This window comes from Ranitomeya imitator, chromosome 5 (assembly GCF_032444005.1).
Source record: "Ranitomeya imitator isolate aRanImi1 chromosome 5, aRanImi1.pri, whole genome shotgun sequence".
NCBI classification, from domain to species: Eukaryota; Metazoa; Chordata; class Amphibia; order Anura; family Dendrobatidae; genus Ranitomeya; species Ranitomeya imitator.
Window position 1 is genome coordinate 444,612,778 of NC_091286.1, and position 72,089 is coordinate 444,684,866.

Below are 72,089 nucleotides of genomic sequence, written 5' to 3' on the forward strand. Positions count from 1 at the left end.
ACACAAAAAAAAATAAAAAAGTGGGCTTTCAATGCCTGAATGGCGTGGCAACGTTTCGGATATGGTATCCTTTTTCAAGCCATATCCGAAACGTTGCCACGCTTTCCTTTTTTACTCCCATGATTGAAACCATTGGACCACTGCTTGAACCAAAGCTTTACACCACGATTGTGGTATTATTGATGCTGTTCCTTTTTTGTTATATATCTATATATATATATAATTGTCTAAGGGTTTTTCCGTCTGTCTGTCTGTCTGTCTGTCTGTCTGTCTGTCCTGGAAATCCCAGCTCTCTGATTGGTCGAGGCCGCCAGGCCTCGACCAATCAGAGACCGGCACAGCATCGACGTAGAAATCCCGCGTCTCTGATTGGTCGAGGCCGCCAGGCCTCGACCAATCAGCAACGGGCACAGCGACGATGATGTCATAAAGGACATAGAAATCCCGCGTCTGATTGGTCGAGGCCGCCAGGCCTCGACCAATCAGCAACGGGCACAGCGACGATGATGTCATAAAGGACGTAGACATCTCACGTTTCTGATTCAGCAACGGGCACAGTATCGATAGATGTCATAATGGTTGCCATGGCGACGATGATGTCATAAAGGTTGCCTCGACCAATCAGCGACGGGCACAGTGTGCCGCGAATTCTGGAATCATCATTGTCCATATACTACGGGGACATGCATATTCTAGAATACCCGATGCGTTAGAATCGGCCTCGACCAATCCGCAACGGGCACAGCGACGATGATGTCATAATGGTTGCCATGGCGACGATGATGTCATAAAGGTTGCCTCGACCAATCAGCAACGGGCACAGCGACGACTATGTCATAAAGGACGTAGACATCTCACGTTTCTGATTCAGCGATGGGCACAGCGACGATGTCAAAATGGTTGCCATGGCGACGATGATGTCATAAAGGTTGCCTCGAACCAATCAGCGACGGGCACAGTGTGCAGCGAATTCTGGAATCCTCATTGTCCATATACTACGGGGACATGCATATTCTAGAATACCCGATGCATTAGAATCGGGCCACAATCTAGTATATATATATATATATATATATATATATATATATATATATATATATATATATATATATAGATATAGATATATATATATATATATATATATATATATATATATATATATATATATATATATATATAATATAACGCTGGGAGCGTCACTCTGTCCGAAGCCTCTATAGACTGCGCAAGCGCAAGCGCTGGCGCAGTCTGGGCCTCACAGAGCGACGCTCCCGGGAGATCGCGGTATGCGTAAGCACTGAACGCATACCGCGATCTCCACCGGAGAGTCAGGGACCGCCAGGAGGGAGGGTAAGTATACTCACCTTTCCCGGTTCCAGCGCTGCTTGCGGCTCCGTCTCCCGGCTCTTCTGCTCCCGGCTCCGGAGGGCGCGGACTGCGCAGGCGCCGATTCCTGCTGCCGGAATCGGCGCCTGCGCAGTCCGCGCTTTCCGGCGCCATTTTCTTGAAGACACACTCCGGCTCCACTGCAGGTGTGTCTTCAAGAAAATGGCGCCGGAAAGCGCGGACTGCGCAGGCGCCGATTCCTGCTGCCGGAATCGGCGCCTGCGCAGTCCCCGCTTTCCGGCGCCATTTTCTTGAAGACATACCTGCAGTGGAGCCGGACGATAGGTGAGTATGGTATTTTTTTTTTTTTTATATGGCAGCAGCATTCGGGGGCATACACACTGGAGCGGGGGGCATATAATACAATGGTGGCGCAGGATGGGAGCAGCACATGACAGAACGGGCGCAGGATGGCAGCAGCACATGACAGAACGGGCGCAGGATGGCCGCAGCACATGACAGAACGGGCGCAGGATGGCAGCAGCACATGACAGAACGGGCGCAGGATGGCAGCAGCACATGACAGAACGGGCGCAGGATGGCAGCAGCACATGACAGAACGGGCGCAGGATGGCAGCAGCACATGACAGAACGGGCGCAGGATGGCAGCAGCACATGACAGAACGGGCTCAGGATGGGAGCAGCACATGACAGAACGGGCGCAGGATGGCCGCAGCACATGACAGAACGGGCGCAGGATGGCAGCAGCACATGACAGAACGGGCGCAGGATGGCAGCAGCACATGACAGAACGGGCGCAGGATGGCCGCAGCACATGACAGAACGGGCGCAGGATGGCCGCAGCACATGACAGAACGGGCGAAGGATGGCAGCAGCACATGTCAGAACGGGCGCAGGATGGCCGCAGCACATGACAGAACGGGCGCAGGATGGGAGCAGCACATGACAGGATGGGGGCGCAGGATGGAGCAGCACATACCAGGATGGAGACCATATACCAATATAAATGCTCGCAACCCGGGCGTAGAACGGGTTCAATAGCTAGTGTGTATATATATATATATATATATATATATATATATATATATATATATATATATATATATATATATATATATATATTAGTCTAAGGGTTTTTCCATCTGTCTGTCTGTCTTTCTGTCTGTCTGTCCTGGAAATCCAACGTCCCTGATTGGTCGATGCCGCCAGGCCTCGACCAATCAGCAACGGGCACAGCGACGATGATGTCATAATGGTTGCCATGGCGACGATGATGTCATAAAGGTCGCCTCGACCAATCAGCGACGGGCACAGTCTGCCGCGAATTCTGGAATCATCATTGTCCATATACTACGGGGACATGCATATTCTAGAATACCCGATGCGTTAGAATCGGGCCACAATCTAGTATATATTATCACGGCTCCGCTCCGTTAGGGCATTAGGACCCACTACGAGGTTTGCCGTGACGGGGCAGTGGGCTTCATACAGTCTGATCAGAATGTTAAACTGAAAACCTCATATTCAGTTATATTAATTTTTGCCTAGCGGCTTTAGATCAACGTATGATTTTGGGATGTGCGGTTCATGGTCTTTTTTTTCTTTTTTGCAAAGCATGTTCTAGTCTTCTTCTTGGACCAGCACTCCTCCCATTTAGCTCAGGTGATTTTAATTAGCAGGAGACTGCACAGTAAGGGGTCTAGCCCATTTTGGCTCTCTGAAGAGCTGGAGGAAGGTGAGTTTAAGTGCTCCTTTCATTTTGGTGTTGGTGCTGTGTGGCGGCCATTGTTGCTGTGGCTTTGTGCTGGTGGGGCGGCGCGGTCTGGAGTCGTGGGGACTCAGTCTTGCAGCATGGGTGCTGTGGGGCAACAGGCCGTCTGCCCTGCTGGTGCATGGCCGCTGTGGCGGTGGGCGCCGCACGGCTCCGCTCCGTTAGGGCGTTAGGACCCACTACGAGGTTTGCCGTGACGGGGCAGTGGGCTTCATACAGTCTGATCAGAATGTTAAACTGAAAACCTCATATTCAGTTATATTAATTTGTGCCTAGCGGCTTTAGATCAACGTATGATTTTGGGATGTGCGGTTCATGCTCTTTTTTTTCTTTTTTGCAAAATATATATATATATATATATATAGTGAAAAAATTGGAACAGCATCAAATTACTACCTTACAAGGCATGCAGAGCTCTTCCGACCAGCAATCCAATGGTCAAAAAGTAATAAACTCAAAAAAGGAAAAGCAGCACAAAATAATTAAAAAAAAGTGGACTTTAATGCCTGAACGGCGTGGCAACGTTTCGGATGTGTTATCCTTTGTCAAGCAATGAATACAAGAGTGAGACCACATTTTATATCCAACACATACATATCTCATTAGAAAATCATTAAATATAATAGTCAATAATATTAAACAGTGTTATTGTGCATCATCAGTGTAACAGTGCAATTGTGCAAGTTACTCAGCCCATCAAACCACAGCTATTGACGGGTATTATGAATAACATACTGCGTGAAAATAATTAAAAATAGCTTAATGGCCAATTGTTATTAAAAACAAATCAGGTGTCCTTACTAACGATATTATAATCCAAGTACACTTACATACACAGCTCAGTAATGGCAGCCATGATCACGGCGTTCCCAAGTGCCTACTGCACATGTCCGTGACATCACAGTCAAGGACCCACAATGCTCTGCCCTGCAGCTGCTCAGAGCCTTCCGAGGACCATGGCGCCATGTTAGCTAGGGGCGGCTTTGCCCACACGGAGGACGGAACCACATAACTATTGCAATAGCAATATAAAAAATACAGTAGCGATCCTAGTAATCCCGAACTCTGCATTACTCAGGAATTACTGTACAGAATAAGAAAAACATAAAAAATATAAAAAAATAAAAAAAATTATGTACAAGATTAAACTGCTCCATACACGGACACGGTCATATACTCGATGTGCCGCCGTATTTAAAGGGACCCAGACATAAGTCTGTAATACTTCACCAAGGTCCAGAAAGCCCCCCTTATTAAAGTGGGGCATCCTGACCCTGAGTAAGGAAACGGAGACCTTTGGGGCGGATACCTCCCGCGTTTCTCCAAACCCCTACAGTATGACACACATGACCCAATCTTTGGCTACATCTTCAATATCCCTAGAGAAACATAAAAAACCAAATGACCAAAGCAGGGGAGTTTCCTATGTTTATAAATTCAAGCTTTTATTCTCTGTAATTATATATCCAAAATAATCAAAATATCAAGAGATGCAGAGATCAAGGAAAAAGGAAAGCGAAATAATTCACATTATAGAGTAATCAGTACGGATCCATCGTTCATTGTTCAAAGACGTAGCCACCATATAGTATCTCGGTATGTAAGATAGGACACCTGAAAAAGGACAAAAAACTCCATAAGTTTCTTTTAAAACATTAAAAATATATATATATAAAATATACACTTAGGAGAGAATATAACCACTATCACATTTACATAATTGAATTAAGTTTGAAATCCACCTTAAGACCATAAGGTTTTAAAGTATTGAGTTTTTTAATCCATTCCAACTCTTTCTTTTTAAGTAACCGTATATGGTCACCTCCCCTTCTCTGAACCGGTACCATATCAATAATACGGAAGCGCAGTTGTTTTTCAGTATGACATTTCTCCGTGAAATGTTTAGACACTGGTAGATCCAAACGTTTCTTCCTTATGGTATGTCGGTGTTGATTGATTCTAGTCTTGAAATCACACGTAGTTTCACCGACATACCATAAGGAGCAAGGACACTGAAGTAAATATACAACAAACTCTGAGTCGCATGTCAAATAATGCTGTATCCTATATTCCTCATTCGTGATGGGATGAAAGAAATTAGACCCCTTGAGCATCAAATTACAGTTAATACAGGACAAGCATGGAAAACAACCTTTCCTACTGTTGCCAGTAAGTGTGGCCTGACCCTGTTTTTTGAATGACTCTATATCGGACTTCACCAGAGTAAACGCAATAGTTCGACTACGTTTATATGAGAAAATTGGTGGTTTAGAGAACTCCTTCACTTTGGGAGAACATTTATTTAGCATTCCCCAATGTTTGCATATAATGTCAGCAATTTTGCCACTCTCCTCACAATACGACGTTACAAAAGGAATACGATCAAATTCTTTCAATTTAGGTTTTTTCTGTAGTAATTCTTTTCTCGGTAATATGTCAACCTTATTCTTCTGTATTTGCAACAATTTTTTTGGATAACCTCTTTCAGAGAATTTCCTACATGTCCCTTCCATAGATTTTTTTTTTAAAGAATCTTCATTACTTTCAATTCTTTTGACCCGCAAAAGCTGACTGTACGGAATTGACTCTTTAGTTTTTCTGGGGTGTTGACTATTGAAAAGCAATAAATCATTTTTATCTGTGGCTTTAGTAAACAATTGAGTAGTAAATTTACCATTCTCAATTTGAACATTAACATCCAAAAATTGTATGTTAGTACATGAGTGTACAAGGGTGAATTTAATTTTTTCATCAATTGTATTCAGGTAGTCATGAAATTTAAGTAAGGACTCTATTGTACCCGTCCATACGAGGAAGACCTCGTCTATGTATCTCCACCACGCGGCCACTTGGCCGAAGTGGTGGGACACATAGACGAAGTCCTCCTTGATGACACTCATAACTATATTTGCATACGCGGGTGCCATGTTCGCGCCCATGGCGGTCCTGCGTAATTGCAAATAAAAAGTGTCTCCAAATAAAAAATAGTTTCTAGTCAACACTAGTTCCAACAGCTGTATTACAAAACCCCTGGCCTCGCTAGAATAGTGGGTAGTTAGTAACTTTTTATTCACTGTGGCGAGCCCCCGAGCGTGGTCAATCGAGGTATATTGCGAAGTGACATCGAACGATGCCAAAACCACTTCGCCAAACACCTCAATCCCACTTATTTTTTCTAAAAAATCAGTGGTGTCTCTAACAAATGATTCCGCGCAACCAGCAATTGGGTTAAGGATTTTATCCAGAAAAATCCCAATATTTGAAAAAATAGAGCCGCATCCTGACACTATTGGTCTACCCGGGGGGTGCACGAGAGATTTGTGGATCTTTGGTAGCGTGTATATTACCGGTGTCACTGGAAATTTAATGGTCAGAAAATCATATAAATCCTAGTCAATAATTTGTTTATGTACAGCATTCTCTAAGATTGTCTTGATTTCTCTTGCTATATCAAACTTAGGATCATGAGACAATATCTCGTACACCCCCGGGTCCTCCAATTGTCCCTTATCCGCCTTTTTTATAATTATTTCTTCATTTTGTGCTAGCTCACGTAAGGCTTTCATTTCCCCCACTGTCATATTAGGATGCTCAAATCTTTTTGGACACCCATTTTTCAACTTCTCAATATCATCTCTCACAGCAGATATAAATGCTTCTATAACTGGAGAATTAACTAAAGGAATAAAGTTACTCTTTTTCCTAAGGGATACCTGTTTTAAATTAAATTCACTAACAGACACCTTTTCTATACCTGGATTATGACAAAACCAATCCCTTAGCTTAATCAACCTAAAGAAGTTCTGCAAGTCAAGGAACCAGTTCACATGGGTACTAAGTCCAAATGATAAATCCTTATTCAGGGCCGATACCTGGCATTCAGTAAGAGTTTTTTTTAGAAATATTCACAATTAAACCTGATCCTTGCTCCTCGTTGCCACTTGTTTTTCCGCTGGTGATTTGTATTTCCCTTTTTTCTCTTTTTTGCTGTCTCCGGTGTTTTTTTCCTCCCCTTTTCCGGTGTTCTTCAGCTTTTCTTTTGGGGAATCCAAACCTGAAAGAGTCATGGTTAAATTGCAAAAAATTACTGTCATATGTGTAAACAAAGTCTTTTTTTTGGGAAAAAACCTTTTTTCCTCCAGTTTCCTGAAGTCTCTCTCTGCCAATTGTAAACATTCCCTTCCCTATAGTCTTCCATGTTGCGATTCCATTTCCTCCGTTTCACCTCTTCCAACTCAAGGCGCCACTTATCAATTTTAGTTTTCAGCAACTCTCTGAAACTAGTCCATTCATATTCTCTCAGAAGGCTCTTAATCTCAGATTCCAGCACTGGTATATCCAAATCAACTTTTTTTAATTCTTGTTGTAGGTATTCGATATTTAACCCCTTAGCGACCGCCGATACGCCTTTTAACGGCGGCCGCTAAGGGTACTTAAACCACAGCGCCGTTAATTAACGGCGCTGTGGAAAAAGTAAATAGCGCCCCCCAGAGTCTGATTTTCTCCGGGGTCTCGGCTGCCGGGGGTAGCAGAGACCCCAGAGAACATGATTCGGGGGGTTTTTTACCCACCCCGCATTTGCGATCGCCGGTAATTAACAGTTTACCGGCGATTGCAAAAAAAAAAAAACGCGATCTCTTTTTAATTTCTCTGTCCTCCGATGTGATCGCACATCGGAGGACAGAGAAAAGGGGTCCCAGGTAGCCCCCCAATACTCACCTATCTCCCCCGGTGCTCCTCGTGGCTCCCTGTGGGCGACGCCATCTTCAAAATGGCGGGTGCATGCGCAGTGCGCCCGCCGGCCGGCCGGCCCCGCGATAATCTTTGGGGTCTCGGCTGCCGGGGGTAGCTGAGACCCCAAAAAAGCATGATCGGGGTCGGTTTTACCGACCCCTGTTTTGCGATCGCCGATAATTAACTGTTTACCGGCGACCACAAAAAAAAAAAAAAAAAAGATAAGTGTAATTCTCTGTCCTCTGATGTGATCGCACATCAAAGGACAGAGAAATAGGGGGATTCGGGGACCCTATCATACTCACCTGTGTCCCTGGATCCTCCTGCTGCTCCTCCTGGCCGCCGGAAAAAGAAAATGGCGGGCGCATGCGCAGTGCGCCCGCCATCTGTCTCCATCTGCTGGCCGGCAGGAGAACAGCAGTTGGGGCTAAAATTAGGGTTAGGGCTAGGGTTAGGGTTAGGGTTAGGGCTAGGGTTAGGGTTAGGGCTAGGGTTGGGGCTAAATTTAGGGTTGGGGCTAAATTTAGGGTTGGGCTTCTTTCACACTTACGTCAGTACGGGGCCGTTGCAATGCACCGGCCCGACATACCGATGCACGTTGTGAAAATTGTGCACAACGTGGGCAACGGCTGTAGTTTTTCAACGCATCCGCTGCCCAATCTATGTCCTGGGGAGGAGGGGGCGGAGTTACGGACACGCATGCGCGGTCAGAAATGGCGGATGCGACGTACAAAAAAAGTTTCATTGAACCTTTTTTTTGTGCCGACGGTCCGCCAAAACACAACTGATCCAGTGCACGACGAACGCGACGTGTGGCCATCCGTCACGATCCGTCGGCAATACAAGTCTATGGGCAAAACGCATCCTGCGGGCACATTTGCAGGATCCGTTTCTTGTCCAAAACGACGGATTGCGACGGAATGCCAAACAACGCAAGTGTGAAAGTAGCCTTAGGGCTAGGGTTAGGGTTGGGGCTAAGTTGGATTAGCGTTGGTATTAGTGTTAGGGTTGGCATTAGGGTTACGCTTGGGATTAGGGTTAGGTTTGGGATTAGGGTTAAGGTTAGGGTTGTGATTAGGGGTGTATTGGGATTAGGGTTAGGTTTGAGGTTAGGGTTGAGATTAGGATTAGGGGTGTGTTGGATTTAGGGTTTTGATTAGGGTTATGGTTAAGGTTGACATTAGGGTTGTTTTGGGCTAAGGGTTGTGATTATGGTTAGGGTTAGTGATTAGGATTATGGATCAGGTTGGGATTAGGGTTAGGGGTGTGTTGGGGTTAGGGTTGGAGCTAGAATTGGGGGGTTTCCACTGTTTAGGTACATCAGGGGGTCTCCAAACACGATAGCCAATTTTGCGCTCAAAAAGTCAAATGGTGCTCCCTCCCTTCTGAGCTCTGCCGTGCGCCCAAACAGTGGGTTACCCCCACATATGGGGCATCAGCGTACTCTGGATAAATTGGACAACAACTTTTGGGGTCCAATTTCTCTTGTTACCCTTGTGAAAATAAAAACTTGGGGGCTACAATATCTTTTTTGTGAAAAGAAATATATTTTTTATTTTCACGACTCTGCATTCTAAACTTCTGTGAAGCACTTGGGCATTCAAAGTTCTCACCACACATCTAGATAAGTACCTTGGGGGGTCTAGTTTCCAAAATGGGGTCACTTGTGGGGAATTTCTACTGTTTAGGCCCATCAGGGGCTCTCCAAACGCGACATGGCGTCCGATCTCAATTCCAGCCAATTCTACATTGAAAAAGTAAAACGGCACTCTTTCTCTTCCAAGCTCTGCGGTGCGCCCAAACAGTGGTTTACCCCCACATATTGGGTATCGACGTACTCAGGAGAAATTGCACAACAACATTAGTCATCTAATTTCTCCTGTTACCCTTGTGGAAATAAAAATCTGTGGGCAAAAATATCATTTTTGTAGAAAAAATGCGATTTTTTTTTTTTTTTTTTTTTTTTTTTTTTTTTTTTCACGGCTCTACGTTATAAACTTCTGTGACGCACATGGGGGCTCAAAGTGCTCACCACACATCTAGATAAGTTCCTTAAGGGGTCTAGTTTCCAAAATGGGGTCACTTGTGGGGGGTTTCCACTGTTTAGGCACATCAGGGGCTCTCCAAACGCGACATGGCGTCCAATCTCAATTCCAGCCAATTCTACATTGAAAAAGTAAAACGGCGCTCCTTCAATTCCAAGCTCTGCGGTGCGCCCAAACAGTGGTTTACCCCCACATATGGGGTATTGGCGTATTCAGGAGAAATTGCATAACAAAATTGATGGTTACATTTCTGTTTTTACACTTGTGAAAATAAAAAAAATGGTTCTGAATTAAGATGTTTGCAAAAAAAAGTTAAATGTTCATTTTTTTCCTTCCACATTGTTTCAGTTCCTGTGAAGCACGTAAAGGGTTAATAAACTTCTTGAATGTGGTTTTGAGAACCTTGAGGGGAGTAGTTTTTAGAATGGTGTCACACTTCATTATTTTCTATCATATAGACCCCTCAAAATGACTTCAAATGTGATGTGGTCCCTAAAAAAAAATGGTGTTGTAAAAATGAGAAATTGCTGGTCAACTTTTAACCCTTATAACTCCCTAACAAAAAAATTTTGTTTCCAAAATTGTGCTGATGTAAATTAGACATGTGGGAAATGTTATTTATTAACTATTTTTTGTGACATATGTCTCTGATTTAAGGGCATAAAAATACAAAGTTTGAAAATTGCAAAATTTTAAAAATTTTCGCCATATTTCCATTTTTTTCATAAATAATCGCAAATAATATCGAAGAAATGTTACGACTAACATGAAGTACAATATGTCACGAAAAAACAATCTCAGAATCAGCGGGATCCGTTGAAGCGTTCCAGAGTTATAACCTCATAAAGTGACAGCGGTCAGAATTGCAAAAATTGGCTCGGTCATTAAGTACCAAATTGGCTCTGTCACTAAGGGGTTAAAAGTGTAATGTCCAAACCATACTTATTTGAAATCATACTAAATCTTGCTCAGAAGAGTCATTAAGTTGGGGCGGATATTAGACCGAAGGCCTCTTGGGATTTTTTTTAGCTTTATAGTATTCACTCAAAGTAATGAGATGTAATTGCAATGTTGTGGATTTCTTTAAAGTATTTTCATATTTCAATTTAAGATCATGTAATGAAGGTGTACTAAGAAAGGTGGCATTTGTTTCCACCTCTCTAATAATTCTCTCCCCATCCTCACTAGTATATGCAAAAACGCCAGTTTCAGGCACATTTTGTTCCTTAGTCCACGTAATGGAATGCAAAAAAGCAAAAACAGCAAAAAAAAGAAAAAAAGACAAAAAAAACAAAATCAGGCTGGTTTCACACTTGCGTTTCAAAACGCATGCGTTTTTTTAAAAAAACACATGGTGAAAAAACGCATGTAAACGTGTGCAAACGCTGCGTTTTTTTGACGCATGTGTTTTTGCATGTGGTGAAAAAAATGCGGCGTTTTGGCACATTTACATGCGTTTTTTCATGCGTTTGCATTTTTTAATCGCATGCAGATAAATGTGTGACAGCTGCCAATCATCAAAATAAAGTAAAAAACCCACTATAAACAGAAAGAGCTAGGGGTAGGGTTAGGGGTAGGGATCCTAACCCTAACCCTAAAGGGATCCTAACCCTAACCCTACCCCTAACCCTACCCCTAACCCTAACCCTACCCTTAAAGGGATTAGGGGTAGGGGTAGGGTTAGGGGTAGGATCCCTTTATCAATTTTATGGTGTGGGGTGGTTTATCAGTGTGGTTTTTTTTTTTTTTTTTTTTTTTTTTAACGCATGCGTAAATATAGGGGAAAAAACGCATGCGTTTTTTTGCGTTTTTCACCGCAAAAATGCAAAAAAAAAAAAGCAAATGTGAAACCACCCTTAAACACAGTAACAGAATCCAGCAATGGAAGATGCAAATTTCCACAGAAAAAATATGAAGTGAAAAAATTGGAACAGCATCAAATTACTACCTTACAAGGCATGCAGAGCTCTTCCGACCAGCAATCCAATGGTCAAAAAGTAATAAACTCAAAAAAAGGAAAAGCAGCACAAAATAATTAAAAAAAAGTGGACTTTAATGCCTGAACGGCGTGGCAACGTTTCGGATGTGTTATCCTTTGTCAAGCAATGAATACAAGAGTGAGACCACATTTTATATCCAACACATACATATCTCATTAGAAAATCATTAAATATAATAGTCAATAATATTAAACAGTGTTATTGTGCATCATCAGTGTAACAGTGCAATTGTGCAAGTTACTCAGCCCATCAAACCACAGCTATTGACGGGTATTATGAATAACATACTGCGTGAAAATAATTAAAAATAGCTTAATGGCCAATTGTTGTTAAAAACAAATCAGGTGTCCTTACTAACGATATTATAATCCAAGTACACTTACATACACAGCTCAGTAATGGCAGCCATGATCACGGCGTTCCCAAGTGCCTACTGCACATGTCCGTGACATCACAGTCAGGGACCCACAATGCTCTGCCCTGCAGCTGCTCAGAGCCTTCCGAGGACCATGGCGCCATGTTAGCTAGGGGCGGCTTTGCCCACACGGAGGACGGAACCACATAACTATTGCAATAGCAATATAAAAAATACAGTAGCGATCCTAGTAATCCCGAACTCTGCATTACTCAGGAATTACTGTACAGAATATGAAAAACATAAAAAATATAAAAAAAATATATATAAAAAAAATATGTACAAGATTAAACTGCTCCATACACGGTCATATGTATAAGAATAGTCTTCTCTACTCGGGAACATACTCGATGTCCCGCCGTATTTAAAGGGACCCAGACATAAGTCTGTAATACGTCGCCAAGGTCCAGGAAGCCCCCCTTATTAAAGTGGGGCATCCTGACCCTGAGTAAGGAAACAGAGACCTTTGGGGGCGGATACCCCCCTCGTTTCTCCAAACCCCTACAGTATGACACACATGACCCAATCTTTGGCTACATCTTCAACATCCCTAGAGAAACATAAAAAACCAAATGACCAAAGCAGGGGAGTTTCCTATGTTTATAAATTCAAGCTTTTATTCTCTGTAATTATATATCCAAAATAATCAAAATATCAAGAGATGCAGAGATCAAGGAAAAAGGAAAGCAAAATAATTCACATTATAGAGTAATCAGTACGGATCCATCGTCCATTGTTCAAAGTCGTAGTTCAACAACTCGTTTTTACAACACCATTTTTTTTTTAGGGACCACATCTCATTTGAAGTCATTTTGAGGGGTCTATATGATAGAAAATACCCAAGTGTGACACCATTCTAAAAACTGCACCCCTCAAGGTGCTCAAAACCATATTCAAGAAGTTTATTAACCCTTCTGATGCTTCATAGGAATTTTTGGAATGTTTAAATAAAAATGAACATTTAACTTTTTTTCACAAAAAATTTACTTCAGCTCCAATTTGTTTTATTTTACCAAGGGTAACAGGAGAAAATGGACCCCAAAAGTTGTTGTACAATTTGTCCTGAGTACGTTGATACCCCATATGTGGGGGTACACAACTGTTTGGGCGCATGACAGAGCTCGGAAGGGAAGGAGCGCCGTTTGACTTTTCAATGCAAAATTGACAGGAATTGAGATGGGACGCAATGTTGCATTTGGAGAGCCACTGATGTGCCTAAACATTGAAACCCCCCACAAGTGACACCATTTTGGAAAGTAGACCCCCTAAGGAACTTATCTAGAGGTGTGGTGAGCACTTTGACCCACCAAGTGCTTCACAGAAGTTTATAATGCAGAACCGTAAAAAAAAAAATCATATTTTTTCACAAAAATTATCTTTTTGCCCCCAATTTTTTATTTTCCCAAGGGTAAGAGTAGAAATTGGACCCGAAAGGTTGTTGTACAATTTGTCCTGAGTACGCTGATACCCCATATGTAGGGGTAAACCACTGTTTGGGCGCATGGGAGAGCTCGAAAGGAAAGGAGCGCTGTTTGACTTTTCAATGCAAAATTGACTGGAATTGAGATGGGACGCCATGTTGCGTTTGGAGAGCCACTGATGTGCCTAAACATTGAAACCCCCCACAATTGACACCATTTTAGAAAGTAGACCCCCTAAGGAACCTATCTAGATGTGGTTTGAGCGCTTTGACCCACCAAGGGATTCACAGAAGTTTATAATGCAGAGCCGTAAAAATAAAACAAATTTTTTCCCACAAAAATTATTTTTTTAGCCCCCAGTTTTGCATTTTCCCGAGGGTAACAGGAGAAATTGGACCCCAAAATTTGTTGCCCAATTTGTCCTGAGTGCGATGATACACCATATGTGGGGGGAACCACTGTTTGGGCGCATGGGAGGGCTCGGAAGGGAAGGAGCGCCATTTGGAATGCAGACTTAGATGGAATGGTCTGCAGGTGTCACATTGCGTTTGCAGAGCCCCTAATGTACCTAAACAGTAGAAACCCCCCACAACTGACACCATTTTGGAAATTAGACCCCCTAAGGAACTTATCTAGATGTGTTGTGAGAGCTTTGAACCCTCAAGTGTTTCACTACAGTTTGTAGCGCAGAGCCGTGAAAATAAAAAAAAACAACTTTCCCCCCAAATTATTTTTTAGCCCCCAGTTTTGTATTTTCCCGGGGGTAAGAGGAGAAATTCGACCCCAAAAGTTGTTGTCCTATTTGTCCCGAGTACGCTGATACTGCATATGTTGGGGTAAACCCCTGTTTGGGCGCACGGGAGAGCTCGGAAGGGAAGAAGCACTGTTTTACTTTTTCAATGCAGAATTGGCTGGAATTGAGATTGGACGCCATATCGCCTTTGGAGAGCCCCTGATGTGCCTAAACAGTGGAAACCCCCCAATTATAACTGAAACCCTAATCCAAACACACCCCTAACCCTAATCCCAACAGTAACCCTAACCACACCCCTAACCCTAATCCCAACCCTATTCCCAACTGTAAATGTAATCTAAACCCTAACTGTAACTTTAGCCCCAACCCTAACCCTAACTTTAGCCCCAACCCTAACTGTAGCCCTAACCCTAACCCTAGCCCTAACCCTAACCTTAGCCCTAACCCAAGCCCTAATGGGAAACTGGAAATAAATACATTTTTATAATTTTTCCCTAACTAAGGGGGTGATGAAGGGGGGTTTGATTTACTTTTACAGCGGGTTTTTTAGCGGATTTTTATGATTGGCAGCTGTCACACACTGAAAGACGCTTTTTATTGCAAAAAATATTTTTTGCATTACCACATTTTGAGAGCTATAATTTTTCCACATTTTGGTCCACAGAGTCATGTGAGGTCTTGTTTTTGCGGGACGAGTTGACGTTTTTATTGGTAACATTTTCGGGCACGTGACATTTTTTGATCGCTTTTTATTCCGATTTTTGTGAGGCAGAATGACCAAAAACCAGCTATTCATGAATTTCTTTTGGGGGAGGCGTTTATACCGTTCCGCGTTTTGTAAAATTGATAAAGCAATTTTATTCTTTGGGTCAGTATGATTACAGCGATACCTCATTTATTTCATTTTTTTATGTTTTGGCGCTTTTATACGATAAAAACTATTTTATAGAAAAAATAATTATTTTTGCATCGCTTTATTCTCAGGACTATAACTTTTTTATTTTTTTGCTGATGATGCTGTTTGGTGGCTCGTTTTTTGCGGGACAAGATGACGCTTTCAGCAGTACCATGGTTATTTATATCTGTCTTTTTTGATCGCGTGTTATTCCACTTTTTGTTCAGCGGTATGATAATAAAGCGTTGTTTTTTGCCTTGTTTTTTTTTTTTTTTTCTTACGGTGTTTACTGAAGGGGTTAACTAGTGGGCCAGTTTTATAGGTCGGGCCGTTACGGATGCGGCGATACTAAATATGTGTACTTTTATTGTTTGTTTTTTTTTATTTAGATAAAGAAATGTATTTATGGGAATAATATATATATTTTTTCATTATTTAGGAATATTTTTTTTTTATATTTTTTTTTACATATTTGGAGAAAATTTTTTTTACTTTTTTACTTTGTCCCATGGTGGGACATCACAGATCGGTGATCTGACAGTTTGCGCAGCACTCTGTCAGATCACCGATCTGACTTACAGCACTGCAGGCTTCACAGTGCCTGCTCTGAGCAGGCTCTGTGAAGTCACCTCCCTCCCTGCAGGACCCGGATGCGGCGGCCTTCTTGGATCCGAGTCTGGAGCAGGGAGGGAGGTAGAGAGACCCTCGCAGCAACGCGATCACATCGGGTTGCTGCGGGGGGCTCAGGGAAGCTCGCAGGGAGCCCCCTCCCTGCGCGACGCTTCCCTGTACCGCCGGCACATCGCGATCATGTTTGATCGTGGTGTGCCGGGGGTTAATGTGCCAGGAGCGGTCCGTGACCGCTCCTGGCACATAGTGCCGGATGTCAGCTGTGATAGGCAGCTGATATCCGGCCGCGATCGGCTGCGCTCCCCCCGTGAGCGCGGCCGATCGCGTATGACGTACTATCCCGTCGGTGGTCATAGGGTACGTCTGATGTCAGAAAGGGGTTAAAGTCCACTTTTTTTCAATTATTTTGTGCTGCTTTTCCTTTTCTTGAGTTTATATATACTGTGTATATGTATGTATGTATGTATGTGTATATATATATATATATATATATATATATATATATATATATATATATATATATATATATATATATATATACACATAGTACAGACCAAAAATTTGGACACACCTCATTTAAAGATTTTTCTGTATTTTCATGACTATGAAAATTGTACATTCACACTGAAGGCATCAAAACTATGAATTAACACATGTGGAATTATATACTTAACAAAAAAGTGTGAAACAACTGAAAATATGTCTTATATTCTAGGTTTTTCAAAGTAGCCACCTTTTGCTTTGATAACTGCTTTGCACACTTGGCATTCTCTTGATGAGCTTCAAGAGGTAGTTACCGGGACTGGTTTTCACTTCACAGGTGTGCCCTGTCAGGTTCAATAAGTGGGATTTCTTGCCTTATAAATGGGTTTGGGACCATCAGTTGTGTTGTGCAGAAGTCTGGTGGATACACAGCTGATAGTCCTACTGAATAGACTGTTAGAATTTGTGTTATGGCAAGAAAAAAGCAGCTAAGTAAAGAAAAACAAGTGGCCATCATTACTTTAAGAAATGAAGGTCAGTCAGTCCGAAAAGTTGGAAAACTTTGAAAGTGTCCCCAAGTGCAGTGGCAAAAACCATCAAGTGCTACAAAGAAACTGTCTCACATGAGGACCGCCCCAAGAAAGGAAGACAAAGAGTCACCTCTGCTTCTGAGGATAAGTTTATCCGAGTCACCAGCCTCGGAAATCGCAGGTTAACAGCAGCTCAGATTAGAGACCAGGTCAATGCCACACAGAGTTCTAGCAGCAGACACACCTCTACAACAACTGTTAAGAGGAGACTTTGTGCAGCAGGCCTTCATGGTAAAATAGCTGCTAGGAAACCACTGCAGAAGAGACTTGTTTGGACTAAAGAACACAAGGAATGGACATTAAACCAGTGGAAATCTGTGCTTTGGTCTGATGAGTCCAAATTTGAGATCTTTGGTTCCAACCACCGTGTCTTTGTGCGACGCAGAAAAGTTGAACAGATGGACTCTACATGCCTGGTTCCCACCATGAAGCATGGAGGAGGAGGTGTGATGGTGTGGGGGTGCTTTGCTGGTGACAGTATTGGGGATTTATTCAAAATTGAAGGCATACTGAACCAGCATGGCTACCACAGCATCTTGCAGCGGCATGCTATTCCGTCCGGTTTGTGTTTAGTTGGACCATCATTTATTTTTCAACAGGACAATGACCCCAAACACAGCTCCAGGCTGTGTAAAGGCTATTTGACCAAGAAGGTGAGTGATGGGGTGCTACACTAGATGACCTGGCCTCCACAGTCACCAGACCTGAACTCAATTGAGATGGTTTGAGGTGAGCTGGACCGCAGAGTGAAGGCAAAAAGGCCAACAAGTGCTAAGCATCTCTGGGAACTCCTTCAAGATTTTTGGAAGACCATTCCCGGTCACTACCTCTTGAAGCTCATCAAGAGAATGCCAAGAGTGTGCAAATCAGTCATCAAAGCAAAAGGTGGCCACTTTGAAGAACCTAGAATATAAGACATATTTTCAGTTGTTTCAAATTTTTTGTTAAGTATATATTTCCACATGTGTTAATTCATAGCTTTGATGCCTATATACAGTTAGGTCCATATATATTTGGACAGACAACATTTTTCTAATTTTGGTTATAGACATTACCACAATGAATTTTAAACAAAACAATTCAGATGCAGTTGAAGTTCAGACTTTCAGCTTTCATTAGAGGGTATCCACATTAAAATTGGATGAAGGGTTTAGGAGTTTCAGCTCCTTAACATGTGCCACCCTGTTTTTAAAGGGACCAAAAGTAATTGGACAGATTCAATAATTTTAAATAAAATGTTCATTTCTAGTACTTGGCTGAAAACCCTTTGTTGACAATGACTGCCTGAAGTCTTGAACTCATGGACATCACCAGACGCTGTTTCCTCCTTTTTGATGCTCTGCCAGGCCTTCACTGCAGTGGTTTTCAGTTACTGTTTGTTTTGGGCTTTTCTGTCTGAAGTTTAGTCTTTAACAAGTGAAATGCCTCCTCAATTTGGTTGAGATCAGGTGACTGACTTGGCCATTCAAGAATATTCCACTTCTTTGCTTTAATAAACTCCTGGTTGCTTTGGCTTTGTTTTGGGTCATTGTCCATCTGTAGTATGAAACGACAACCAATCAGTTTGGCTGCATTTGGCTGGATCTGAGCACACAGTATGTCTCTGAATACCTCAGAATTCATTCGGCTGCTTCTGTCCTGTGTCACATCAATAAACACTAGTGACCCAGTGCCACTGGCAGCCATGCATGCCCAAGCCATCACACTGCCTCCGCCGTGTTTTACAGATGATGTGGTATGCTTTGGATCATGAGCTGCACCACGCCTTCACCATACTTTTCTCTTTCCATCATTCTGGTAGAGGTTGATCTTGGTTTCATCTGTCCAAAGAATGTTCTTCCAGAACTGTGCTGGCTTTTTTAGATGTTTTTTAGCAAAGTCCAGTCTAGCCTTTTTATTCTTGATGCTTATGAGTATCTTGCACCGTGCAGTGAACCCTCTGTAGTTACTTTCATGCAGTCTTCTCTTTATGGTAGATTTGGATATTGATACACCTACCTCCTGGAGAGTGTTGGTCACTTGGTTGGCTGTTGTGAAGGGGTTTCTCTTCACTATGGAGATTATTCTGCGATCATCCACCACTGTTGTCTTCCATGGGCGCCCAGGTCTTTTTGCATTGATGAGTTTACCAGTGCTTTCTTTCTTTCTCAGGATGTACCAAACTGTAGATTTTGCCACTCCTAATATTGTACCAATTTCTCGGATGGGTTTTTTCTGTTTTCGCAGCTTAGGGATGGCTTGTTTCACCTGCATGGAGTGCTCCTTTGAACACATGTTTACTTCACAGCAAAACCTTCTAAATGCAAGCAACACCTCAAATCAACTCCAGGCCTTTTATCTGCTAAATTGAGAATGACGTAATGAAGGGATTGCCCACACCTGTCCATGAAATAGCCTTGGAGTCAATTGTCCAATTATTTTTGGTCCCTTTAAAAGCAGGGTGGCACATGTTAAGGAGCTGAAACTCCTAAACCCTTCATCCAATTTTAATGTGGATACCCTCAAATGAAAGCGAAAAGTCTGAACTTCAGCAGCATCCGAATTGTTTTGTTTAAAATTCATTGTGGTAATGTCTATAACCAAAATTAGAAAAATGTTGTCTCTGTCCAAATATATATGGACCTAACTGTGTGTATATATATATATATATATATATATATATATATATATATATATATATATATATATATATATATATATATATGTATACTGTGTGTCAGTGAGACACATACGTCACTGTGTTCATCATCTCATTAAATACATTTACATTTGGCCAGCTTTGTTTTCCTGAAATTGCCTGTGCCCCTTACAACCAATGTGTGAAAATTTTTCACAGGCAAACTAGTAATAAAATATTTAGAAAAATGTGAGTGGTGTACTCACTTGTGTAATATGGATCACCCCCGTAAGGCAGTGGGAACTCGGTACTGGGTCCTTCGGTTCTCAAGGGGGATGTCACGGTGGCTGACCCGGTCCGTGGCCCTCGGGAGGTCCGTTGTAAAAGGGAGAAGGTCTTTAAAGGGATGATGTTCGTGACGCCACCTGTGGTATTCGGTCAGGGTGACTGACGCTGATTAGGGGTCCACTGGGGTGATGTTATGGCAGCTAGATGGTTTACCTTCCCACAGGTGAAGTATGTCCCCAGGGCTTCCCAGTGTGAAGATGATGGATGGTGAGAGGCGCAGTGAAGAACGAGGACACAGGATTGCAGTCTCTTTACCTTTTTACTGAAGGCTTCAGCATCCACATTCCGGAGCACCAGATCACAGGGCAGGCAGAGTCCGGCCAGTCTGAAGGCAAATCCAGAGTCCCCTTATCCAGGTGGAAATCAGTAGCCTTCCTCTAGCGCCTGGGTGTTGTAGTGCCTTCCTGCTAAGCTTCTTGGTAAGGTCCTCACAACTGTTGTAGATGTTCTAGATGTTAAGTCTCTCTCTCTGCCCCCCAGATGGATAGGAACAAACCCGTATGACTGGTGGCCTGGGGCTTTTTACAGGGACTCTAGCACGCCCCAGCCCCCACAAGTTGCCACCATGCCTCCTGGGTATAGGTCAGGCAGGTAATATGGAATTAGCTGTCCTGCCGGTCTCTGGAGCAAGGCATGGAGACGATTGCTCCCGTCTACCGGATCCTGCGCCTCAGAAAGAGGCAGCCTGGGTAGGGCAAAACTCCTTCTGGTTTCCTCTCCTTTTGCTATGACTTTGTTTCTCACCCTCTACAATGCAATTCACTGTTCTTGTCTCTTTCTTAGGATGCTGCCGCATCTGTAGGCAGTCGCAGCTCCGTGGCCTTCTGTCTAGGCCTCTGACAGGATCCCACCCCTGTCAGGGACCAACTACCTGAGCGGAGCTCAGATAGCAGCTCACTTGGTGAAGCCGGCTTCTGTCTAACTTCCTATCCAGACCACCAGTTTTACCTAATTGTGAAGAGTGCCCTAATAAATAGGAGCATGGCACCCCCTGGTGGACTGGAGTATGAAGTGTGTTGTGTGGTATGCGATACCTGGTAAAGAGATCTCCTTTATTGCCTTTAAACGTAACATCACTCCCCCTGGTGGAAGAATGACATTACTGCAACGACCAGGACCCTGGGGCGCTGCATGATATACACTGTGTGCAGAATTATTAGGCAAGTTGTATTTTGATCACATGATACTTTTTATACATGTTGTCCTACTCCAAGCTGTTCAGGCTTGAGAGCCAACTACCAATTAAGTAAATCAGTTGATGTGCATCTCTGTAATGAGGAAGGGTGTTGTCTAATGACATAAAAACCCTATATAAGGTGTGCTTAATTATTAGGCAACTTCCTTTCCTTTGGCAAAATGGGTCAGAAGAGAGATTTGACAGGCTCTGAAAAGTCCAAAATTGTGAGATCTTGCAGAGGGATGCAGCAGTCTTGAAATTGCCAAACTTTTGAAGCGTGATCACCGAACAGTCAAGGATTTCATGGCAAATAGCCAACAGGGTCGCAAGAAGCGTGTTGGGCAAAAAAAAAGGCTCAAAATACTTGCTTATGAATTGAGGAAAATCAAGCATGAAGCTGCCAAGATGCCATTTGCCACCAGTTTTGCCATATTTCAGAGCTGCAACGTTACTGGAGTAACAAAAAGCACAAGGCGTGCGATACTCAGGGACATGGCCAAGGTAAGGAAGGCTGAAAAGTGACCACTTTTGAACAAGAAACCTAAGATAAAACGTCAAGACTAGGCCAAGAAATATCTTAAGACTGACTTTTCAAAAGTTTTATGGACTGATGAAATGAGAGTGACTCTTGATGGGCCAGATGGATGGGCCAGAGGTTGGATCAGTAAAGGGCAGAGAGCTCCACTCCAACTCAGACGCCAGCAAGGTGGAGGTGGGGTACTGGTATGGGCTGGTATCATCAAAGATGAATTTGTGGGACCTTTTCGGGTTGAGGATGGAGTGAAGCTCACCTCCCACACCTACTGCCAGTTTCTGGAAGACAACTTCTTCAAGCAGTGGTACAGGAAGAAGTTGGTATCGTTCAAGATAAACATGATTTTCATGCAGGTCAATGCTCCATCACATGCCTCCAACTACTCCACAGCGTGGCTGGCCAGTAAAGGTCTCAAAGAAGAAAAAATTATGACATGGCCCCCTTGTTCACCTGATTTAAACCCCATAGAGAACCTGTGGTCCCTCATAAAATGTGGGATCTACAGGGAGGGAAAACAGTACACCTCTCGGAACAGTGTCTGGGAGACTGTGGTGGCTGCTGCACGCAATGTTGATCGTAACCAGACCAAGCAACTGACAGAATCTATGGATGGAAGGCTGTTGTGTCATCATAAAGAAAGGTAGCTATATTGGTCACTAATTTTTTGGAGGTTTTGTTTTTGCATGTCAGAAATGTTTATTTCTAAGTGAGATGGGAACATATTTGGTTTTTATTAAGTTGCCTAATAATTTTGCACAGCAATAGTTAGCTGCACAAACAGATATCCTCCTAAGATAGCCAAATCTTAAAAAACCCACTCCAACTTCCAAAAATATTAAGCTTTGATAATTATGAGTCTTTTGGGTAGATTGAGAACATAGTTGTTGATCAATAATAAAAAATAATCCTCTAAAATACAACTTACCTAATAATTCTACACACAGTGTACTGTATATGTTGCATTCACTTTCAGTTGTTTTCATATTAAAAAAGATGTAGTTTTTTCCATTTTTTTCTATGTAAATACAATGTCTTTGTTTAAATACATTTTTCACTGTACAAATGGATCTGTTAAATACACCACAAACCTGGTGTGGAACAGGTCTTATATGGATAAAAAGAACTTCCAAGTAAGAGGTTTTGGGTAATGAGTGACTAACAATAAGTCTTTCCTATTTTTTATAAATTAAGCCAGTTTCTATCTCCCACTCCTTTTGTATTTCTGAGTTTCAGGTTGTCACAGAACAATGGCGAACAGCAAAATAAAAAGAATCCCTACTGTCCATTTGGTGAAAGAGAGAGGAGGAGCGAGGAAAGACAATGGGAAAACGAACAACAGTGAAATGATAAATGGATACCTGCATTGTAAGTGGGGGATGGTGTATATCTATGTCCTTGTGTATGTGTAAAGCTAAATATCTAAATATGTGTCCTGTTTATTCCTATAATTCTAATCTGAGTAATCCAGTGCTTCTCTCATTCCGTATTCCCATTAAAACTAAACCTCCCTACCAAGGTTTTTTAACCCCTTCATGACCCAGCCTATTTTGACCTTAATGACCTGGCCGTTTTTTGCAATTCTGACCAGTGTCCCTTTATGAGGTAATAACTCAGGAACGCTTCAACGGATCCTAGCGGTTCTGAGATTGTTTTTTCGTGACATATTGGGCTTCATGTTAGTGGTAAATTTAGGTCAATAAATTCTGCGTTTATTTGTGATAAAAACGGAAATTTGGCGAAAATTTCGCAATTTTCACATTTTGAATTTTTATTCTGTTAAACCAGAGAGTTATGTGACACAAAATAGTTAATAAATAACATTTCCCACATGTCTACTTTACACCAGCACAATTTTGGAAACAAAATTTTTTTTTGCTAGGAAGTTATAAGAGTTAAAATTTGACCAGCGATTTCTCATTTTTACAACGAAATTTACAAAACCATTTTTTTTAGGGACCACCTCACATTTGAAGTCAGTTTGAGGGGTCTATATGGCTGAAAATACCCAAAAGTGACACCATTCTAAAAAATGCACCCCTCAAGGTGCTCAAAACCACATTCAAGAAGTTTTTTAACCCTTCAGGTGCTTCACAGCAGCAGAAGCAACATGGAAGGAAAAAATGAACATTTAACTTTTTAGTCACAAAAATTATATTTTAGCAACATTTTTTTTTATTTTCCCAATGGTACAAGGAGAAACTGAACCACGAAAGTTGTTGTCCAATTTGTCCTGAGTACGCTGATACCTCATATGTGGGGGTAAACCACTGTTTGGGCGCAAGGCAGGGCTTGGAAGGGAAGGAGCGCCATTTGACTTTTTGAATGAAAAATTGGCTCCACTCTTTAGCGGACACCATGTCGTGTTTGGAGAGCCCCCGTGTGCCTAAACATTGGAGCTCCCCCACAAATGACCCCATTTTGGAAACTAGACCCCCCAAGGAACTTATCTAGATGCATATTGAGCACTTTAAACCCTCAGGTGCTTCACAAATTGATCTGTAAAAATGAAAAAGTACTTTTTTTTTTCACAAAAAAATTCTTTTCGCCTCAGTTTTTCATTTTCACATGGGCAATAGGATAAAATGAATCCTAAAATTTGTTGGGCAATTTCTCCCGAGTACGCCGATACCTCATATGTGGGGGTAAATCACTGTTTGGGCACACGGCAGGGCTCGGAAGGGAAGGCGCGCCATTTGACTTTTTGAATGGAAAATTAGCTCCAATTGTTAGCGGACACCATGTCGCGTTTAGAGAGCCCCTGTGTGCCTATGCATTGGAGCTCCCCCACAAGTGACCCCATTTTGGAAACTAGAACCCAAAGGAACTTATCTAGATGCATATTGAGCACTTTAAACCCCCAGGTGCTTCACAGAAGTTTATAATGCAGAGCCATGAAAATAAAAAATAATTTTTCTTTCCTCAAAAATGATTTTTAGCCTGGAATTTCCTATTTTGCCAAGGGTAATAGGAGAAATTGGACCGCAAATGTTGTTGTCCAGTTTGTCCTGAGTACGCTGATACCCCATATGTGGGGGTAAACCACTGTTTGGGCGCACGGCAGGGCTCGGAAGGGAAGGCACGCCAATTGGCTTTTTAAATGGAAAATTAGCTCCAATCATTAGCGGACACCATGTCACGTTTGGAGAGCCCCTGTGTGCCTAAACATTGGAGATCCCCCACATATGACCCCATTTTGGAAACTAGACCCCCAAAGGAACTAATCTAGATGTGTGGTGAGGACTTTGAACTTCCAAGTGCTTCACAGAAGTTTATAACGCAGAGCCATGAAAATAAAATAAAAATTTTATTTTCTCTAAAATGATTTTTTAGCCTGCAATTTATTATTTTCCCAAGGGTAACAGGAGAAATTTGACCCCAAAAGTTGTTGTACAGTTTCTCCTGAGTACGCTGATACCCCATATGTGGGGGTAAACCACAGTTTGGGCACATGTCGGGGCTCGGAAGTCAAGTAGTGACATTTTGAAATGCAGACTTTGATGGAATGCTCTGCGGGCGTTACGTTGCGTTTGCAGAGCCCCTGATGTGGCTAAACAGTAGAAACCCCCCACAAGTGACCCCATTTTAGAAACTAGACCCCGAAAGGAACTTATCTAGATGTGAGGTGAGCACTTTGAACCCCCAAGTGCTTCACAGAAGTTTATAACACAGAGCAGTGAAAATAATAAATACGTTTTCTTTCCTCAAAAATAATTTTTTAGCCCAGAATTTTTTATTTTCCCAAGGGTTACAGGAGAAATTGGACCCCAAAAGTTGTTGTCCAGTTTCTCCTGAGTACGCTGATACCCCATATGTGGGGGTAAACCACTGTTTGGGCACACGTCGGGGCTCAGAAGGGAAGTAGTGACTTTTGAAATGCAGACTTTGATGGAATGGTCTGCGGGCGTCACGTTGCGTTTGCAGAGCCCCTGGTGTGCCTAAACAGTAGAAACCCCCCACAAGTGACCCCATTTTGGAAACTAGACCCCCCAAGGAACTTATCTAGATATGTGGTGAGCACTTTGAACCCCCAAGTGCTTCACAGACGTTTACAACGCAGAGCCGTGAAAATAAAAAATCATTTTACTTTCCTCAAAAATGATGTTTTAGCAAGCAATTTTTTATTTTCTCAAGGGTAACAGGAGAAATTGGACCCCAGTAATTGTTGCCCAGTTTGTCCTGAGTACACTGATACCCCATATGTGGGGGTAAACCACTGTTTGGGCACACGTCGGGGCTCGGAAGGGAAGGAGCACCATTTGACTTTTTGAATAAAAGATTGGCTGGAATCAATGGTGGCGCCATGTTGCGTTTGGAGACCCCCTGATGTGCCTAAACAGTGGAAACCCCTCAATTCTAACGCCAACACACCCCTAACCCTTATCCCAACTGTAGCCGTAACCCTAACCACAACCCTAACCGCAACACACCCCTAACCACAACCCTAACCCCAACACACCCCTAACCCTAACCACAACCCTAATTCCAACCGAACCCTAACCCTAAGGCTATGTACCCACGTTGCGGATTCGTGTGAGATTTTTCCGCACCATTTTTGAAAAATCCGCGGGTAAAAGGCACTTCGTTTTACCTGCGGATTTACTGCGGATTTCACCTGCGGATTCCTATTGAGGAATAGGTGTAAAACGCTGCGGAATCCGCACAAAGAATTGACATGCTGCGGAAAATACAACGCAGCGTTTCCGTGCGGTATTTTCCGCACCATGGGCACAGCGGATTTGGTTTTCCATAGGTTTACATGGTACTGTAAACCTGATGGAACACTGCTGCGGATCCGCAGCGGCCAATCCGCTGCTGATCCGCAGCCAAATCCGCACCGTGTGCACATAGCCTAATTCTAAAGGTATGTGCACACGCTTCGGAAAACGCTGCGGATCCGCAGCAGTTTCCCATGAGTTTACATTTCAATGTAAACCTATGGGAAACAAAAATCGCTGTACACATGCTGCGGAAAAACTGCACGGAAACGCAGCGGTTTACATTCCGCAGCATGTCACTTCTTTCTGCGGATTCCACAGCGGTTTTACAACTGCTCCAATAGAAAATCGCAGTTGTAAAACCGCAGTGAAATGCGCAGAAAAACCGCGTTAAATCTGCCATAAATCCGCAGCGGTTTAGCACTGCGGATTTATCAAATCCGCTGCGGAAAAATCCGCAGAGGACCAGAATACGTGTGCACATACCGAAACCCTAACCCTAACCCTACCCCTACCCCTAACCCTAACCCTACCCCTAACCCTAGTTCTAACTCCAACCTTAGTGAAAAAAAAAAAAAATTCTTTATTTTATTATTGTCCCTATCTATGGGGGACAAATGGGGGGGGTCATTTACTGTTTTTTTATTTTGACCACTGTGATAGATTATATCACAGTGATCAAAATTCACATTGGAACGAATCTGCCGGCCGGCAGATTCGGCGGGCGCACTGCGCATGCGCCCGCCATTTTGGAACATGGCGGCGCTCGGGGAAGAAGACGGACGGACCCCGCCAGGATCGGTAAGTATAAGGGGGGGAGATCAGGGCACAGGGGGGGGAGATCAGGGCACGGGGGGGCGTCGGAGCACGGGGGGGGGAGGGATCGGAGCATGGGGGAGAGTGATCGGTGTGCGGGCGGGTGGATCGGTGTGCAGGGGGGGTGGATCGGTGTGCAGGGGGGGTGGTTCGGAGCACGGGGGGGGATCGGAGTGCGGGGGGGTTTGATTGGAGCACGGGGGGGTGTGATTGGAGCACGGGGGGAGCGGAGCACAGGACGGAGGGGAGCGGGCCACAGATCGGGGGGCTGGGGGGGTGATCGGTGGGGTGGGGTGGGGGCACATTAGTATTTCCAGCCATGGCCGATGATATTGCAGCATCGGCCATGGCTGGATTGTAATATTTCACCATTTTTTTAGGTGAAATATTACAAATCGCTCTGATTGGCAGTTTCACTTTCAACAGCCAATCAGAGCGATCGTAGCCACGAGGGGGTGAAGCCACCCCCCCTGGGCTAAACTACCACTCCCCCTGTCCCTGCAGATCGGGTGAAATGGGAGTTAACCCTTTCACCCGATCTGCAGGGACGCGATCTTTCTGTGACACAGCATATGCGTCACAGGTCGGATTGGCACCGACTTTCATGACGCATACGCTGTGTCACAGGTTGGGAAGGGGTTAATGAAAAAACTTGATTAATTGTAAAAATAACTGTGATCCCAAGAACACAGAGAAATACTAGAATGGTCAGCTACCACTACTGATAGCTATAATTACGGGAGTAGTCAAAAGATTGAGTTGCCTGCCAGGGCAGTGGGGATACTCGGTACTGGGTCCGGTGCAGTTAAAGGGGTGGTCACGGTGGCAGCGACCCGGTCCGTGGCCCTGGGTGCTCAATTAAAACGGGAAGGGTCTTAAAAGGGGTTTTGAATAAAGTTTATGTTCCTGTGGTTCTCGGTCAGTGGGGACCTCCGCTGCTTAAAGGGGTCCTCTGGGGCGATGTTACTGCAGCAAGATGATAACACTTCCCACAGGTGAAGTGGGGTCCCCAGGGCTCCCAGTGTAGTGGGCAAGGATGGTGGGTTGCCGGTAAATAAACGGAGGACACAGGGTTGCAGTCTTTACCTGGTTTACTGTTGTTGTAGTCAGCCCCAGTCCAGGGTACCGACAACAGGTGTAGGTGGAGTCCAGGCAGCCTGAAGACAGGTGGAAACCCCCTTGACAGGTCAGTTTGGGAGCCTTCCACTTTGCACTGGTCTACTAGTGCCTTGCTGCCTGTAGTGTACTAACAAGGTTCTCTTGTTCTCCTGTCCTGGGACAGTGCCTGCACGGTAGGCAACTTGCGCCATTTCTTCGGGGTCTCTTTACATGGTGACTCTGGGCTCTGGAATGCTGCTGACCTCAGGTTTAATGTGGGCAAGTCACTTTTAGCTTCTTGCCCTTTGGATCTGCTGTGGGACTTGCAGTTGCCCACAACCTCAGGCTCCCAGTGCCTGGTTTCTGCGCTCTAGTTGTAAGGAGGCTTAATCGCAGCCCTCCTATAGCTCTCAGGTTCCTCGGTCCCCCCTCACTCTCTGCTTGTCTGCACCAGACTGTCTAACTCCTCCTCCAGACCAGGATGTATATTGCAGGAACCTCCCCTAAAACTGGGTTTAGAGCCCCCCTTCCCGCCTGGAGTCAGAAAGTGTTGCATGTACAGCTTACCTGCCAAAGGGATCCCTCCTGTCTCTAGGCATGGCATTACCCTCCCCGAGAGGAAGGCAGCACCACTGTGGTACCCGAACTCCTGGGGTGCCACAATATCATTAGGAAGTAGTGATGAGCAAATATACTCGTTACTCGAGATTTCTCGAGCATGCTCAGGGGTCCTCCAAGTATTTTTTAGTGCTCGGAGATTTAGTTTTTCTTGCCACAGCTGAATGATTTATATCTGTTAGCCAGCATAAGAACATGTGGGGATTCCGTAGCAACCAGGCAACCCCAAATGTGCTTATGCTGGCTAACAGATGTAAATCATTCAGCTGCGGCAAGAAAAACTAAAACGCCGAGCACTAAAAAATACTGGGAGGACCCCCAAGCATGCTCAAGAAATCTCGAGTAACGAGTATTTTCGCTCATCACTATTAGGAAGCCTAAATACTAGTGATGAGCGAATATACTCGTTACTCGAGATTTCTCGAGCATGCTCGGGGGTCCTCCGAGTATTTTTTATTGCTTGGAGATTTCGTTTCTTGCCGCAGCTGAATGATTTACTTCTCTTAGCCAGCTTGATTACATGTGGGGATTCCCTAGCAACCAGGCAACCCCCACATGTACTTATTCTGGCTAACAGATGTAAATCATTCAGCTGCGGCAAGAAAAACGAAATCTCCGAGCACTAAAAAATACTTGGAGGACCCCCGAGCATGCTCGAGTAACGAGTATATTCGCTCATCACTACTAAATACTCAAGCAGAAGACAAGATGTTGAAAATCATACTGTTATGCATGTTACTCACTCATTCATGGGTAGCAGAATAATAAAGCCTTCAGCACAAAGAAGTGACACTTACACTTTACTGGACCCTGTACAGACTACATAACCATACAACTTACAAAACTTCAGACCTGGCTCCCTAACAGGCCGTCGAGGTGTTTCTCGTACCTCCTGAGGGACCAAACGGGAGGACACTACAAACAGCTAACCAGGAGAACGAAAGTGTGCAGAAGGATACAAGGACCCAGAGTAAGAAAACTTATAGCATGTGCACAAAGGGAACAATAAGGAGGATAATAAATGCAACAAGAATAATCTCCCACCATCCTAACCGAGGAGAACAGAATGGTGCTGAGAAGAAAGACAAACATACAGCAGAAATACGAACATTGTTTACCTTGCAGGGAAAAATCGCTTAACTGCAAAGCTGGAAACTCCTTAGCTGTAGACCACTCAGAGGTATAGTCAGCAATGAAAGTCGGTGAGACGTGATAAATAAAGCCCATGCCAAAATATGATAGGACAGAGTCAAAAGAGAAAATGGAAAACATCTAAAGTGAAGCGAATCAAGAAAAGAAAATTAAGGATGAAAAAACACCAGTATTTGACAAGAAACAGAGCAGACCGTGGCTCAACAGAGAGGGAAACATCTCACATCAAAAGGTCACCGGATTGCGTCCTGAAACTGAGCTAAACATAAAGTGTCCAGAATTTAAAACTGAGTGAATGCAATCAACTAAGCCTAGCAATATGGGTAACAATTTCCTCTATATTTCATACTTAAAGAAGTGTTCACTGCTAATCATTTTTTTATTCAATAAATCTGTGTAAATGTGCATGTAGTGTAATATACTCACCACCAATCATAGTCTACTCTGGTTTCCTACACCCCTTTGTCCTCTTCTTCTGACTTCTATTCTGACTCTCTGGATTACACAGGAGTTTAAGTGTGAACTGAAAGTCGATTTTGTAATGTAAGTCTATGGAGCCTCGTTTTGACTATCCATGACGTAGACCTGCAGACAAGGGGGCTGCAATAGTCACAATGGAAACATCAGGCTACATGAAGGAAGCAAACTGATCCTCCACATGAATACTGGTACAGCAATGGGAAGTAAAATGGCTCCACAGCACGCAAATATTTTCATGGCCAAGCTTGAAAGTGACTTTCTGTCCCATTGTTCAATCAGGCCTCTGGCCTACTACCGCTACATTGATGATGTTTTAACCATCTGGATGGAGTCTGAGCAACAGCTAAAGACGTTTCATGAACACTTTAGTCAGTTTCATCCCACAATCCACCTAAGATTATATTTTGTGGTGCTGATCACAGCATTATGGACATGAAATTGCTAGTATTGAAAGGCAATTTCAAATCCTAGAGAGATAGAAGCGTCTGGGAATACAAACTTATGACAACTGCTTCTGTGTTGAAATAAACTTTTTGGACACCATCATCTAGATACAGAACAATAAAATAAAGACATTCCTGTACCAGACGCCAATGGTAACCTTAAGGCTACATTCACACTTTGGGGCTTTACTGCATTTTTTTTGCTGCATTTGTTTTCTATTGCAAATTAAAAGCTACTTTTTTTTACAGTACCAGCTTTTGCTGAGATTTCAGAAACCTCATGCACACACTTTGGGGTTTTTACCTGACTGAATTGGAAAACTGCTGCTATTTTTTAAACTGCAACATGTCACTTCTTTTAGAATTTTTTTCACCCATAGAAAGCAATGAGTAAGTGCAAAAAAATAGCAGACAACATTGCCATGAGGTTTTTTTTCTGTGATTTTAGTGAAAAAAAGCAGATACAGCATGATGTGAAACCCATTTATTTTTGTGATTTTCCCAAGTTTAAAGGTACCGTTACACTAAACGATTTACCAACGACCTGGCCGTGATCGTTGGTAAGTCGTTGTGTGGTCGCTGGGGAGCTGTCACACAGACAGCTCTCTCCAGCGACCAACGATCCGGGGAACTACTTCGGCATCGTTGAAACTGTCTTCAAGGATGCCGAAGTCCCCGGGTAACCAGGGTAAACATCGGGCTACTAAGCGCAGGGCCGCACTTAGTAACCCGATATTTACCCTGGTTACCATTGTAAAAGTGAAAAAAAAAAAAACACTACATACTCACATTTCGATGTCGGTCACGTCCCCTGGCGTCAGCTTCCCTGCACTGTGTAAGCGCCGGCCGTAAAGCAGAGCAGTGACGTCACCGCTGTGCTCTGCTTTATGGCCGGTGCTGACACAGTGCAGGGAAGCTGACGCCGGGGGACGTGACAGACATCGGAATGTAAGTATGTACTGTTTTTTTTTACTTTTACAATGGTAACCCTGCGCTTAGTAACCCGATGTTTACCCTGGTTTACAGGTGAACACATCGCTAGATCAGCGTCACACACGCCGATCCAGTGATGACAGCAGGTGATCAGCGACCAAAAAAGGTCCTGATCATTCCCCAACGAAGAAAACAATCTCCCAGCAGGGGCCTGATCGTTGGTCGCTGTCACGCATAAAGATATCGTTAGCGGGATTGTTGCTACGTCACAAAAAGCGTGACGTTGCAACGATATCGTTAATGATATCGTTATGTGTGAAGGTACCTTTAATAAAAATGCCTTGACCTCCTCACATGACAATGACTGTATTTTTAGTACAGATTAATTAAATTAGTCATGTGTAAAACTAAACACTGCCTCAACAATGTGTAAAATTGAACAATATCTGACCAATGCAATGGCCCTGACCAATATGTGAAAGTAACCCTAAAAAATGCACTGCCAATATCTTTGTTAAAATATTCAACTCCCTCCACTGTTGTTACATTTCTAATTATATTTTTTTCATGAACTCACAAAGTTTCTTGTCCAGAATAGTCACCATTTTTTCAGACATAAAAAAAATCTTTTTCCACTAAATAATTTGTTCAATTTACTCTTTTTTTTGCCAAAATGTTTTATGGCTTCACATATGTCTTGTATTGGTGGCCTAACACCTTGCATTTTTCATGCCTGTATGGTAACACAACAAGAAAACCAGTAAAAAAAAAAGCCAGAAAAGCCTACTTTTATGTCTGCAGCTTTTTTTTGCTTTAATTAGGTTTTGTCTGCAGAAAAAAAGCAACGTGTGAACACTGCCTAAATGTGACAATTTTCATTCCAAACATTAAAAAACCCTCTATTCTAGTCAAAACATCAGATACAAATCCAACCCTACAGTTTAACATGAACACCTTAGTGGCCTCAGAAAGACATTTTTGAATCAATGCTACTATTCAAGAACAATTGAAAACCAGATTGCAAGAGCCACCAGAATGTCAAAAATCATCTCCTACAATACCGAAATGAACAAAAAAGCTACCGGGTACCCCTAGTAACCTACACTCCAACTCTGCAAGTATTAACCCCTTAAGCCCCAAGGGTAGTTTGCACGTTAATGACCAGGCCAATTTTTACAATTTTGACCACTGTCCTTTATGAGGTTATAACTCTGGAACGCTTCAAAGGATCCTGATGATTCTGACATTGTTTTCTCGTGACATATTGTACTTCATGATAGTGGTAACATTTCTTTGCTAAGACTTGCGTTTATTTGTGAAAAAAATGGAAATTTGGCGAAAATTTTGCAATTTTCCAAATTTGAATTCTTATGCCCGTAAATCACAGAGATTTCTCAAACAAAATACTTAATGACTAACATTTCTCACATGTCTACTTTACAACAGCACAATTTTGGAACCAAAATTTTTTTTTGTTAGGGAGTTATAAGGGTTAAAGTTTGACCAGCAATTTCTCATTTTTACAACATCATTTTTTTTAAGGACCACATCTCATTTGAAGTCATTTTGAGGGGTCTATAATATATAGACTCTATATGATAGAAAATAACCAAGTGTGACACCATTCTAAAAACTGCACCCCTCAAGGTGCTCAAAACCACATTCAAGAAGTTTATTAACCCTTCAGGTGTTTCACAGGAATTTTTTTAATGTTTAACCCCTTTCTGCCATTAGACGTACTATTCCGTCCATGTGGGGTGGGCTTTACTTCCCAAGGACGGAATAGTACGTCATAGGCGATTGGCCGCGCTCACGGGGGGAGCGCGGCTGATCGCGGCCGGGTGTCAGCTGCTTATCGCAGGAAAATACAAAACTGGGGACTAAAAAATAATTTTTGTGGGAAAAAATTTTTGTTTTATTTTTACGGCTCTGCATTATAAACTTCTGTGAAGCTCTTGGTGGGTCAAAGTGCTCGCCACAAATCTAGATAAGTTCCTTAGGGGGTCTACTTTCCAAAATGGTGTCACTTGTGGGGGGTTTCAATGTTTAGGCACATCAGTGGCTCTCCAAACGCAACATGGCGTCTCATCTCAATTCCTGTGAATTTTGCATTGAAAAGTCAAACGGCGCTCCTTCCCTTCCGAGCTCTCCCATGCGCCCAAACAGTGGTTTACCCCCACAAATGGGGTATCAGCGTACTCAGGACAAATTGTACAACAATGTTTTGGTTCCAATTTCTTCTCTTACCATTGGGAAAATAAAAAATTGGGGGCGAAAAGATAATTTTTGTGAAAAAAAAATGATTTTTTATTTTTACGGTTCTGCATTATAAACTTCTGTGAAGCACTTGGTGGGTCAAAGTGCTCACCACACCTCTAGATAAGTTCCTTAGGGGGTCTACTTTCCAAAATGGTGTCACTTGTGGGGGGTTTCAATGTTTAGGCACATCAGTGGCTCTTCAAACGCAACATGGCGTCCCATCTCAATTCCTGTCAATTTTGCATTGAAAAGTCAAACGGCGCTCCTTCCCTTCCGAGCTCTCCCATGCGCCCAAACAGTGGTTTACCCCCACATATGGGGTATCGGCGTACTCAGGACAAATTGTACAACAAGGTTTGGGGTCCATTTTCTCCTGTAACCCTTGGTAAAATAAAACAAATTGGAGCTGAAGTAAATTTTTTGTGAAAAAAAAGTTAAATGTTAATTTTTATTTAAACATTCCAAAAATTCCTGTGAAACACCTGAAAGGTTAATAAACTTTTTGAATGTGGTTTTGAGAACCTTGAGGGGTGCAGTTTTTAGAATGGTGTCACACTTGGGTATTTTCTATCATATAAACCCCTCAAAATGACTTCAAATGAGATGTGGTCCCTAAAATAAAATGGTGTTGTAAAAATGAGAAATTGCTGGTCAACTTTTAACCCTTATAACTCCCTAAAAAAAAAACATTTTGGTTCACCGGGATCCGTTGAAGCGTTCCAGAGTTATAACCTCATAAAGGGACAGTGGTCAGAATTGTAAAAATTGGCCCGGTCCATAACGTGCAAACCATCCTTGGGGGTAAAGGGGTTAAATAAAAATGAACATTTAACTTTTTTTCACACAAAATTTACTTCAGCCCCAATTTGATTTATTTTACCAAGGGTAACAGGAGAAAATGGACCACAACAGTTGTTGCCAAATTTGTCCTGAGTATGCTGATACCCCATATCTGGGGGTAAACTACTGTTTGGGTGCATGGCAGAGCTCGGAAGGGAAGGAGCGCTATTTGACTTTTCAATGCAAAATTAACTGGAATTGAGATGGGATGTCATGTTGCGTTTGGAGAGCCCCTGATGTGCCTAAACATTGAAACCCCCCAAAAGTGACACCATTTTGGAAAGTAGACCCCCCATGGAACTTATCTGGATGTGTTGTGAGAACTTTGAACCCCCAAGTGTTTCACTACAGTTTATAACACAGAGCCGTGAAAATAAAAAATCATTTTTTTCCCACACATTTTTTTTAGCCCACCAAATTTTTATTTTTCCAAGGGTAACAGGACAAATTGGACAACAACTTTTCGGGTCCAATTTCTCCTGAGTACGGGGATACCCCATATGTTGGGGTAAACTCCTGTTTGGGCACACGGGAGAGCTCGGAAGGGAAGGAGCACTGTTTTACTTTTTCAATGCAGAATTGGCTGGAATTGGGATCGGACGCCATGTCGCATTTGGAGAGCCCCTGATGTGCCTAAACAGTGGAAACCCCTAATTCTAACTGAAGTCCTAACCCTAGCCCTAACCCTAACTCTAGCCTTTACCCTAACCCTAGCCCTAACCTAACCCTAACCCTAGCCTTAACCCTACCCCTAGCCCTAACCCTAGCCTTAACCCTACCTTTAACCCTAGCCTTAATCCTAGCCCTAACCCTAATGTGAAAATGGAAATAAATACTGTTTTTAATTTTATTATTTTTCCCTAACTAAGGGGGTGATAAAGGGAGATTTGATTTACTTTTATAGCTTTTTTTAGCGGATTTTTATGATTGACAGCCGTCAAAGATTAAAAGACGCTTTTTATTGCAAAAAATAGTTTTTGCGTCTTCACATTTTGAGAGCTATAATTTTTCCATATTTTGGTCCACAGAGTATTGTGAGGTCTTGTTTTTTGTGGGACGAGTTGACATTTTTATTGGTAACATTTTCGGGCACTTGACATTTTTTGATCGCTTTTCATTCCGATTTTTGTGAAGCAGAATAACCAAAAACCAGCTATTCATGAATTTCTTTTTGGGGAGGCTTTATACCATTCCATGTTTGGTAAAATTCATAAAGCAGTTTTATTGTTCGGGTCAGTATGATTACAGCGATACCTCATTTATATCTTTTTTTATGTTTTGGCACTTTTATAAGATAAAAACTATTTTATAGGAAAAATAATTATTTTTGCATCGCTTTATTCTGAGGACTATAACTTTTTTATTTTTTCACTGATGATGCTGTATGGTGACTCATTTTTTGCGGAACAAGATGACGTTTTCAGCAGTACCATGGTTATTTATATCCATCTTTTTGATCGTGTGTTATTCCACTTTTGTTCAGCGGTATGACAATAAAGCGTTGTTTTATGCCTCGTTATTTTTTTACCGCGTTCACTGAAGGGGTTAACTAGCAGTACAGTTTTATAGGTTGGGTCATTACGGATGCGGCGATACTAAATATGTGTACTTTTATTGTTTTTTTTATTATTATTTAGATAAAGAAATGTATTTATGGGAACAATATTTTTTTTTCTTTATTTAGGAATTTGTTTTTAGTTTTTTTTTACACATGTTAATATTTTTTTTTTTACTTTACAACATTGCCCTGGGGGGGGGGAGGCATCATGTTATAGGGTCAGAGCGCTGATCTGACACTTTGCAGAGCAGGCGCTGGTAAGCCACCTCCCTGCAGGACCCAGATGCAGCTCCGAGGCCATTTTGGATCCGGGGCCTGCAGGGAGAAGGTAGGAGACCCTCGGAGCAACGCAATCACATCGCGTTGCACCGAAGGTCTCAGGGAAGCACACAGGGAGCCCCCTCCCTGCGCAATGCTTCCCTATGCCGCCAAAACACTGCGATCATGTTTGATCGCAGTGTGCCGGGGGTTAATGTGCCAGGGGCGGTCCGTGACCGCTCCTGGCACATAGTGCAGGATGTCAGCTGTGATAGTCAGCTGACACCCGGCCGCGATTGGCCGCGCTCCCCCCATGAGCGCCGCCGATTTCATGACATACTATCCCGTCACTGAGAATTAAGTCCCAGGTCACCTCGACGGGATAGCACGTCATATGGGATTAAGGGGAGCTGCAAGGAAAATACGACCTTTATTGCAAAAGACGACCGATTAAATTCTATTTTCCAGACCCCCCACTTCTTTGTTTTAGGCAGCCCCCAAATCTAAGAAGCATCATTATCAGAAGCTCCCTGTTCCTCTCCAACAGCTACAGGACCTTTTCCTTGCAACCAGAAAAAATGTAAAACTTGTCCATTTATAATGACTAATGACCACGGACAAGATAAAGATCCCCAGCTCACATCAGGACTACGCGATACCAGCTCATTCAGCTGCATCACATCTAATGTGGTGTACTTAATTATTTGCACTAAATGTCCAACCGGGGGTCTGTATGTGGGGGAGACAGGTCAAAAACTGAGAACAAGGATAAATTCTCATCACCGCACAATAAAAGAAAAAAGAATAGACCTACCTTTCCTCACTCTGGGTTCAGGTTTGCTATTTAGCTCCCAAGCATCCTGCTGGTGGTGCCAGCTATAGTTCTGCCTTCGGCCCATGAACCTGACTCTGGTAACCCTTGATTTGTCCTGCTGTGATCCTTGACTTGCCCCTTGTCTGTTGTCTTCCTCTGTCTGCTCTTTTCCCAGTGTTGTCTCTGTTTGTCGGTTTGATTATCTGGTTTCTGAACTGTATTTGGACTCGCTACTGCTTTCTGTCTTTGTCTTATCTGCTTCTGACCGTTGCTGACCCGCCTGGCTTGCTCCTGACCACATGTATTGCTTACTCCTTTTTGTACTTTGACTCTGAACGTTTATTGACTTGGCTTGTCTGACCACTCTCTCGCCACTTGGTGGTCCTGTGCTGCTGCTCTGTGGAGCTGCTCTGAGTATGCAGTCTCACTTCCCTCTCAAGCTCCCTCTGGACAGTAAGGAACACGCTGCCACTTTAAGAAACAGCACCCCCTTGTCTGGTGTGTTTGGAATGTTCTGCACCCCCCTGCAATAGACTGTGTGAATGAACTGCCCTGTGCTGAGGGAAGGGGTGAAGCCTTTAGAGCTTTCTTGTGAAATTGGACAGACTGTTCAGCTGTAGCAAAGGTGGCTGTCCTGTGCTAGTTTGAGAAGCCACGAAGATACCGAGAAAGGGATTTACAGGTTCCAGGAGCACCTCCAGGACCAAGAAGCAAGGAGAAGACCATGTTCCACGGAGCTGGCAGAGAGCTGTGCGCACCACCGTACTAGACTGTTGGGGGCCCCAGGGACTGGATCTGCGTCCCCAACATCACTGTGAGTTTTTCCTGTTTTGTGCACATGTCAGGGCCTAGTGTAGGCTTCAACAGACAGAACATGGCAGCCGTGTGGCCTGCTTAGCAGAGGCCTGGGAGGCTATATGTAGAGTAGCATCATTCGTTGTTTATTGTTTGCATTTGCTTGTGTACGTATATTGATTCTGTAGTAGTTGGAGCACCGTGCTATTTGACGGCCCAGCTAAATAATACAACTCTTGTAAAATTACCTTTAGCATTGCATACCCCTGTTTGCATCTTCCTCATCCACTTCATTCCTTGCCTTCCAATAAATTTACCCTTTGTTGTTTGCACCTCATCTTGTGTACGGTAGTCTCCCTGCACCTTGGTGGTTCCCTGGCCATCGCTTCAATAGTTTTTCTTTATGTCTATTGTCTCATTACTGCATTATCCTTATGTCCTGTTGTGTATAAATATGTGACTCTTTAGATCAGGATGTCTTTGGCGTGTGGGAGGAAACCGGAGAACCCTGGGGAAAACCAAGTAAACATAGGGAGAACATCTGTCTTTAAACATCAGAAGCAGCTCCTCCTTTACTGTTCTCATATTCATCAACTATCACCACCTAGTGGCTACACTATGTTACAACAAGCAGCAATTCTAGACAAAATATATTCATGTCTTTTTTCAAAGTCAAATGTCAAAGTGATCTAGGGACTAAAAAGTAATTATGCATTTGTCATGTATAGTCACTCTATCTTGTGCCCTCCGCTTCCCTCCCGTTGCCTCATCTTATCAGGGTGGTATTCTTCTAAAATGGTTACCTCAGTGGCATGGGCAACACGGTGAGAAGTCTAAACCAAGCCTACCCTGACTTTCCTATCCTACATCACAGGAAAGACAGGTGAGGCATGGTTTAGACTTACCACTGCATTCCTCCTTATACCACTGGCAGCCAACTTGGAAGTAGGAGGAGTGAAATGTCGACCTGATCAGAGGAGTCAGCGGGAGCCAAATGGAGGGCACCAGGTAGAGTGTATATATGACAAATATATAATCACTTTTTAGTCCAGGGTGGAGGGTCATTTTAGGACCAGCAGTCATGACAAGCAGTCATTAGATATCACATAACAGTAGGCTAGTGTAATTACATATGCTGTAAGTTAGGCTACTTTCACACTAGCGTTTTTTTAAATCCGTCACAATGCGTCGTTTTGCAGAAAAAACGCATCCTGCAAAAGTGCTTGCAGGATGCGTTTTTTTCCCCATACACTTCTATTGACGACGCATTTGCGACGGATTTGCACACTTCGCATCCGTCTTGCGACGAATGCGTCGTGCTTTGGCGGACCGTCGGGAGAAAAAAACCCTACATGTAACGTTTTTTTCTCCCGACGGACCGCTTTTTCCGATCGCGCATGCGCGGCCGGAACTCCGCCCCCACCTCCCCGCACCTTACAATGGGGCAGCGGATGCGCCGGAAAAATGCATCCGCTGCCTCCATTGTGCAATGCAGCAAACGCTAGCGTCGGAATCTCTCCCCGACGCATTGCGACGGGGAGATTCCGACGCTAGTGTGAAAGAAGCCTAAATTGGTTAAATGTTGATGCAGTATTATTATTTTGCTTAATCAATGCCTTACATTTAAAAAATATACAAAATGAAGCAAATTACTTACCACACCCAAATGATGAAACAAGATTTTTCTATAAAATATAAAACAATATGGCAAAACAAGAGTATCCTCAAAAGTCTATAATCTGATATTAAACAGGCCAAAGTATAGAAACTGTGACACACTCATTTTCTCCCAATGTTAACCCCTTCACGATATGCGCCAAACATAAACTGCACATGTCGTGTCTCTCCCTTTGGTGTGGGCTCCGGCGGTGAGCCCACATCTTTCCCGGCACATGTCAGCTGATTTGAACAGCTGACATTTGCCCCTTGCATCAGCGGGTGGAATTACAATCCACCAGCAGCTGTTAACCCAGATCCACTGTAGCCGGTAATCTACATCTGCATTATAAGACTCCCACCCTCCCCCCTATTTTGGGGGAAAAAGGTGTGCCCTATAATCCAAAAAAATACAGTATATTTTTACTCCAAAAATGTTGCTTTATCCCCAGATTTTACATTACATAGGAAAATAGGAGAAATTGTGTGACAAATTTTGGTGGCATTTTTACCCGAGTGTGGAAATGCGCCATGTGTGGCTGTACAGTACTGCTTAGCCACACGGCGAGACTCGAGAGGGACAGAATGTTATTTGCCTCCTTGTGTGCAGATTAGTTTACAGACTACATATGCAGAGTCACTAAGTACTTGAAGAACAAAATATCCCCCACAAGTGACCTACTTTTGGAAAGTATAACCCTTTGGGAATGTATCTATAGATGTAGAGATTATTTTACTCCATAGACGTTTTCCAGAAACTAGCAGCAATGGATGTTGCTGAGTGAAAATTGCAGTGTCCAGTATATTATGCCCAGCTCATTCTTCTCGAAGACATGCACATGTAATTAGGCAGGTTCTCATTGCTACCGAATTGCAGAAGATATAGACGCTAAATGTGGTTTAGGCACATTGGGACTTATCAGTGAGGTGGCATTTGGATTTCGGAGTGCAGAATTTGCTGGATTTCTTTTGAGGAGGAACCATAGCACTGATCCAGAGCCTTAGTACTACCAGTAGCGTGGACGCCCCATGTATTTCCATTAACAGATGATGGACCTGAGTCAGGACTTGCTTTTTTGTGGAGTGAGTTGAAGCTTTTATTGGGATCATTTTACATAACATTTTGGATCACATTTATCCTTTGCTCTACACTCTCACTTTTAACAGTCTGATCACTGTTATAAAACATTGCAATGCATGAGCATTTATAACTGTCACTGCTGCACTGACAGAAGCTTGTTAGACCATGCCCTGAGCTTGCTAGCCTAGTAATTCGAATATCATCATGATGACCTCAGGTCACCATGTTAATGATTGGATCATCACGATAACATCGAAGGGGCATGGAGCCCCCTCCCTCTCCTCACCTTGTAAATGCTGCAATCAATATTTATTACGGTATTTAGGGGGTTAAACTGCTGGGAGCAGTGCGGGCACTGCTCCTGGCAGAGTGAGACGTGTCACATTCGCTGGACACCCGGCAGCGATCAGGAGCCCAGAGCCTGGGCCGGGAAGTTTGTCAGGACATATCCATAAGTCAGGAAATCCATCACAACCAGGACGTATGGTTACGTCTAAGGTCGTGAAGGGGTAAAATGACTGGATTATGAGAAATTTCCCTTTGAAAAAAATCCTAATTATTATTCTCTCTGTCACAAAAAAGATTGCACAAGAAATGTGAAAACTGAGTACCGGTGACAAGCAAGCACACCTTATCTGACTGACACTGATTTCAGTCACTGATTTTTTTTTTCTGTAGAATATATTGTGCTGACTTGCTGTTGCTTTCTAGCACATTAAGAATAAAGAAAAAAAAAACCTAAAATGGCTGCTGTAGTCTCTTATACAGGCTACGATAGTCCATCTTAATTGTTTGCGCTATATCATGGGATGTGAAACCTGCAAGGCATTATGGGAAAGCCTGGGTTAATGTGAGCATTTTGCTGCAGATTAAATCTGCAATGGAAGCTAGCACTTTTTTGGTGATTTACATGAATCAAATCACAAAGTGTTCAAATTCACCGCTATCTGCAAATTTCATAAAATTCTATACAATTTCTATTTGCATTGAATTGATTTTCTTATCTCTATTGACTATCTTTTCATAGAACTATATTAAAAAGTGTTTGCTGTCCTATATACCTTTTTAATGGGATTCAATGATAAATGAGTGCAACTATGTAATTATGCAGTGGCACTGATTGGCTTACATAACTGAGCAAAAGGTTTAAGAAGAACTTGCAGAATGTGAGCTTAGCCTATCTTCATGTTTTGCATCTGCTCAGGTTTATGTATAGACACTGGGAGACACAACAGTGACCTACTAAAGTACTAAAGCTCGGACATGTCAAGTGCTGCAGCTTCAGTGGAATTAACAAATACATTGCTGGGAATATCATTATATGTCAGCGCTCATATTGAATTTTACTGTATTGGTTATCCATAAAATAATGTGCTTAGCTCACAGGAATTGCAAGTGTCATGCAGATCTAGAGTATAGATTTATCTAAGCATGGGCAGCACCACCAAAGACAACATCGGCAAGGGTTTGTATGTTCTCCCCATGTTTGTGTGGGTTTCCTCCGGTTTCTTCCTACACTCCAAAGACATACTGATAGTGATTTAGATTGTGAGCTCCAAAGGGTACAGCGATGATAATGTCTGTAAAGCGCTTCGAAATATGATGGCGCTATAAAAGCAAAGCATAATAAAATGATAATTTTCCTAATGGTCTTCTGGTAACAATAAGCATGTATTAACTGCAATGTCTAATCTTGCTTCCCAAAAATAAGTATTCATATCAAATAGGGTATAGATCCAAGGCCAGTTACTGCTGATTTATTCCACTAACTATAAAACATTGAAACATATAATAATGCAGTTAGTGACCTCAAAAAATCTAATAGACCACGTATATTTTACATTGATAGGTGGATGGTTGTAGTAGAAGTCTATGGTCACATTTTACAACGGATTTTTGTAGGCTGCATCAATTATTTTTAGAAAGTATAAAGTTCTCATAAATTAGTTTTCAAGTAGTTCTCTGTGATTCCAGTAGGTGGCAGCACTATCTAAATGTATTATTATGGCTACTTAACATGTTTCTGTATAATTACTTTAGAGGTTGAATGCACAGATTGTAAAAACCATCAGTCCCCAATGAGGTTCATAATTAGCGATGAGCAAACCTGTGGATGTTCGGGTACGCCAGGTTCAGGGACCTGAATTTGACCCTGGACTCCAAACCCTAAATAAGTCAATGGAGACCTGAACGTCAGTGCTGCAAAATGGTCAGAGTAAGGGCTCATCTCCACTTGTGTGAGAAAAAAAACGGTCCGATCTACGGACCGAAAAAACTGATGTAACGTCTGCGAGTGTCATGCGATTTTTTTTTTTTTTTTTTTTATCGCAACATCCGTATGACATCCGTATTGCTGTCCGATTTTTACGCACGGGTCTCCTTTGAAAAGCCGGTAATTCAGAGCAGAGTACAGTAAAATCACACTGACAGGTTAGATTAGAGTAGATATATATACATACATATATGTCAGGGAGACACATATATATATATATATATATATATATATATATATATATATATATATATATATATATATAATGCAGCGCTAGATAGCTTTAAAGCTGGCAATTCAATTACCGGCTTTTGCTTTCTCCTTCCTAAACCCGACATGATATGAGACCTGGTTTACATACAGTAAACCATCTCATATCACCATTTTTTTTGCATATTCCACACTACTAATGTTAGTACTGTGTATATGCAAAATTTGGGCGTTCTAGCTCTTAAAATAAAGGGTTAAATGGCGGAAAAAATTGGGCCTGGGAGCTTTCAAGGAAAGTTCCCACGATCTAGGAACAGCCAGCAGAGGGCGCCTCACCGCAAATGAAGCTAAATATAGCTCATTGATCTATATTTAGCTTCATTCTCCGGGGTTTTGCAGCGAGGAGTAGCATTGCATTAGCAAAGCTCCTGGCTGCAAAATATTTTAACCCCTTCAGAAGGATTTACATCGTTGGACTTTACAGATCCTCGGAAGGTAAGTATATTGTTGGTTTATTATGTTTTTTCTTTTACAGAACGAGGGTCTTCAGTGATTGGATTGGGCGTTAAATAAAATATTACAACAACCTTTGTTTTTATTTCATTAAAATAATTTTTAATAATGTGTGTGTTTTTTTTTTAACCCTTTCATTCAATTGGATTAATAATGGATAGGTGTCATAATTGACGCCTCTCCATTATTAATTAGGCTTAATGTCACCTTACAATAGCAAGGTGGCATTAACCCTTCATTACCCCATATCCCACTGCTACACGGGAATGGGAAGAGAGTGGCCAAGTGCCAGAATAGGCGCATCTTCCAGATGTGCCTTTTCTGGGGTGGCTGGGGGCAGGTATTTTTAGCCGGGGGGGGGGGGGCAATAACCATGGACCCTCTCCAGGCTATTAATATTTGCCCCCAGTCACTGGCTTTACTACTCTGGCGGAGAAAATTGCGCGGGAGCCCACGCCAATTTTTCCGCCATTTAACCCTTAAATATAATAGCTAGAACGCCCAAATTTTGCACATACACACTACTGACATTAGTAGTGTGGAATATGCAAAAAAAAATGGTGATATGAGATAGTTTACTGTATGTAAACCAGGTCTCATATCATGTCGGGTTTAGGAAGGAGATGGCAAAAGCCGGCAATTGAATTACCAGCTTTAAAGCAATCTAGCGCTGCATTAAATATAAATATAAATATATATATATATATATATATATATATATGTGTCTCCCTGACATATATATATATATATATGTATATATACCTATTCTATGTGTATATATCTACTCTCATCTAACCTGTCAGTGTGATTTTACTGTACTCTGCGCTGAATTGCCGGCTTTTCTAAGGACACGGGTGCGTAAAAATCGGACAGCACTCGCATGGTGCGAGTGCTGTGCGTTTTTTTTCTCGCACCCATTGACTTGCATTGGCGAGTCTCGTCCGAGAATCTCAGCAATACGCAGCATGCTGCGATTTTTTTCTCAGCCGACACAGATTTTTCTCAGTCCGTTTTCGGCTGAGAAAAAAATCGCTAATGGAATGTCACCTATTGATTAACATTGGTCCGAGTGCAATCCGATTTTTTTATCGGATTGCACTCGTCCGTTTTTCTCACAAGTGGAGATGAGCCCTAAGGGCTAGGATCTGCAAAAGGAAGAAAAATGGGGGTAAGAGCAGAACAATTTCTTCAAACAAATGTGGATAGGAAAATGACTTAAAGGGGTTCTGTCAGCATAGCAATCATGGTAAGATAGGAAGAAAATGAATAACAAATATTTAAACCTCTTTCCGACATCGGGCGTATATTTACGCCGACGTTGGACTCCCTCCCTTTGATGTGGGCTCTGGCGTTGATCCCACATCTTTCCCGGGACATGTAAGCTGTTTTGAACAGCTGACATGTTCCCGCAATAGCCGCATGTGGAATCTTGATCCACCTGCGGCTATTAACCAGTTAATGCTGACAGCGGCATTTAAAAAGTGCTTTCGGCGCGGGTCACCAGTATGTTGGCATGACAACCGGAGGTCTCCTGGAGACCAGTGGTCAGCGCTCATAGCAAGTGAGTAATTCTGCTATATAGAGGTGATCTGATCATCGCCTCTATGTAGCAGAGGTGATCGGGTTATGGAAGCTTCTAGTCTCCCATGGATACTATTGAAGCATGCTAAAAGTAAAAAAAAAAAAGTTTTAAGAAATATAAAAAAAATAAAACTACCCCTTTTTGCCTCATTTGAAATAAAGCAATAAAAAAAGAACCAAACCTACACATATTTGGTATCGCCGCGTTCAGAATCGCCTGATCTATCAAACAAAGAAAAGGATTAACCTGATCGCTAAACGGCGTAGCGAGAAAAAAGTCAAAAGTCCAGAATTACGTTTTTTTTGGTCGCTGTGACATTGCATTAAAATGCTAATGGGAGATTAAAATAACATATCTGCACCAAAATCGTATCATTAAAAACGTCAGCTTGGCGCACAAAAAATAAGCACTCACCTGACTCGAGATCACAAAAAATGGAGACGCTACGGATATAGGAAAATGACACAATTTTTTTTTTTTATAACAAAGTTTGAAATTTTTTCTTCACCACTTTCACACATCAGTATTTTAGAATCAGTCACAATCTGTCAAAGTATTGAAAAGACGGATCCTGTGCTGACTGTAAAAAATTGATGCACTGGATCCGTTTTTTTGATGAATCCATTGAAGCACCTGCTGCAGGAATTTAAAGGAACAGAATTCCAGAGAGAGAGAGAGACCCTGAATGGAAAAATGGGTTAAATAAAAAGGAAGATGTCACCACTTTTTTTGCTCTATCAGCTAAAAATATCATTTAATTGCTTGTCAGGTATGCATTCCACATTTACATTTGAAACCCCCCGACACACCATGCATCACCCATAAAAACCTTTTTAATTTGTCCCGCGCTGTATGTTAATCTGTTCAGTCCGCTCCAATGGGCATTGCCTTTGTTCCCTCACTCCACCACTCATCGGCTTGCTGTACGCATTCTTTGCCATTAATCTCTCAGAGCGCATTTGCGGTGCCCCAGGATCCTGGTCATCTCATTGGTACTGCTTTCCTCTCGGGGAGATTGATGCTTCGTTTGGAGGCAATGAAGTAGAACTCTTCGCCAGGTAACACAATGCATACAACATGTTCAGACTCCAGACCAGAAGGGGGAGCTCTAAGCCTGTTTAAGGTGAGCTCCCCTATAATAACATCCTGATCTGGAGGGAAAGAGTTCAGTTCCTGTCAGGGAGACAGAGGGAAAGGAAGCATAGGAGCCGTGTAGCCTAAAGTGCGGCAGCTCCTGGGAAGAGACATTCAGAAGGCAGAACTGTATTGCAGTGAGCGTGCAAGGAATGCAAAGCAAAGGAGAGGATACCAGAAGGGGACCAGCCCTACACAGGCTGCCTCCTTCTGAGGCACAGAATCCCGGTAGCTGGCACACCGAGGGAGTAAGGACTTTTATACTTTACTTCAGAGACTGGCAGGACAGCTAATTCCTCGTTACCTGTCTGCCCTACACCCAGGAGGCACGGTGGCAACTCTCAGAGACTGGGGCATGCTAGAGTCCCTGTAAAACGCCTCAAGCCACCAGTCATACGGGTTTGTCCTATCCTATATTGGGGACAGAGAGAAAGACATTACATCTGTGAGGACCTAATGTGAAGCATTAGGCAGTAAGGAACTACAACACTGCAGCGCAAGGGAAGGCTACTGATTTCCATCTGGACAAGGGGACTCTGGACTTGCCTCCAAACCGGCCAGACTCTACCTGCCCTGTGATTTGGTGCCTTGGACTGTGGATGCTGAAGTCTTCAGTAAAGGTAAAGAGACTGCAACCTTGTGTCCTCGTTCTTCTCTGCGCCTCTCACCATCCACCATCTACACACCAGGAAGCCCTGGGGACATACTTCACCTGTGGGAAGGTATACCATCTAGCTGCCATAACATAAGACCCCTTAACCCCTTAGCGACCGCCGATACGCCTTTTAACGGCGGCCGCTAAGGGTACTTAAACCACAGCGCCGTTAATTAACGGCGCTGTGGAAAAAGTCAATAGCGCCCCCCAGAGGCTGATTTTCTCCAGGGTCTCGGCTGCCGGGGGTAGCCGAGACCCCAGAGAACATGATTCGGGGGGGTTTTAACCCACCCCGCATTTGCGATCGCCGGTAATTAACCGTTTACCGGCGATCGCAAAAAAAAAACGCGATCTATTTAAGTTCTCTGTCCTCCGATGTGATCGCACATCGGAGGACAGAGAAAAGGGGTCCCAGGTGGCCCCCCAATACTCACCTAGCTCCCCCGATGCTCCTCGTGTCTCCCGGTGGGCGCCGCCATCTTCAAAATGGCGGGCGCATGCGCAGTGCGCCCGCTGGCCGGCACCGGGAGAATCTTTGGGGTCTCGGCTGCCGGGGGTAGCCGAGACCCCAAAGAGCATGATTGGGGTCGGATTTACCGACCCCTGTTTTGCGATCGCCGGTAATTAACTGTTTACCGGCGACCGCAAAAAAAAAAAAAAAAAGTAAAGTGTAATTCTCTGTCCTCTGATGTGATCGCACATCGGAGGACAGAGAAATAGGGGGATTCGGGGACCCTACAATACTCACCTGTGTCCCTGGATCCTCTTGCTGCTCCTCCTGCCGCCGGCAGAAGAACATGGCGGACGCATGCCCAGTGCGCCCGCCATCTGTCTCCATCTGCCGGCCGGCAGGAGAACAGCAGTTGGGGCTAAAATTAGGGTTAGGGGTAGGGGTAGGGTTAGGGTTAGGGGTAGGGTTAGGGTTAGGGGTAGGGTTAGGTTAGGGATAGGGTTAGGGGTAGGGTTAAGGTTAGGGGTAGGGTTAAGGTTAGGGGTAGGGTTAGGGTTAGGGCTAGGGTTAGGTTAGGGGTAGGGTTAGGGCTAGGGTTAGGGCTAGGGTTAGGGCTAGGGTTAGGACTAAATTTAGGGTTAGGGTTGGGGCTAAATTTAGGGTTAGGCTTCTTTCACACTTACGTCGGTACGGGGCCGTCGCAATGCGTCGGCCCGACATACCGACGCACGTTGTGAAAATTGTGCACAACGTGGGCAGCAGCTGTAGTTTTTCAACGCATCCGCTGCCCAATCTATGTCCTGGGGAGGAGGGGGCGGAGTTACGGTCACGCATGCGCGGTCAGAAATGGCGGATGCGATGTACAAAAAAAGTTTCATTGAACGTTTTTTTTGTGCCGACGGTCCGCCAAAACACAACTGATCCAGTGCACGATGGACGCGACGTGTGGTCATCCGTCACGATCCGTCGGCAATACAAGTCTATGGGCAAAAAACGCATCATGCGGGCACATTTGCAGGATCCGTTTCTTGTCCAAAACGACGGATTGCGACGGAATGCCAAACGACGCAAGTGTGAAAGTAGCCTTAGGGCTAGGGTTAGGGTTGGGGCTAAAGTTAGGGCTAGGGTTGGGGCTAAAGTTAGGGTTAGAGCTGGGATTAGGGTTAGGGTTTGGATTAGGGTTGGTGTTAGGGTTGGCATTAGGGTTACGCTTGGGATTAGGGTTAGGTTTGGGATTAGGGTTAAGGTTAGGGTTGTGATTAGGGGTGTATTGGGATTAGGGTTAGGTTTGAGGTTAGGGTTGAGATTAGGATTAGGGGTGTGTTGGATTTAGGGTTTTGATTAGGGTTATGGTTAGGGTTGACATTAGGGTTGTTTTGGGGTAAGGGTTGTGATTATGGTTAGGGTTAGTGATTAGGATTATGGATCAGGTTGGGATTAGGGTTAGGGGTGTGTTGGGGTTAGGGTTGGAGCTAGAATTGGGGGGTTTCCACTGTTTAGGTACATCAGGGGGTCTCCAAACACGACAGCCAATTTTGCGCTCAGAAAGTCAAATAGTGCTCCCTCCCTTCTGAGCTCTGCCGTGCGCCCAAACAGTGGGTTACCCCCACATATGGGGCATCAGCGTACTCGGGATAAATTGGACAACAACTTCTGGGGTCCAATTTCTCTTGTTACCCTTGTGAAAATAAAAACTTGGGGGCTACAATATCTTTTTTGTGAAAAAAAAAATATTTTTTATTTTCACGACTCTGCATTCTAATCTTCTGTGAAGCACTTGGGCATTCAAAGTTCTCACCACACATCTAGATAAGTTCCTTGGGGGGTCTAGTTTCCAAAACGGGGTCACTTGTGGGGGGTTACTACAGTTTAGGTACATCAGGGGCTCTGCAATACCAACATAATGCCCACAGACCATTCTATCAAAGTCTGCATTCCAAAAAGGCGCTCCTTCCCTTCCGAGCTCTGCCGTGCGCCCAAACAGTGGTTTACCCCCACATATGGGGTACCAGCATACTCAGGACAAATTGGACAACATAGTAACATAGTAACATAGTAACATAGTTAGTAAGGCCGAAAAAAGACATTTGTCCATCCAGTTCAGCCTATATTCCATCATAATAAATCCCCAGATTTACGTCCTTCTACAGAACCTAATAATTGTATGATACAATATTGTTCTGCTCCAGGAAGACATCCAGGCCTCTCTTGAACCCCTCGACTGAGTTCGCCATCACCACCTCCTCAGGCAAGCAATTCCAGATTCTCACTGCCCTAACAGTAAAGAATCCTCTTCTATGTTGGTGGAAAAACCTTCTCTCCTCCAGACGCAAAGAATGCCCCCTTGTGCCCGTCACCTTCCTTGGTATAAACAGATCCTCAGCGAGATATTTGTATTGTCCCCTTATATACTTATACATGGTTATTAGATCGCCCCTCAGTCGTCTTTTTTCTAGACTAAATAATCCTAATTTCGCTAATCTATCTGGGTATTGTAGTTCTCCCATCCCCTTTATTAATTTTGTTGCCCTCCTTTGTACTCTCTCTAGTTCCATTATATCCTTCCTGAGCACCGGTGCCCAAAACTGGACACAGTACTCCATGTGCGGTCTAACTAGGGATTTGTACAGAGGCAGTATAATGCTCTCATCATGTGTATCCAGACCTCTTTTAATGCACCCCATGATCCTGTTTGCCTTGGCAGCTGCTGCCTGGCACTGGCTGCTCCAGGTAAGTTTATCATTAACTAGGATCCCCAAGTCCTTCTCCCTGTCAGATTTACCCAGTGGTTTCCCATTCAGTGTGTAATGGTGATATTGATTCCTTCTTCCCATGTGTATAACCTTACATTTATCATTGTTAAACCTCATCTGCCACCTTTCAGCCCAAGTTTCCAACTTATCCAGATCCATCTGTAGCAGAATACTATCTTCTCTTGTATTAACTGCTTTACATAGTTTTGTATCATCTGCAAATATCGATATTTTACTGTGTAAACCTTCTACCAGATCATTAATGAATATGTTGAAGAGAACAGGTCCCAATACTGACCCCTGCGATACCCCACTGGTCACAGCGACCCAGTTAGAGACTATACCATTTATAACCACCCTCTGCTTTCTATCACTAAGCCAGTTACTAACCCATTTACACACATTTTCCCCCAGACCAAGCATTCTCATTTTGTGTACCAACCTCTTGTGCGGCACGGTATCAGCAACAATAGAGGTTAGACTTACTGGCCTATAATTTCCAGGTTCACTTTTAGAGCCCTTTTTGAATATTAGCACCACATTTGCTATGCGCCAGTCCTGCGGAACAGACCCTGTCGCTATAGAGTCCCTAAAAATAAGAAACAATGGTTTATCTATTACATTACTTAGTTCTCTTAGTACTCGTGTGTGTATGCCATCCGGACCCGGAGATTTATCTATTTTAATCTTATTTAGCCGGTTTCGCACCTCTTCTTGGGTTAGATTGGTGACCCTTAATATAGGGTTTTCATTGTTTCTTGGGATTTCACCTAGCATTTCATTTTCCACCGTGAATACCGTGGAGAAGAAGGTGTTTAATATGTTAGCTTTTTCCTCGTCATCTACAACCATTCTTTCCTCACTATTTTTTAAGGGGCCTACATTTTCAGTTTTTATTCTTTTACTATTGATATAGTTGAAGAACAGTTTGGGATTAGTTTTACTCTCCTTAGCAATGTGCTTCTCTGTTTCCTTTTTGGCAGCTTTACTTAGTTTTTTAGATAAAGTATTTTTCTCCCTATAGTTTTTTAGAGCTTCATTGGTGCCATCCTGCTTTAGTAGTGCAAATGCTTTCTTTTTACTGTTAATTGCCTGTCTTACTTCTTTGTTTAGCCACATTGGGTTTTTCCTATTTCTAGTCCTTTTATTCCAACAACAACTTTTGGGGTCCAATTTCTCTTGTTACCCTTGTGAAAATAAAAACTTGGGGGCTAAAAAATCTTTTTTGTGGAAAAAAATATATTTTTTATTTTCACGGCTCTGCATTATAAACTTCTGTGAAGCACTTGGGCATTCAAGGTTCTCACCACACATCTAGATAAGTTCCATGGGGGGTCTAGTTTCCAAAATGGGGTCACTAGTGGGGGATTTCTACTGTTTAGGCCCATCAGGGGCTCTCCAAACGCGACATGGCGTCCGATCTCAATTCCAGCCAATTCTACATTGAAAAAGTAAAACGGCACTCTTTCTCTTCCAAGCTCTGCGGTGCGCCCAAACAGTAGTTTACCCTCACATATTGGGTATCAGCGTACTCAGGAGAAATTGCACAACAACTTTTGTGGTCTAATTTCTCCTGTTACCCTTGTGAAAATAAAAATTTGTGGGCAAAAAGATCATTTTTGTAGAAAAAATGCGATTTTTTTTTTTTTTTTTTTTTTTTTTCACGGCTCTACATTATAAACTTCTGTGAAGCACATGGGGGTTCAAAGTGCTCACCACACATCTAGATATGTTCCTTAAGGGGTCTAGTTTCCAAAATGGGGTCACTTGTGGGGGGTTTCCACTGTTTAGGCACATCAGAGGCTCTCCAAACGCGACATGGCGTCCAATCTCAATTCCAGCCAATTCTACATTGAAAATGTAAAACGGCGCTCCTTCATTTCCAAGCTCTGCGGTGCGCCCAAACAGTGGTTTACCCTCACATATGGGGTATCGACGTATTCAGGAGAAATCGCACAACAACTTTAGTGGTCTAATTTCTCCTGTTACCCTTGTGAAAATAAGAATTTGTGGGCGAAAAGATCATTTTTGTGTAAACAAAAGCGATTTTTTATTTTCACGGCTCTACGTTATAAACTTCTGTGAAGCACTTGGGGGTTCAAAGTGCTCACCACACATCTAGATAAGTTCCTTAAAGGGTCTAGTTTCCAAAATGGTGTCACTTGTGGGGAGTTTCCACTGTTTAGGCACATCAGGGGCTCTCTAAACGTGACATGGCGTCCGATCTCAATTCCAGCCAATTCTGCATTGAAAAAGTCAAACGGCGCTCCTTCACTTCTAAGTTCTGCGGTGCGCCCTAACAGTGGTTTACCCCCGCATATGGGGTATTGGCGTATTCAGGAGAAATTGCATAATAATATTTATGGTTACATTTCTGTTTTTACACTTGTGAAAATAAAAAAAATGGTTCTGAATTAAGATGTTTGCAAAAAAAGTTAAATATTCATTTTTTCCTTCCACATTGTTTCAGTTCCTGTGAAGCACGTAAAGGGTTAATAAACTTCTTGAATGTGGGTTTGAGAACCTTGAGGGGTGTAGTTTTTAGAATGGTGTCACACTTGGGTATTTTCTATCATATAGACCCCTCAAAATGACTTCAAATGCGATGTGGTCCCTAAAAAAAAATGGTGTTGTAAAAATGAGAAATTGCTGGTCAACTTTTAACCCTTATAACTCCCTAACAAAAAAAAATTTTGTTTCCAAAATTGTGCTGATGTAAAGTAGACATGTGGGAAATGTTATTTATTAACTATTTTTTGTGACATATCTCTCTGATTTAAGGGCACAAAAATACAAAGTTTGAAAATTGCAAAATTTTAAAAATTTTCGCCATATTTCCGTTTTTTTATAAATAATCACAAGTAATATCGAAGAAATGTTACCACTAACATGAAGTACAATATGTCACGAAAAAACAATCTCGGAATCAGCGGGATCCGTTGAAGCGTTCCAGAGTTATCACCTCATAAAGTGACAGTGATCAGAATTGCAAAAATTGGCTCGGTCATTAAGTACCAAATTGGCTCTGTCACTAAGGGGTTAAAGCAGCGTCGGTCACCATGACCGAATACCACAGGTGGCGTCACAAATACAAACTTTATCCCTTTAAAGACCTTTCCCTTTTACATGATGTCCCAGGGCCATGGACCGGGTCAGCCACTGTGACATCCCCCTGTGAACCGCAGGACCTGGTACCGAGTACCCCACGGCCCCATGGGGGCACTCCAACTTTGGCGTCACGAACAGGATCTACTAAAGCCTGAAAATTGGGTCATGTGCGCCTAAAGAACTATGCCTAACCGTGATTTGTGCTAAAAGACTGTATATTGCGCATTGCCGCCAAAAATTACCGCCAAAAATCCACCATTGCCGCCTCGCATGGAGCGCGAGGGGGAGGAGACGTCCCTTCGTGGGCGGAGCTAGCCAAAAAGAGCGCGAAGCAGGAAGAAAGGGTGCCGCGCTGCTGTCTGGAACACTGGAAGTGAAGACGTCGTGCAGCGGAGCAGAAAGAAGAGACGCTGCAAAGAGCCGAGCGGAGCACCAGAGGAACCGCTGCTGATTCTGGAGAGGAGCCCCGACTTCCGCCAGGTTAGTGAGGGGGAAGAACAATGTCTAACTCAGGAGGGGAGTTGGCGGTAGTCGCAGCCGCAGACCTAATGGCACCCCTGGGCCTCACCGCGGACGTGCCCGCAGGCCCCACGATAGACGCAACCGCAGTCCTTGTACTGCCGCCAGGTCCTTCAGAGCCCGCCGATCCCATCAGCCAGCCGGGCACCACCCCAGCTACAGCGGCCATCATGCCTCTCTCCATGCCGTACATACCTGGAGCAGCCTGGCTCCCACAATATTCTGGAGAATCGCACACGTTAGCTGACTTTAAAAAAAGACTCTGCAGCCTACTTGAAGTTTATCCCCTGACAGAACATCAGAAAGTTCACATTGTAACGCGCCAACTGTTTGGAGCGGGCCTGAGGGAGGTGAAATCCTGGCCAGCTGCGGATAAAAGGACTGTGCAGTGGATCTTTGCTAAGCTTAAACCAACCATTGACACCCGCACCGCTACAGAAATCAAATTGAAGTTTTAAGGGTGCAAGCAGAGAACGCAGGATAGCCTACAGGACTATGCCCTTAATCTCCAGGAAGCACTGCGGGCAATCAGGCAGGTTGATCCAAACAGTGTGCAAAATGAAGACAAACTCTTAAAAGAGCGGTTCATTGAGGGACTCCTGTGTAATAACCAAAGGGCCCAACTGCACCTCCTGGCTATGCAGAATCCGGACCTAGCCTTTGCGCAATTCAAAGACAAGGCCATCCAGGTGCTACAGGAACGGCAGCCCAGCCGTGCAGTACCCCTTAGGCGTCAAGCCCTCACGTACCACCAGGAGGTGGCGCCAGATCCTCAAGTCCCTGCTGAGGCCGATGCCCAGATCGTTGAAGATGATTCTCCCGCGGGACTACGCCTCCAGCTGCAGGAGCTGACCAAGAACTTTGCTGCACTATCCCGGACTGTGCAGTCCCTACAGGAGGCCCCCAAGAAGATCAAGCTGGTTTCCAGACCGGAGGATATTCTCTGGCGACGACAGAAGAGGATCCCGCCGACCAGAGGAAGAGACGACGATCGCTATCATCAGGACGGACGACCCATCTGCTGCCGCTGCAATCAGGCAGGCCACATTACAAGGTACTGTCATTTAAACTAGCGACCCCTGGGACAGAGGGCCGATCCCCAGCAGTAGGATGACCAGGCCCACAAAACTGGAGAGCCAAGTACGTTGGAGGACGGCCTGTTCTCCCCATTATGATCGACGGTATGCCCATGAAAGCTGTGTTGGACGCCAGTTCTCAGGTGACAACTATGCCTAACATCCTTTATAAACGTTTTTGGGCTGACACAGACATTACTTGTGGCCCTGATGAAGATTTCACCATAGTAGCCAGTAACGGTCAGCCCTTACCACAAGTGGGATACAAAGAGGTCACCATTAAAGTGGGGTGGGTAGAGTTGAAATCCCAAGGGATAGTGGTTGTTGATATTGATCGACGTGAATGTAACCCTATGATGACCATTGGTACTAATGTCATAGAAAATTGTCTTGTAGAAGTTATTGTCCTATTACAACAGGTGGCCGAAACTGCTGGTTCCAGTGAGCAACGTGTTTTGCAGAAAGAAATCAGAGCCATCACACCACAAACAAGGGGCTTACAGGGTGGTCCATGAGTATGAGCAGGTATTCAGCAAGCACCCCCTAGATTTTGGGCAGGTAAAAGGGATTCAACATCATATCCCTATGGGAGATCATCCGTCCATTAAAGAGAGATACCGTCCTGTACCTCCAGCTCAATATCAGTGTGCCAAAGACATGTTGCGAGAAATGAAGGAAGCTGGGGTAGTTGGAGACAGTTGTAGCCCCTGAGCAGCTCCATTAGTCCTCGTCAGGAAGAAGGATGGCACGATGAGAATGTGTGTTGATTATAGGCAGATAAACCGTATTACACACAAAGATGCATAACCACTGCCCAGAATAGAAGAGTTATTAGCTGCTTTAAAATCTGCTAACTACTTCTCTACCTTGGATCTCACCAGTGGGTACTGGCAGGTTCCTTTAGCAGAGGCGGATAAGGAGAAGATGGCCTTCATCACACCGATGGGTCTCTGTGAATTCAACTACATGCCATTCGGACTGTGCAATGCCCCAGGAACGTTTCAGAGGATAATGGAGTGCTGTCTTCGACACAAGAATTTTGAAACCGTCTTGCTGTATCTGGACAATTTCATCGTCTTCTCCAAGACTTATGAGGACCATCTAGAGCACCTGGCCCAGGTGTTCGAAGCTTTGTCTAACTTTGGTCTAAAGGTAAAGCCATCCAAATGCCATCTGTTAAAGCCCAAAGTGCAGTACCTGGGCCATGTGGTGAGCGCCGAAGGAGTGGTCCCAGACCCTGACAAGGTCACTGTGATCTGATCAGAAACTACAAACACTTGTAAAGGGTGCACTCAAGCTGTATACACAAATAAATGTTATAGGGTGCAGTGCCTAGTCCAATATTAAATGTTTTACAAAAGCTAACACCGAATGAGAGAGGTGGGGACAGACGTAAATTACTTCTACAAATAGAATCCAGATGGATTTTTCAACTACAGTCAGTGACCCCCTCTGGATTAAATGAGGAACTTCTGTTTACGGGGTTTTTGGGTAGCTGATTTTTCTTGAGGGTATGTGTTCTGCGATATTCATATTATTATTCATTATATTTTTTTTTTCTCCCCTCTCTTCCTCTTTGTTTTCCCTATTTATATATATAATTTTTCATTTTTTCATATTTTCATTAATATATATATATACCGTATATACTCGAGTATAAGCCGACCCGAGTATAAGCCGATCCCCCTAATTTTGCCACAAAAAACTGGGAAAACTTATTGACTCGAGTATAAGCCTAGGGTGGAAAATGCAGCAGCTACTGGTAAATTTCAAAAATAAAAATAGATGCTCCATACCGTTCATTATTGCCCCATAGATGCTCCATATAAAGCTGTGCCACATATAATGCTTTATACCGTTCATTATGGCCCCATAGATGCTCCATAGAAAGCTGTGCCATATATATATTGCTCTGCACCGTTGATTATGGCCCCATAGATGCTCCTTATAAAGCTGTGCCCCATATATATTGCTCTGCACCGTTGATTATGGCCCCATAGATGCTCCTTATAAAGCTGTGCCCCATATACGGTATATTGCTCTGCACCATTGATTATGGCCCCATAGATGCTCCTTATAAAGCTGTGCCCCATATACGGTATATTGCTCTGCACCATTGATTATGGCCCCATAGATGCTCCACATAAAGCTGTGCCATATAGAATGTTCTGCACCGTTGATTATGGCCCCATAGGTGCTCCATATATAATGCTGTGCCCCATATAGAATGCTCTGCACCGTTGATTATGGCCCCATAGGTGCTCCATATATAATGCTGTGCCCCATATAGAATGCTCTGCACCGTTGATTATGGCCCCATAGATGCTCCATATATAATGATGTTCCCCATATAGAATGCTCTGCACCGTTAATTATGCCCCCATAGATGCTCCACATAAAGCTGTGCCATATAGAATGTTCTGTACCGTTGATTATGGCCCCATAGATGCTCCATATATAATGCTGTGCCCCATATATAGTGCTCTGCACCGTTGATTATTGCCCCATAGATGCTCCATATAAAGCTGTGCCATATAGAATGCTGCTGCTGGTGCTGCAATAAAAAAAAAATCACATACCTCTCTTGCTCAGGACGCCAGCGCTTTCAATATTTACCTTCTCCTCGTGCGGCTCCGTCTCCAGCACTGACGCTCAGCAGAGGGCGCGCACTGACTACGTCACCGCGCCCTCTAACCTGAGCGTCACTGCTAGAGGACGCTGCAGATGGAGCCGCACCGGAGCGAGGAGCAGGTAAATATCGCGCAGCGCTGCGCTCCCCTTACCTGCTCCTGGTGCGGTCCCTGCAGTCCCTGGCTTCCCCGACGCTGCAGCTTCTTCCTGTAATTGAGCGGTCACAGTTACCGATCATTTACAGCAATGAATATGCGGCTCCTCCCCTATGGGAGGTGGAGCCGCCTATTCATTTCTGTAATGAGCGGTACCATGTGACCACTCAGTACAGGAAGAATCTGCAGCGCCGGGGAAGCCAGGGACTGCAGGGACCACGCCGCAGCAGGTAAGTATAACTACACAGCCCCCACTCCCCTTCCCCTGCCGACCCCCGGGTATATGACTCGAGTATAAGCCAAGAGGGGGACTTCCAGCCCAAAAATATTGGCTGAAAATTTCGGCTCATACTCGAGTATATACGGTATATATTTTTTTTTATTATTTTTTTTATTTATTTATTTATTATTTTTTTATTCATTTTCCACTTTTTCATTTTTCCTAGCCCTGTATTTGGATTGGATCCGTCGGCTTTTGTTTTTATAAGCCGAGGGCTGGGTGTCTCTTCTCCTGTACATGGCCTGGTGGAAGCTTGGATTTTTGGATAGCCACAATATATGAAGATTCTGGAATATAATTTAGGACATGGCTATTGGACACGTATGGAAGGTGCGACGTGTGGAATCCAATGGAGCATTAGTGGAGGATGGCCTTTCGCCTGATGGATGAGGATCATCTTATATGCATCCTGTTTGCATTCTTGGACTCTCAGACTTAAATCAGTGGGACTTTCATTATGGAGGTCATTTGGATCTGAGGACCTTGACACATGACTATTGGACTTTTTACTGTTCATGCCATCCCACTTTGCATGTGTGCTGCAGTTTGTTATTGGGATGGTCTCTTCATCTGACATTTAAATGTGGGCCATTTTCTCCCTTTTTTTTTGTTTTGTATTTCCATACCTATTGGCACACATTTTCTATTGCAGCATATAGATTAATTATGTGTGCTGTATTGAGTGGTAGTGATGGCATATGTATGTATTTTTTTTATTTATATATATAGTCATTGCTGCATTTTCACACTAACTATGCACATTCCTTCAGTACAGGTCCATGCATACCATTTGTGCCTGTTAGTTCTTTTTGCAGGCTATTCTGCTATGTGTCATTCACCATCTGCGCCTCTGTTGCTTGTGTTCTTTATCGCCCCCCTCTGGACGTTTGCGCAGTGCGGCTCATTATTTGAACCACGTCTGCGCAGGCGCCGCCCGTCTCCATGGAGATCTTTTGTTATTCCCATCCTGCCTCTCTCCATTCCCTGCCAATGTGCGACTTCCTGTTTCCGCCCCCCATCCTTTGGACAGCACGGCTACACACACTCCAATTGATTGGGCTTCTTATTTAAATGTGATTTATTGACTACAGCACCCACTTCCCCTGACGAAGCCACTGTGGCGGCCATACGCGTGGGGCTCACACACCCTACCCTACCCTGCCTTATGCCGTTCACATTTAGGCACTGGCTTCTATTTAACTTTGTGTAGTCGATACATTTTTGGGTTCCAGCCTGTCTTTTTTCTCCCCGCCTCAGATGAGTATGCTGGGCATTATATTGCCCCCCCTCTGTAACTATAGGCTGTTTTTCCTTGTTATCTGCTGGACACTTTACTTCCAAACCAATTAGTAGATTTGATATGGACATCCTTTTTACAAGGTTTTCTTTGCTCTAGCTTTTCCAATAGGGGGCTTATGGTTCTTTGCGCCTATGATCTCTTATGCCCTAAGCATATATGGATGCGTTTCCCTTTCAACTAGGGGGTATTATTTCATCTATATAAGGTGACATATATTATGCTGACCCATTGTATTATGTTTCATGTCGTTTTCATATTTATTTGTGGGGCATTTGAATAGGGGTGTTTTTGTACACTATTGGTACATTTTAAATGTTTTTATATGTTTTGCTGTGATGTTCAATAAACATTGTGTTATTTTTCTACTTTCTATGGTTGTGCGGGCCTGTTTCATAGTCCATTCTGTTTTCTTTTTGTGATCAGAGACTGGCCGAAGCCCAGCAACCTCCATGAAGTCCGGCAGTTCCTCGGGTTGGTAGGCTACTACCGAAGATTTATCAAAGACTTCACCAAGAAAGCCGCGCCACTACAAGACCTGTTAGTGGGCCATTCCAAGAAAACCAAGGGTAAGAATACCCCATTTGACCGAGACGACTGACTGGAGAGATCCTTCACTGGTTTAAAGTTGGCTCTGACGGGAGATGAGGTACTGGCTTACCCTGAATATGACCAACCGTTTGTGCTGTAAACGGAAGCCAGCAACATGGGACTAGGAGCCGTGTGGTCCAAGGTCCAGAAAGGCAAAGAAAGGATAATCGCCTACGCCAGCAGGAAACTTTGTCCCACTGAAAGGAACCCTGAGAACTACAGTTCCTTTAAGCTGGAGTTCCTCGCCATCATCTGGGCAGTGATGGAGAGAGTCAAGCACTACCTAGCCTCAGCAAGATTCACCGTCTTCACGGATAATAATCCACTGACACATTTGGACACAGCAAAACTTGGTGCCCTGGAGCAACGGTGGATGGCCCGGTTGTCCAATTATGATTTCACCATCAAGTACCGTGCAGGGCACAAGAATGCGAATGTGAGTACCCCACAGCCCCATGGGGGTGCTTCACATTGCAATGTGACCTCGTGCATGCACAGTATCCTTGCCCAAAGGCGGCCATAGCCGAAAAGCAGTATGGCGCAGTACTGGTGCATGCGCCATACTGTTTTTCGGCTTTGCCTGCAATTGGGCAAAGCATACTGCGCACGTGCAAGGTCACATTGCAATGTGCATGCACAAAGTCTGTACGCGCTTTGCAAGATTCACGGCCGAGGAGGGGTGGAGTGAGGGAACAGAGGCAACGCCCATCGGACCAAGAGGCATTGGTCCAAGTGGAGGAAGAGGTGTATGTGGCTGTGTAGGTGAAAGCGGCAGAGGTGGAGTTGGCCAACACAGTTTTTTACGGTTTTTATTTGTGGAGGAGGTACCCAAATGAAACGAATGACAAAAGGAGTTGAATACTGGCTGGGTGTGGCTGGTATAGTTGTCTAGTCATCCAAAGGTATGGAAAAGTAATGTGAGATCCATGCCTGGTTCATTTTAAGGAATGTTAGGGTCCCCACATTGGATGTGGACAGACGGGTGCGCCTGTCTATGATCACACCCCCCTGCCATACTAAACACATGTTCCAACATGATACTTGCTGCAGGGCAGGCCAGCACCTCTAAGACATAAAGGGCAAACTCTGAACAGTAAGTTAAATGGGTCAGGCTCATCTGTTAGCACATGGAGACACATGGACCCGTACTTCTCCAGCATGTTGTTTTAATGCTGACTCCTGCTAATACAGACGCTAGTAACTTTTGGTGTTGGATGTTGTGACGTTCTTATAAAGTTTTGCCACATTTTGGCCATGCTAACCCTGCCTTCAGAGGTGCTGGCGGTACCGTAGCTGTGTTGGCGGCTTCCTCCTTTGCCTCTGCCTTGTTCTTCCACTAATTACCCACTGTCAGGTGGGAAAGCCATCAGTAATTTCTCTACCAGCCTCTGCTTGTATTCACGCATTTGGCGCTCCTGCACCAGTGACGGGAAAAATGATAATACGTTGTCCTTGTAGCGGGGATTCAGCAGGGTGGCCACCCAGTAATCTCCACTGGACGAAGAGGTGTCTTGCGGTGGACACCGTAACATATGATACTCTGATACTCGGCACATATCTAGTTTGGGTCACAGTATACCTGATTACAGGTCACTGACCACCCACGCTCTGGGCTACATCCTTAAGCTGTTCTTTGGCTACTGTTTGTGTTCTACTCACACTAGCATCTAAAAATTAACCCTAGCACACTGATGAAGGTCTATCACGACCGAAACGTTTGTAACTAGTGGCTACTGTATGTATTAAATTTTGATCTTGCACCAAAAATCCCTGAGTGTGCCCGGTATTTGATACTTAACTATAAGGCTGTGCTAACATTTATTCTTGTGCTGTTGGGACAGTAACCCACCCTCCGAGCCATGTGTGCACAGGACTGATAATGGTGAGAATGGGCCCTGCACCTCCTGCCCCTCCTGCCTCTCTTCGTCCTGTGCCACCACGTCATCAGTCATGGCCTGAATTGTTTTTTCCAACAGGCATATAAGTAGTATAGTAATGCTGATAATGGCAACAGCAGCACTGGCCATATTGGTGGAATATTTTAAGCAGTGCAACACGGCACACGTGTTCCTCATGGAGGCTCACTCAATGATGGCGAACTGGTTTGTTCTGTAAGAGCAATTCAGCCGTGCGTGCTGCAGCTGAAACTCCACTATTGCCTGCTGCTGCTCGCTCAGTTGAAGCAAGCTTATGCACCTTCTTTGTACGTTGCATATCAGCCGGTGAGTGGGAAGGCAGTAATGATGTTGCAGCGCAGACAGGCGAGGAGCAGCAGGGTGAGAACGCTGAAAGTATGCATATACTGCCTGCTCTTTCAGCAGCAGCTCTGGCATGTGTGGGTAGTTTTTTTTTAAGGTTGCTCTGCACCACAAAGTTTAGCACATGTGCCAGGCAACGGATGTGCAACAAACCAGCTAGTCTCAGCTGCTATAAGATTTTGCCTGTTATCTCACACCGCCAGCCCGAGCTTGAGGTTCACCAGCACCAAACACTAATCTGTCTGCTGTTTGATCTCAGTCCATAGCTCCTGTACTTTGTGGGGTTTGTCTCTCAAACAGAGGGGTCTAAGAACAGCCTGCTGCTGTTGACCCCCTGACTGTGCTGAAGTTAGTGGTGCAGGTCTTACTGTGACTGAATGAGTACGCAGTGGAGGAAGCAGAGTAGGATGAGGCAACCTGGACAGAAAAACGTCCATCAATCCTAGGTGGCGGTAGGATATGAGCTAGAAACTAGAAGCCTTTCGCCTCTGTCCCAGCTGTCGATACATTTACCCAGAAGGCAGTTAGGGAGATGTAATGTCCAAAGCCGTGCTTACTGGTGGTTATGTGGAGCTTGCCACTGATGGTGTTGTGCAGTGCACACCTAATTTGATATTCAATATGTTCGTGTAGGTCATGGATGGCCTGCCTGGAAAAGTAGTGGCGGCTGGAAACATTGTACTGTGGGACAGCCACTGTCATCAGTTTTATAAACTGCCCATCTCCACTAGCCGTAATGGCAGCATTTCAAAGGCCAGTAGTATGGAAATGTTGTTATTAAGGGCAATGGCACGTGGCTGCTAGAAGGATATCTCCTCTTTCTCTTGAGGGATGGGAGATGGAAAGGTGAACGTCCTATCACATCCTCTCTTTGTGGAGAAGCAAGAGGCCCTGTTGATTACACTGGTCAACACAAAAAATCATCAGCAAAGGTAATATGTCTGTTTTATGGAGTTTGATGTGCTGATTCCAAAAATATGCTTAGTTTCTGAGATAGAATTATTTTTTGTTATTACATTATTTCTGCATTTCAATGTATGTGGTTTTTCCAATGTTATTCCCATTTCTTTGCTTGTCTTAATTGTGAATTTTCTTGCAGGGACAACATCAGTAAAGGGTTTAGTGAGTTTTATGGGAAGGATTATTGACAGTGCAGTCAACCAATGACTGCTTCTTGGAAAGTCACATGTTATAGGGAGGAGCTAACTGTTATGAGGCGGTAAGATTTGAGTCAGTCTGAAAAGGATGGTGTTGGCAGCAAGGACTGGTATCTGAGACTCTAACAGGAGATAGGCCTCTTCAGGGATTTGAGCCACAGGGAGATAGAATGGAAGGCAGCGGACATCCGCCATTGTGAGAGGATTTTTACTGCATTTCTGGGAAGGCAAGTAGCCTCAGCGGAAAGAAAACAGCTCAGCCATGGAGGTGTAACTGAGTGAGGGTCTCCACAGAAAGAGAACCTGACAGCAGCCAATATCCCACTGAGAAACTGCCTGTCTGCAAATGTTCATCTGTAAGGAATAGCCTGACCCGTTTATATCACAACTGAGAGATTTACTTTACTTATCTACCAGATTACCTCCAGTAAAATCAGTTCTAAATACAAGCTGCCTCTGTCATCTCTGGGGAAATATCTACATATAGTCGGTTGGCTCATCGCATTTTTTTTTGTTTGTCACCACCATTGAATTGAACTTACTCTACTGTTTGATCTGATTTAAAGGAGAAAAATGCCCGGACAGTGTATCAATCATCTGAACAGATTCTGATATGTGTATGGTTCTTTTACACCAAAAGACCAAGTACATTCAATCAATCATGATATTAAAAAGATGTACCAGATGTAATTTAAATGTCCACTTGGTGTTCAGGACAAAAGCTGTGCCACTAATGTGATATGCTCAAGTTATTCAAATGGTCTTCGTGACTGGTTGAATATGAGGAGAGTGGCTATGCCATTTGCTGTTCCCATTATTTGGAGAGAACCCAAATATCATAGTGATCACTGCTACTTTTGTTTTGTCAAACTGAAGGGCTTTTCTACAAAGAACAAACATAAGATTAATTACCCTGAACTTGAATCTGCGATTAGGCCACTTCCACATGATGGTACCCTGCCAGTTCAGGTAACACAATTGTCTGGATTGGATCAAAATGAAGTCGAATATGAAGACTATGGAGCTGAAGATACTGGCGAAGACATGGAGCAGCCGACCAGCCAGAACACCTTACTCAACATGAATTAAATGATCTCATCAGAGACCTTTCATTGTCAAAAGATAAAGGTGAACTTCTTGCATCTAGGTTGAAATAGAAGAATTTTCTTCATGATGATGTCAAAGTGTTATTACCCGAAACAGAAGTAACACTTTAACAAAATTTTTCACAGTTGATGGACTAATGGTGTACTGTAACAATGTCAATGGCCTCTTTGAAGAACTGAATCAAGAGTATTTTGTTGCAGATTGGCGATTGTTTATTGACTCATCCCAGAGAAGTTTGAAAGCAGTGTTGCTTCACAATGGAAATATGAAACCATCAATCCCTATTGCTCACTCATGTCATCTAAAGGAAAGTTATGAAAATCTGTAAGTTGTTTTGGATGCTATATAATATAAGTATCATCAATGGAATATCTGTGGAGATTTGAAAGTGATTGGTCTGCTAATGGGAATGCAAGGAGATTTCACTAAATATTGTTGCTTCTTGTGTTTATGGGACAGTAGAAATACAGTAGAGCATTATGTTCGTCGTGATTGGGGACAGAGAAACATCTATGCTCCAGGTGGAGACAATGTTCTGCATAATAGTTTAGTTGCTCCAACAAAAATCTTTTTCCTCCACTACATATAAAGTTGGGATTAATTAAAAACTTTGTGAAAGAAATGGCAAAGACAAATACACAAGGGTTCCAGTACATTTCATAGAAATTCTCCAGCATTTCACCAGCAAAACTGAAGGAAGAGGTTCTCATATCAGAGAGTTTATGAGAGATGATGTGTTTGAAGGAACTCTAAATGATAAGGAATTGAGATCTTGGAAAAGCTTCAAGTGGATCTGTGAAAACTTCTTAGAGAAACAAAAATCTCCAGAATATGTTGACGGTGTTGAGGAACTGCTAAATGCATACCAGTGTCTTGGATGTCGCATGTCTCTGAAAATGCACTTTTTGCATTCACATTTAGATTTCTTCCTTCAAAATCTTGGGGATGTAAGCAATGAACAAGGCTAGTGGTTTCATCAGGACATTGAAGTAATGGAACACTGCTACCAGGGTTTTTGGAATGACTCAATGATGGCAGATTACTGTTATATAGGGACAACCATGAAAAATCATATCAACGACAGTCTAATGTCAAGCACTTTTAATTTCTGCTCATATTTTGGTCTCTATTTTGCATGTGAAATTATTTTGGTTCAGTAAAAACTGTTTTGTAAGGTGAAGCTTTTTTATGATATGTGGCTATGTGCACACGTTGCGGATTTTGATGCGTTTCCGCAGTGTTTTTAGATGCGCGGAATTGCATCAAATTTACAGTGTAGTGCACAAGCAATGTTGGTCAATGAAATATTGAGGATTGGTATGTCTTTATTTAACCTTTTACAACTATAAGATTAGTAATGGATAGGTATCTTATTGACGCTACTCCATTACTAAGCCAGCTTGATATCACCTTACAATACAAATACTTTTGCCTGTGTGAGTACTGAAGGGTTGAGGGACCCATCTTTATAGAGGGTGTAGATTTCCCACCAGTGGCATGGACAATAGGATGTCTCCTAGAGATAAGGGGCAGTCCTATGAGTCAGGGCATACATGGGTATAAATATCCCTTTAAGCACACATTTTCCTTATATTTGTAAAAATGTACCCATGCTGCTGATTGCATAAATGATTTATCATGAAAATGGAGGCTGCGCCCTTAAGAAATGGAGGTTTGCATTGTAACATGCAAAGCGATGTGGTGGGTGTTATTATACCTTAAGTGTGAATTTTCACACATTTAGACTCACTACAGTGAAGAAAAGTGATCTACATACTAATACTGTATACTTTGGGAAGATGTGTTTGTTAAAAAGATAATTAGATCGGCTTTTCATGAAGGAATCTGGTTCCACATCCTAGATGGCGTCGACATGTCCGGAAAATGGTACTGCGCATGCGCGGACTGGCATTATGCCACATGTCTTTTGATTGGCCAGCAGCCTATGTTGAAGCAACTATGCGCGCTGACATGCGCAGTTAGTACTTAGAGATGCTGAATATGGCGTTTTCTAGCGTCCTCCATGTGCTAATAAGGAAACCTGGCTGGGTGTGATGTAAGTCTAAATTTACACATATGTATGCACTGTGTAATCAGTCTTAATTGAGTGTTTTTGAGCATTATATATGACACAGGAGTCACTTTATTGCACGTGTCACTTTATATGAAAAGATTTTTGTATTAATGTTATTGCACTTTGACATTTATGTCTTGGAATATGTACAGTACAGACCAAAAGTTTCGGCACACCTTCTCATTTAAAGATTTTTCTGTATTTTCATGACTATAAAAATTATACATTCACACTGAAGGCATCAAAACTATGAATTAACACATGTGGAATTATATACTTAACAAAAAAGTGTGAAACAACTGAAATTATGTCCTATATTCTAGGTTCTTCAAAGTAGCCACCTTTTGCTTTGATGACTGCTTTGCACACTCTTGGCATTCTCTTGATGAGATTCAAAAGGTAGTCACCAGGAATGGTCTTCCAAGAATCTTGAAGGAATTCCCAGAGATGCTTAGCACTTGTTGGCCCTTTTGCCTTCACTCTGCGGTCCAGCTCACCCCAAACCATCTCGATTCGGTTCAGGGCTGGTGACTGTGGAGGCCAGGTCATCTGGCGTAGCACCCCATTACTCTCCTCCTTGGTCAAATAGCCCTTACACTGCCTGGTGGTGTGTTTGGGGTCATTGTCCTGATGAAAAATAAATGATGGTTCAACTAAACGCAAACGGGGTGGAATAGCATGCCTGTTATGACCTGGTGGTCAGGACAATAATGGACCTGGTGGTTAAGAGCACACGGAATGACCTGATAGTAACTGATAATAACGGACGAGCTCTGGGATGTGGGAACTCTGCTGACCGCAATCCCTAATCCTATCAAACACACTAGAAATAGCCGTGGATTGTGCCTAACGCTCCCTATGCAACTCGGCACAGCCTAAGAAACTAGCTAGCCCTAAAGAAGGAAAATAAAGCCTACCTTGCCTCAGAGAAATTCCCCAAAGGAAAAGGCAGCCCCCCACATATAATGACTGTGAGTAAAGATGAAAATACAAACACAGAGATGAAATAGATTTAGCAAAGTGAGGCCCGACTTACTGAACAGACCGAGGATATGAAAGGTTACTTTGCGGTCAGCACAAAAACCTACAAAAAGACCACGCAGAGGGCGCAAAAGACCCTCCGCACCGACTCACGGTGCGGAGGCGCTCCCTCTGCGTCCCAGAGCTTCCAGCAAGCAAGACAACAATAATAATAGCAAGCTGGACAGAAAAATAGCAAACCCAAGAAATACAAGCTGAAACTTAGCTTCTGCAGGGAAGACAGGTCAGAGAAGGAAATCCAGCTCAACGAAATAGTGAAAAATCCATAATTTATTTCACTCAAAATACAATGAAAGGACAAAACATCAGCATACAGAAAAAATTATAAAAACAAGGTCAACGCGTTTCGGGTGACTAAGCACCCTTAATCATGAACATTATATGGAGGGTGTACTTATTTCTGTGTTATTTATGGCAGTGATTAGTAAATAATTCAAAGATTTTTCTGCACCTCCTATAAACTATGGTGATAGTGGTGAGCATCTTACCACCTCATCTCTTGTGCCAAATAAGGAAGCAGGATACACCCATTTCCCAATTGGAAGAAGTGATATGTACAGCTCTGGCAAAAATTAAGAGACCACTCCAAAATGTTCAGTTTGTCTGAGTTTTCTCTTTGTATGTATATTTTTGAGTAAAATGTAAATTGTTGTTTTAGTCTATAAACTTCTGACAACATGTCTCCGAATTTCCAAGCAATAATTTCTGAATTTTTTTTCTGACAAAGAAAAATGGTTAATTTAAAAAAAAACAAACAGGACTTTCAGACCTCAAATAGTGCAAAGAAAACAAGTTCATAATCATTTAGAAACAACAATACTAATGTTTTAACTGAGGAAGAGTTTAGAAATCAATATTTTGTGGAATAACCATGATTTCTAATCAAAACTTTCTTGTGTCTGGGCATGCTTTCCACCAGTCTTTCACACTGCTCATGGTACAAATAGTAAGCAGTTCTTCTTTGTTTGATGGCTTGTGACTATCTATCACCCTCTTGGTTACATTCCAGAGGTTTTCAATGGGGTTCAGGTCTGGAGATTGGGCTGCCCATGACAGGGTTTTGATGTGGTGGTCTCTTAATTTTTGACAGAGCTGTATATATGTGTGTGTGTATATATATATATATATATATATATATATATATATATATATATATATATATATATATATATATATATATATATATATATATATATGTCCATACATATTTGGACAGATACAACATCTTTCTAATTTTGGTTATAGACATTACCACAATGAATTTTAAACAAAACAATTCAGATGCAGTTGAAGTTCAGACTTTCAGCTTTCATTTGAGGGTATCCACATCAAGATTGGATGAAAGGTTTAGGAGTTTCAGCTCCTTAACATGTGCCATCCTGTTTTTAAAGGGACCAAAAGTAATTGGACAATTGACTCCAAGGCTATTTCATGGACATGTGTGGGCAATCCCTTTATGTCATTCTCAATTAAGCAGATAAAAGGTCTGGAGGTGATTTGAGGTGTGGTGCCTGCATTTGGAAGGTTTTGCTGTGAAGTAAACATGCGGTCAAAGGAGCTCTCCATCCAGGTGAAACAAGCCATCCTTAAGCTGCGAAAACAGAAAAAAATCCATCCGAGAAATTGCTACAATATTAGGAGTGGCAAAATCTACAGTTTGGTGCATCCTGAGGAAGAAAGAAAGCACTGGTGAAATCATCAATGCAAAAAGACCTGGGCGCCCACGGAAGACAACAGTGGTGGATGATCGCAGAATAATCTCCATGGTGAAGAGAAACCCCTTCACAACAGCCAACCAAGTGAACAACACTCTCCAGGAGGTAGGCGTATCAATATCCAAATCTACCATAAAGAGAAGACTGCATGAAAGTAAATACAGAGGGTTCACTGCACGGTGCAAGCCACTCATAAGCATCAAGAATGAGAAGGCTAGACTGGACTTTGCTAAAAACATAAAAAAAAGCCAGCACAGTTCTGGAAGAACATTCTTTGGACAGATGAAGCCAAGATCAACCTCTACCAGAATGATGGAAAGAGAAAAGAATGGCAAAGGCGTGGTACAGCTCATGATCCAAAGCATACCACATCATCTGTAAAACACGGCAGAGGCAGTGTGATGGCTTGGGCATGTATGGCTGCCAGTGGCACTGGGTCACTAGTGTTTATTGATGATGTGACACAGGACAGAAGCAGCCGGATGAATTCTGAGGTATTCAGAGACATACTGTGTGCTCAGATCCAGCCAAATGCAGCAAAACTGATTGGTCGTCGTTTCATACTACAGATGGACAATGACCCAAAACATAAAGCCAAAGCAACCCAGGAGTTTATTAAAGCAAAGAAGTGGAATATTCTTGAATGGCCAAGTCAGTCACCTGATCTCAACCCAATTGAGCATGCATTTCACTTGTTAAAGACTAAACTTCAGACAGAAAGGCCCACAAACAAGCAGCAACTGAAAACCACCGCAGTGAAGGCCTGGCAGAGCATCAAAAAGGAGGAAACACAGCGTCTGGTGATGTCCATGAGTTCTAGACTTCAGGCAGTCATTGCCAACAAAGGGTTTTCAACCAAGTACTAAAAATGAACATTTTATTTAAAATTATTGAATCTGTCCAATTACTTTTGGTCCCTTTAAAAACAGGGTGGCACAGGTTAAGGAGCTGAAACTCCTAAACCCTTCATCCAATTTTAATGTGGATACCCTCAAACGAAAGCTGAAAGTCTGAACATCAACTGCATCTGAAATGTTTTGTTTAAAATTCATTGTGGTAATATCTATAACCAAAATTAGAAAAAGGGTGTCTCTGTCCAAATATATATGGACCTAACTGTATATACATATGTATATATATAACTTCAGAGTTTATTTTATTTATTTTTTCTCTCTTCGACATATTTAAAGGTATTATTATTATCATCATCATCACTTCATACTAGTATATCAAGTGAGATATTCAGTCCTGCTTATTAATAAAAATCTTAATTCATAATAGGCCTACATTTTATGCAGGTCAGTACATTACATGAGTGGATAAAACATAGACTGTTATCTATTACATGCTTAGATTATGACTTTTCACGCCAATGATCCTTAGAATGGTAGGTTTGATTAGAGGGTTGTCTTCTGAGCATATTGGACAATGCTTATTGTAAATGTAACTGTTCAGCAGGATTAACAGTTACGGATCAAAAGAAGTAAATAATTTGTGCGACATTTTCAAGTAATAAAGATATTGTTGATCTCCACCCATTAAACAAAGGTCAAATATTGTAATACCAGTGTGCATAGGACAAGTGATAGATGTGTTTTTAAAGGGACATTCCTGTACTTTAATAAAACTGATCTTCTGTTCTTAGGATCTGTCATCTCATCTTCACTATTTGTTTTTCCATTGTGTGACAAGAAACATCTGTCTGACAGTGTAAATGTATGACTTCCTTTATGTAAGCAGTGGACATACTGCCGAGTTTAACTCTTTCTTGCAAGTGAAAACACATATAGCAAATTTACTGAAATACTCATTTGTCGTATCACAGTACAAGAATCAAAAGAAAGACATACACAGGTAGCATTCTTTGTTCCATGGTGGGGCATAGTCTGAGTGGGGACCAGAATACAGGCTGGTCCACTGATCCTAACTTATTTCCTGAACTTCTTCAATTTACTCTGCTTTCTCTACTGTTCTGACTCCTGTACTTCAGCTTTCATTGCTTGATGAAGGCAGAAGAATAGCCAAAACGTTGCATCTAGGATCCAAATATAGTTGATTGAAACATCCTTTGGGTTTCAACTTTTGCTATTTTTTGTCAAAAAACAGAATACATCAGAATGGTGGCAATATTATAAAATACTAATTACGCCTCATTTACAGACAAATGTGAAACTTGTAGAGTGGGTTAATGATGTCCGCCCCATATGCCTCCACCATAATGTCTTGTAGATA

At 43.1% G+C, this 72,089-nt stretch overlaps 1 long non-coding RNA gene across 3 annotated transcripts; it reads right to left on the bottom strand.

Annotated features, from left to right (window-relative positions):
* Nucleotides 1–4,566: 4,566 nt before the first annotated feature.
* Nucleotides 4,567–38,925, bottom strand: LOC138680801 (uncharacterized). Of its 3 annotated transcripts, none has more exons than XR_011321777.1 (3): nt 38,790–38,925; nt 7,028–7,172; nt 4,567–4,732 (listed from the first exon to the last, which is right to left on the bottom strand). It is a non-coding gene; the product is annotated as an uncharacterized lncRNA (long non-coding RNA). The 3 variants fall into 3 exon arrangements; XR_011321775.1 differs by having other exon boundaries at nt 6,991–7,172; XR_011321776.1 differs by lacking the exon at nt 38,790–38,925 and adding an exon at nt 12,281–12,329 and having other exon boundaries at nt 6,991–7,172.
* Nucleotides 38,926–72,089: the final 33,164 nt, after the last annotated feature.